This window comes from Polyodon spathula, chromosome 6 (genome assembly GCF_017654505.1).
Source record: "Polyodon spathula isolate WHYD16114869_AA chromosome 6, ASM1765450v1, whole genome shotgun sequence".
NCBI lineage: Eukaryota > Metazoa > Chordata > Actinopteri > Acipenseriformes > Polyodontidae > Polyodon > Polyodon spathula.
In genome coordinates, this window is record NC_054539.1 from 47,614,551 (window position 1) to 47,686,639 (window position 72,089).

Consider the following 72,089-nt stretch of genomic DNA (forward strand, 5'->3'; position numbering starts at 1 on the left):
CACCACAGATCTATGCCTTAGCCATATAGAGCTCTCGCACCAAGTTTGGCTGGAATAACGTTTTTTTTAACTCAGACCAGAGTGGGGTTAGCCATGGTGGTAATCACAGTGGCAGCTCACTCTGGTCTCCTTGGCAACGCGTCCTCTCTCTCTCTCTCCCAATCCTCTGGGCTGGCCTCCAGGGGTACTGCACTGTTCAAGAGAATAATACAGGGCAGCAGTATTTCTCCAACTGTCAAATGGTTATTTACTAACTTCCTGGCAGTTCCTTGTTTGTCAGCATATACAACTGAAGCTACTTCACTTTAGTTAGTGTCCATTAATATCAATTCACCGCATGTTATCATTTCCAAACAAAAGAAACAGTGTACTCCTCTGGTTTCTTTCCAGTGTTCTTCGTTGCCTGTTCTGGATACTGGTGCTTCACCTGGCATTATCCATTTCCTTGTGCTGCGTTCTCTGTGCAGTGAACTCTCCTGCACGATTTACTGCTCGCAATGCCCTGGTTCCTGTTCTCCATTCTCTGTGCTCCGTGCTCCGTGCTCCTCTCTGCATTCTCTCCTCTGCCTTCGCTGTCTCCTCTCTGTTTCTATCTGGTTTATATAAGCCGGTCTAATGCAATTGATCTCCTACAGGTGTGCTGGAATGCTGGACCTGGAGGTGATTGATGGTGGCTGGTTCCTTGGAAACCAAATCTGTGTTCCAACTGTCCCTCATTTAACCCTGTGTCAAAATATAAAACAACAATTAGTAACACAAATGAAATAATCAAAAGAAAATAAATGAATAGTGCATAACAAATCTACCCGTGGATATCAGGACTGCTCAGTCCCTGACCACCTTTTGGCGCCTCCTCAAGACACACCTCTTCAGACAGCATCTGTAAACCTCACAACTCTCAACCATATTGGACTATATAGCACCAACTGTGTCAGTACTTGTATCATCTGGTACTTGCACTTAACTGCTCCACACTTTACTGTATTCTACTATTAATATTTTCTGTATCTTGTACTTGGTAACCATATTCACGTTTTTTGTAATTGCTCTTATTCAAAATCATTCTTATCTATGTATTGTACTTACTGTACTTCTTAATGGAATTTACTCTTATAACCAAATATTTTTTTAAGTTTAACTGCTCTTAAATGTAATTGCTCTCAAATGTAATTATTTACCGGTACTGTATTTTTTATTTTCTCTCATTTGAACTTCCTCTTACTTACTACTGATTTTATTGTATTCTATAACTGCTGTTATTTGTAATGTGTTACTTTGTAACAACTGTAAGTCACCCTGGATAAGGGTGTCTGCTAATAAATAAATAATAATAATAATAATAATAATAATAATAATAATAATAATAATAATAATAATAATAATACACAAACAATTCAAACAATACACATACCATAAATCAAAACCAGTGATTGTGCCAATCTGCTAATTTATGAATTAAATGAATCCCTAATCATTTGGAAACAGTTGATGACATGAACAGGGCTGATTATACCAAAAATTACAAAAGCAACGTCAATGAGAAGTCATAAACTCAAAATGTTCAAGGGAGGACATGCTACTGCTGCAGATCTACACAACATACTACAAAAAATAGCTCAGTGCAGACACAAAAGAATGGACATTTTGCTAAGATATGTCGTAGCGCCCAGCGTAAACAACAAGTTACCAAAGTTACTGTGCCTGATTTGACTGTTTTGAATGTGCGTAGAAGCAGCCCTACATGCGTTGCTGATAAACTAACGTGTACTGTTACAGTTTCTGCTGAATCGGGAATACAACACCAAGCAATTAAATTGATCTTGGACACAGGCTCGGCAGTTTCCAAATTACCAGAAGCTATGCACACACAATGCTTTAGAAGTCTGCCACTTACTGAACCGAGATTACTTGTGAGTTACCTGATGAACCGCATACATGTGCTTGGCTGCTTGGGAGTAAATGTAACTTTCGATACCTACTGCATACCAGCTGAATTTTATGTTGTGCATGGTGTTGTGTCGATGGTGTTATGATGTGATTTTAGGCTGAGACCTCTTTGCTGCACTAAACATGCAAGTGGTAAAGGGGTGCATTGCTTCTACTCCAGCAAGCACTGACCCAAATTTCAACTGTCATGAAAGACTGCACAGAAGCAGCACTTGGCTGTGCGAAGGGATTTAATACTGTCACCCATTTGACAGTAACTGTATCAACTAGCATTCTCAGTAAGAGACACTACCACACAAGCTTAAAAAGCTATCTCAGAACAGCATCATAGAAAAAATAAAATCTTCTGAATGGCTTTTTCCAATAGTAGTGGTAAAAAAGATAGAAGGCATTCGTCTTTGAATGGACTTGAGGGAACCAAAAAAACCATGGTGATCAACAGCTGTCCACTTCCTCACAAGAAAGAAGTGTTAGCGAAACTTCAGGGAGAAAAAATGTTTTCTGCACTTGATCTATGAAGTGCATATCACCAAGTAATATTACACATGGACAGCGGAGATCTTACAGCATTTATTACACATGATGGACTGTTTCGGTTCAGACGTTTACCATATAGACTGTCATCAGTCTCAATGTTTTTCAAAGAATGATGTCATCGATCCTGAACAATCAGTGTGGAGTCCAGCGCTATCTGGGCGATGTTATAGTTTATGGAGAGACTCCAGAAGACTTGCAAATCCTACGCTCTTCCATAGGGCTTATGTCTTGGTATGCAAAGTTCATCCTGAATTACGCCTCAGTGGTAGAATCATTAAGAGCATTGCTTCATGAAACCGCAAGCTTTTCCTGGACAGCAGCTGCACACGCTAGTTACCTTTATCAGATGTCCAGATGGATGATGACGTAAACGTTGTTGTGATTATTTCAAGTACACTTAATGCAGATTCACAGGAACAATTCAGAGCTGTTTGCTTAGCATGCTCAATTCAACAAAAATTACAAGAATTCCTAACAACCAGATGGCCACATAATGCTAAATGTCTTGAACCTGCTTTACTGCCATATCTCCGCATACAGGACAAACTTTTTCTACAGGACGGATGTGTAAATAGAGGTACAATCAAAAATCATACACCTGGCTCACGAGACACATCAATAGCTTGTCCATAGCAAAAACAGCAACTAAGGGATTTGAACTGGAGGCCCAGACTGGGTGCTTAAGTTGAAGCTGCTATAAACTCTTGCATTACCTGTCAACTCAACGACAAAATGACAGTGACACATGCACTGCCATTACAGCTTGTCCCTATCCCTGACTCTGCATGAGAAAAGCTAGCAATTGACATTGTTGGACCATTTGACAGTGTCCCACTTGACTGTTGCTATGCTCAAATACTGATTAACTACTTCAGTAAATGGCCGGAAATAGCATTTACTTCCCAAGTCACTTCTGCTACTGTAATCACCTTTCTGTCTACCATCTTCAGTAGAGAGGGGAACCCGAAAGAACTGGTTTCTGACAATGGATCTCAATTCACCTCCTGGGGAATTCAAAGCTTTTCTATCAGACAGAACATTCTACACAGAAAGTCATCCACGTATTATCCGCAAGCAAACTGAGAAATCGAAAGTTTCAATATACAAGTTTCAACAGTCTTAAAGGGAGCTTCCATAAAGCTAATCTAGAAGGAAAGGCTTGGTTGGAAAACCTTCAAAACTGACTTCTTAGAAACATACAGAGCTACTCGCCTTGCCACAATGCAAATGTCACCTGCTGAATTACTACAAGGAAGAGAAAGGCATACAAAGTTAAATGTGGCTGGTTTATGAATGCCTAAGCCTGACATACCTGCACAACTGGATGTACAACAGACCATCCAACAGAAACAGCAAAATTACAAGACATAAACAGACAAGAGTCAGGGTGCCAAGACCATGAAATTTGAATGTGGTTCACTTGTAAGAGTACAAAAGCCTGGAAACTTGTTGAAAGGACAATCCAAGTTCACATCACCTGTCAGGATTGTTGAGAAAAAAGGACTTTACGCCTACAAGCTGTCAGATGGGTTGATATGGAATGCTACTCACCTTGCTCTTGCTTACCTAGAACAAAATGAAGATGACATCACCTTACCTCCACCTCTAAAGGACACCCAACCTGAAATTGTGCCAGATGACTGTCAGACACAACCAGCGGCATGGACTAAGGACTATGTATGTAAACACTGCATTAAAAACAATTAGAATACAGTTTCATCTTTAGTCATAACTGTTGATTCCCTAAGTATTCATTAATAAGTTACTAGTTAATGCTTAGTTTGTTAGTTTGTGCATATTTTATAATTCTTGAAAAAGTTATTTAATTACTGCTGTTTTTCCAAAATAGGTAATGTACTTTCTTTCCAGAACAAAGGGAATATGTGGTGTTGTAGTACTGAGGCTTGACAGTAGATGGCACTGTTAATGTGATGACGTCCTGAAACTGTGTAGATTGATGTAGACTAGGACAGGGTTTCTAAATCCTGGTCCTGGGGAACCCCTGTGTCTGCTGGTTTTCATTCTGAGTTCTCAGTTACTTAATCAGACCATTAATTGAACTAATCATGTACTTAATTAAACCTTTTTAATTGTTCTCAGCGCCTAAAAAATTGCAGATTTCAAGTTACTTATCAAATTATATAGTTAGCTTGAAATCTGTAACATTTTAAAATCTGAAAACAATTAAAAAGGACTAATTAAGCTAATGAATAGTTCAATTAGTCCAATTAAGGGTTCAATTAAGTAATTGAGAACTCAGTTGGAGTGAAAACCAGCAGGCACAGGGGGTCCCCCAGGACCAGGATTGGGAAGCCCTGGACTAGGAGACAGCGTGGTCTACTTATGGAGTTTGTACTTATGGATGGTCGAAATAAACTGATTTAGACTCATACCGGCTTATTGATTTACTGCCCTACACAACACATCCATACATACATAGGAGGAAACATGTGAAAACACCATTGCATTAGCAAAAGTGTCAACAGTTTTTTAACATTTTACAAGCCCTTAAAGAGCAACAATTTATTATGGGTAATAAATATCATATACAGTACACCCTTACTATAACAAACCTGTTGGGGTTCAAGCCTTTTGTTTTCTGATAGCTTCCCCATAGCAATAGCGTTTTCACAATGAAGATATAAACTGTTTATTTAGTTATTTATATATATATATATATATATATATATATATATATATATATATATATATATATATATATATATATATATATATATACACACACACACACACACACACACACATATATATATATATATATATATATATATATATATAATATATATATATATAATATAATTATAAATATAATATAATATATACCCCCAAGTAATTTTTAAATTTTTCCCGGTTCAGGGGCCAGGTTCATTCTAGCCGAAGGTTCATTATAATGAAGGCCATTATAGCGAGGGTATACTGTATGTTTTAAAAAGACACTTGAAACATCACAGTTCTTGTATGTATTTCTTGTTGTTTACAATCAGTTTGTATAATTCCTATTGTAAACATCCCATTGTGGTTTAAAAAGTTTAACAAGAATACATTGATTTAAAAGGATAACTATGATATTTTAAAGCGGTACCTCTTAAATTGAAAAACACATATACAGCACCACTGGGAAGCTGAGTTGAATTTCTCCATTGAATTCCCCTTTTGTATATTTGTATATGTATGTATGTATCTCAGGTGATACACAATGTGAATATATATATATATATATATATATATATATATATATATATATATATATATATATATATGTGTGTGTGTGTGTGTGTGTGTGTGTGTGTGTGTGTGTGTGTGTTTTTTGTTTTTTTTTAAATACAAACATACATGGCCGCTGCTTTATAATAAACACAACCAGTCATTTAATTTTTTTCAGATAGTTGAAAATGTCACTTTACATCATCGTTAAGTTTACTCTGCTAGTATCCAATAAGAAGCTAATCTACCATAGCTGAAATTTAAATGTAACCCATGGCTTCCTTTTATGGTTAAATAACATAATTTGATGATTAGATAGCATTATGAAACGTAAAGGTAACTCTGCTAATCTGGCCTTCACAACATGACAACCATTTTTATTCCTAGTTATACCCCAGAATGGATTGAGGTCACCAGGGCGGATGACATGATACATTTGCACTTCAGTTTTCCCGAAACAATTGCTGCTATATCTACAGGGATGCATTATTAGGATAGTTAAAGAAAACATGACTGAAGTATGAAAATCATTTTGAGCATTGATATTAATACATGACTTGTATTATGTGCCTGGGGTAAACAAAAACTAGTCAAGATTCAATTTATATTTACCACTGCTTAATAAAAAATGTCACAAATTAAATATTTATATGTGACACTGTTTTGATCCCTCTGGATCTTTTGCTTTGCACCTGCTCCAAACATAACAGATTTTTCATGTCAGCATGAAGGTGCAGCATCACTGTGCTATTTGTGTATAAAAAGACTACAGCTTATACAAATTCTCACTTTATATACATTAGTTTTTAGATCTCATTACAAGCAAGCATTCTACCCACGCCACACTTTTGCTGACAAACAGCACTTGTAGCAGCAGCTTATATCAAACTACAAGATTTGGTAGCCTACTGTTAAATTATTGTCTTACAAATAAAATTAGCATGCACCGTTAGATAAGTTTTCCTGATTTTGCAGACTGAAAAAACTAAGAAAGAAAAAAAAGGCAGTTGTGCAGCAAAAATGCAAAGGCTGAACGATGACAATTCAGGCACCATGTTCAGTTTAAACAGATAAAACATAATCTACGTACACAAAAAGGACATTTATATGGCAGCCCTTATCCTTTTAAATAAAAGCCTGACCTACAAGGTGCATAGGCAGTGCAAGTAAGCAAAGGTTGTTTACTTCTTAAAAATGGCGCCTCAAAAAGGATTCTATTGTATAATTGAAAATCATTATTTTCTCTATTTGTTTGAAAGAAAATGCGAGTGTAACAGGGTGAGCAGCCCTGTACAGTTATTTTTGGAACAGGGTTTCCACCTCTATCCCTGTGCAGTTTATTTTGCATTTGTCTTATGATTTATTTATGTAAGTATTTGTATATATGACGGTGTGGCCGTGCGCTTTGTTTTGTTATTGTTTTTGTATTTGTTTTGCAGCGTGGATGGAAAGCCCCATCCACATTAAAAACCCGTGCAGAAGGTGGCCATCTCCCGAATTAATTAAGTGATTAATTAGTTGCCTAATGGTCACCTGTATAAAAACCCTGCAGTTTTCCTTGCTTGTGGCTGGGTGTTCAGAGGCAGAACAAGAGCGAAATAGAAATAGAAATATAAAATACAGGATCATTGATAGCAATCTGCCCAGCCTGACCTGTGTGAGTAGTTTATTTTGTGTTTGTGATTTGTTTTATTTAAAACCTTTATTTTCGCTCTGTGAGCAGTGTTTATTTTTGTTCAAATATCTTATTTATTTTTGTGTTAAAAATAAAACGGCGCACCACGTGTCTCTTTCTTTGAACTGCAGTTACCTGTTTGTTATTCTTCCAGCCTCTGGCCTGATGTCACCTCAGAGACACTTCCTGTCACAGGTTTTATTATGACAGATAAACAACAGTGATATGTTTTGTCATACTTTGGCTTTCATGGTTAGAAAACCAAAAAAACATGTCATATCTAAAATAGCAAATTTATTACGAAAATCAAAGAATTTAACCAGATTGCTTTGCAAGGGGGTCAGGAGCCCTTTTGAGAGTGTTTGTGGCAAGTTTAGGTTGTTTACCCCTGTTCTACAACAAAGACTGGAGATAGGATGTGAAATTTAAAGACTACTTCAGCCTGACTTCTGTCTCAAACATGACAGGCGACATTCCCTTCAGCACAGCAGAGTCTGCTTCCCTTTGTATAAAGCAGTGCACACTTAGATCCTTTTCTGAGCTGCTCGTTCGACTGTCGAAGCAGGTACGGGCCTGCCAGGTGCCAGTCGGGAGGGAAGCCTGCAGCTATCCTGGCCCAGACATCCCCATAGGACTCACTGTGCAACAGGGATTGTCTCGAATAATGGGATTAGTCCTTAGGAAGGGTGGTTTCTTTAATAGCAAATCTAATAGAGGATATGTTTAGCTTTGCCAAGGGGGGGAAGTACAGTGTGCACTTCAAATAAAGCATAAAAGATTAATTTTTCGTGATTTAGTCCTAACAAGTCAGGACAACAGAAAATGAATAATCACATACTAATGATTGGTTGTATTATGAGGCATTAAAGATGTAACAAGCTTTATAAAATTAAGAGTGAATGTTAAGTTACAGAATCGAGTAAAATAAACGAAAACCCATTCATGAAATCTCTAGTTATTATTAAAAATGACAGGTCTCCTAACTCAGGACCTCAGCGTTACCAATAAAGAGGCCATTCTGATGGAATATTCATTGTTCTTTATTCACAAGCTTCTTAAAGAGCCTTGTGAAAAGATCATGTTTTTATGTGCAAGCTCTTGGTTTGGAAAGCCAATGGAGTTTATTTTAATTAACGAAACAATAGCAGATATTAATACCGCTGCTCTCTTTCCACCATGTTATTGTATTTAGTGATGGTAATAATGTTTGAATACAGTACATATATCAAAACAATCATGATTATATTGAAATGTGTTCATAGGTCATGTCACAAAGTAAAGTACCTTAATGCATTTGTTTAAACACTGCATGGTGTTCAACAGAACAAGCTTTGGCTAAATTGAACAATGCTAAGTGATAGACTGATCAAAGTGCAATTTGCACCATTTATTGTGAGAGTAAAAACATAACATCAGGGGCTCCTGTGTGGCACATTCAGCAAAGGTGCTCCACATGGAGTGCAGGATGCACCCCATAGCCTGGAGGTCACTGGTTCAAGTCCAGGCTATTCCATTACCAGTCATGGATGGGAGCTCACAGGGGACAGTGCACAATTGGCTGAACACCACCTGGAGTGGGGAGGGCTCAGGTTGGCCAGGGTGTCCACAGGCTCACCATGCAACAGTGACCCATCTAGACTGGCCAGGCACCTGCAAGCAGCCCAGAGCTACATGGTCCTCTGATGCTGTAACTCTGAAGTAGTTGCATGGCAGGGATGCAGAGTGAAAAGAAGCTGACAGAAATACATTTCAGAGGACACATGTGTTTGTCTTTTTTTCATTTAATGGCATTTTACAGTAAACCTCATGATAATTCTTTGCCTTTGTGTTTATGGTTTGTATTCTACCTAATGAGAAGTCCTAATATAATGGCATTTTGGGTCAAATAGAAGCCAGAAGTCATACACCCTGTCCACAGAGCTATTGGGAGACTTTCGTGACATCAAGTCTGTTTTCTAAACTTTTGTTTCTTTCACCTGTCGACAGTGATGTGCTTTGAAGAATAACTAGCCTAGTTAATTGTAAACTAAGAAAAACTAATTTCGATCCCAGTGTTTGGACAGGTACTGAAATATTCACCTGCCCTGGTCAGACATTTACCCACCAGGGACTGTTGGATGGATTAAGCTTGGACCCCAGAAATGGGATTATCATTTTTGTGACAGCTGTCAAGGAATGTGAGAGCACTGAGACATGGCATTCTGTCCATAGCCTGTAGCTAAACATCGGTCCCCTTTGGTATTATAAAACAGAAAAAGAAAAATTACGATAAGAAAAAAATAAACAAAAGAAAAACACTCTTAAGCTTTCTAGGGTATAACGTTGCTTTTTTCCCACCCATGGCAATTTCAAATAGCTGGGACTGAATTAATTCACTTTTGACAGATACGTTTATGTATATTACATCTATTGCAAACCCCCTTTTAAAAGTGTACCATTCATTTTAAATAATTTTGCAGTGTTAATTTAACTTAAATGACTATTAACTGAGCAATCTACATTCACTGTTTGTCCTTCATCACTATAAAATTGATGGTATCTAATTTTGAGTTTATTGACAAAAGCTAAAAAAAAGGCTTACAGTATATTGTGTATTGGGGACAAACCTAGAATTGGCTTGCAAACTTTATTTTCCAACTGATGCTAGATCCCCTTTTGCCCAGCCATATATTGGATTTTAGTCCAAAGCACAATTAAAAGAACATGGGCTATTAATGTTCTAATTTCCAAATCAACTTGACTGCATTGTTCTAAAGATATCAGAAAAAGGAGCTGAAAGATAAATGTTTCTATAAGTCATTATGAACGTTAATAGAGTTAATTATGGACAGATGTACCATGTACACTCAAAACAACAGTTGCTTATTGTTAAAGTTAACTGAATATGAGGCTCAGACAGACAAAATGATTCTTGGTGATAAATCTCCCTCCCGACCTGTGATGGCACCTTGTAAAGGGAACAGAGTGCCCTGGACTGGATGGCCAGAAAATTAGGTGGAAGTCGGCCATCTAGAAAGGGGGCAGAGCTATGGTACACCAAGTCATCAACCTGGAAGGGAAGTGATGTGCCAGCCGCGGATTGGAGGAACAGTTGCAATCGTTAACCAAGGGGGTGTGATTGATGGTATATAAGGGGACATAGCGAGGTGATAAAATCTAAAAAATATTGTTGTTTTCTGTTATTAGATGGCTAACATGATCCAGAGCTGTCACTACAGGCCAGCACAAAACCTAGACAACACTGCACTTGTTCACGATAACTGTTATTTCCACCCTGAACACTACAGCATTCACTTTGAACTGGTGACCGTGTTTGTGTTAACTGTGTGTTTAAATACTGTGTTTATTGTTTTGGGACTGAACCCATGGATTTAACTGAGCAATGCACAACGTTGTGTATTGCCAGTTCTCATTATTCTCTACTGTTGTCATCAGACTGGATTATAAATAGACCATAATTTCACCAGTACTTTGTTGTTTGTCATTGTCTTAAGCACTGCATCACCTCTACACTGCAAACCACTTTGCCACAGAGGCACATCATTGTTTTAGTTCACAGTGTATGAAATTCCCATCCTGTAACCTCAGGACCAGATAAGACCCTTTATCTTTGTAGCACTAACCTCTGTAACTTTTTGTAATAAAGAAGGGACTTTTTAAATTGAAAGCACTGGGTTTTCTGCAGCGGGAATATGGTATTCTTATTTGGAGGTTTTAAAGCCTGTGTAGTTTGTCTTGTTAGTAACATCTGCTGTTTGTTGGCCTCGGTCACTCCAGGCTGGCCAGAGGCAGCAATAATATTTGCTGAATGGTTAGAGGTCCCTATTCTGTAGAATTAGTGGCTGCTTCTCTGAGCTTGCCCTGCACTCTTAGCTGTGAAAGCCTGTGTAAAGAAGTGTGATGAGTGAAAAGACTCAAACTTATAACCTTTTATCTATTATTCTGCTATAATTGGCACAAATAATACACCCATAAGTTGCTACTTCGTGTGACACTTGTGTGTATATTTTTGTATCTGCTTTTACCAAGGATTTAGGAACATTATTAAAAATTCACAGACTTTATGGAGTCTTCTTGGCATGCAAAGTGAGGGATTTATTCAAGGTCTTAATGGTATGATGTTAATTGCCTTATGAAAAACTGAGACATAAAATAGGTTAACCCTAAAGGAGAACAGGACTTAGAGAATAAGCAAATGCTTGCCACTCTGAGATGCTAACAATGGCCTCTAGTGTGAGGATTATATGTAAATGGGAGTAAATTTCAGGACAAATGTCTGTTATAGATGAATTTCTTGCAGTTTTATCAGGTTCAGTTTGGGCTTTGGCAGGGCTAAAGGATTAAAGGATCTCGAACTCTGGCCACATTTTTCTTCTCACTTACCTACCTCTAGTCTTTACCATATCACTCTGGGCTTTACAGTGCTTTTCTATGCTTTACCATGATTTCACTGTGATTTATTATACTTCACCATGCTTTTACTATGGGAAACTTTTATAAGGGTAACTGCAACAAGAGTCATCTTTCTCAGGATGTAGAACTGAGGTTGAAAAATGTGTTCTTTTTTCAGTTCTTAGAACTTTTATTCTCCGTACGTCAGCTGGGATGATGTAATCAAGGATTAAATATGTCTGGCACCCTCGTAGCATAATATAACTGGATGATGTGTCTTTTACAACATCAGTGGCGCATTAATAATCTGAATTTTCTGCACTGAATGAACAAGTAGTGTCACTTTAAAAGAGCGCCTGAGCCACTCCTTTAGAATCAATCTATGGCATCACTTTACTGTAGTTAGGGGTGTTCACTTTTATACAGAACCCTATACTATTTTGTTTGAATTTGTAAACAGCTGTTTCCTAGATACAAATGCCCTTGAATTTGAATATAGGCCTGTCACGAATAGACTTGTGGGTGACGTCAGACCAGGAAGGAGACACACAGGACTGGGGTATGGAAGTGCTGATTCGCATGCTTATTAACTAAATAAAAAGAGTAAACAAAACAAAACACTTAAAAACGGCACGGTGGCCAAAACAGGCATGGAACAAAACAAACAAGTATCGTGCTGGTGTGTAGCCAGCACACGTAGCAATTGTTATTTCTTTATTTCAGTTCTCTTTACTCACGTTCTGCCTCTGAACAACCAACCTGGTTCAGCCAAAGCTGCAGGTTTTTATACACGTGACCATCTCCAGATTAGCAATACATTTCAATCTGGAGACGATCACATTCTACATGAGTGTCGTATGGATGGAAAATTTTAACCGCACCCAAGCTGCAAAACAACAATAACAAAACATTGTGTTTTTACACACTAAACAAATATATTTTAAACAATAATACAAAATACACACAGGGGCGGGATTTACCCCGTCACAAGGCCTTTTTATTTATTGTATTATAATTATTTATTTCTTAGCAGACACCCTTACCCATGCGACTTATAATTGTATACAAAAAATACATATCAAGAATTACAGTACAATTAATAGCAAGATACAAAATACATTGACTTCAGTACTAATCAGAGCAAATGCAAAACATAGTACGATTTGCTATCGGCGCAGTTCAAGAGCAGGTAACAGTGTTGATAGTTACATCAGTGTCAGTATTTTAAAGGTGGGGTGCAATGACATAAGAAAAAGTCATTGTTGAGCAGCTAAACTTTCTGTGCATGTTCTGAAAGTCTCATTCACGTTCGTTACTCATAAAGTGGAAAACAAGGCAAATTTGTGGTTAGAACGTTTTCAAAAACCTTTGAGACCTCAACCCAAGAGAAAACGCGAGCGTGATATCACACCAGGACATTCACTGGTGTAAACAAATGCAATAGATGGAGGACAAAAGTGAAAGCGATGTTACCGGTTCGGATGTTTTAGCATCTTAAATCAAGTAGATCAGAAATGTTGGTCTTGTGCTTCATTTATATTGGTTTCACAATGTAAAAAAAAAAAAAAAAAAAAAAAAAAAAAAAAAAAAGCTTGTTTCATTTGCACTTACTTCTCTCTCTCTCTTCCGTGGTTTGCTGCAGTAGCACATGGCAGTTTTTTTTGTGCGTCAGTTTCAGTTGATATAATTCTGAACTCCAGGTCAAATAAAAAACAAGCACTTGGTTGGAAAAGCCCTTGAAAACATTTACAGCATTTAGCAACATATTTCATGCTTCTGTACGCCCTAAATATTCTTTATTTAATGTAAAATATAATTACTTCTTAACAAAGACAACTTGACTACCTACAGTAATTGAATTTTGACAAGCTGTCAACCACACCTGACGAAACTCCTTTACATTCCTTTAATGGCAATAATGCTTGAGGCTTTGGGAGCAAAACCTGCTTCTAATCAGCAGTGAATCGCAAAGGGACAAAAAAGAAGAAACATAAATACATAAGAGATCAGGAGGATATAGTTGTAAAATTACAGTCCCTGTTGCAATACTTTTTCAGTATGTATCAATATGCTTCTTTTTTTAAAAAAATGGAATCCCTCAATATGAATATGCTGCTTTTATACAGTACTTTACAGAATACATTGGCCACTGATGGTTTTTGTAGCTAATTAATGAGTCATGAGCTGGACAGTCCATTTACAAAACGTATGTGCTGCATTTCAGTTATTTCTTGTTTCTTTTTGTATATTTCTGGTGAGCAAATGCTCAGCTAAATAATACATGCTTTTTTTTTGCAGGAAACCTATTAATCAGCATCCCTTAGAACATCATTTATTTCATTTCTGATTTGTCACTTTTTATTTTGGACAGTGTAGCAAATTTCGCACCCTGCAACATTAGGACCAGATAAGACCCCCACCCCTTAATCACCAGACTCTTAGCACTAACCCTGTGACTTGTAATAAAAAACTGATCTTTTACATTGAAAGCACAGATTTTTCAAAAGCAGCTGTACATCAGCAGTTTCTGCAGCGGTTATATATATATATATATATATATATATATATATATATATATATATATATATATATATATGGTCATTTAGCTTTATTTGGAGTTTTTGAAGCATATGTAGTCTGCTGTTTGTTGGCCTCAGTCACTCCAGGCTGGCCAGAGGCAGCAATAATATTTTGCCTGAGGGTGCTGAATGGTTAGAGGTCCCTTTTCTGTAGAACTAGTGACTGCTCCTCTGAGCTTGCCTGCCCTCTTAGCTGTGAAAGCCTGTGTAAAGAAGTGTGAGGAATGAAAAAAACTCAAACTTACAGCCTTTTATCTATTATTCTGCTATAAATGGCACACATAATACAAACATGATATTATATTTCCTTTGACAGTGAGTGCAGTCTACTGTAATCTCCCTATCTGGTTTGCAATATGCAAACATTTTGTATAAATTAATTGGAATATAGATCTCCTGCTAGTATCAGTGAGGGCTGTGCAAACTAGAAAAAAATGTCGAAAGAAACTGGAAGCTTTGAAGAAGAGGATGTTTAAAGATGTTTTGGGCTGTATGAAGAGGAGAAAAATTAATAAAGCTGGCAATATGGTTTATCAGGATTTTTGGTGTACAAAATAGAAACTTTCAATATGTAGCAGACAATTTTGCATTAATTAACTATCCCTCAGATTACTGAATACTGTACTTTACAAATGGCATTGCCCAGTCTGCAGGTGCTTTTGTATCCAAGACTGCCTGGTGGAACTGTCACAGAAATCATAATTTAGAGGTATTAACCATGGATCTACTGGTCACACATCCTTCCAAACGCCTTGCAGGCATGGTAAGTTGAATGAATGCTCTCACCCCCAAAGCACTGTGCTAGGGCAGGTGGTTTTAATTTTTGGTTCAACTCCTTTATAAGATCAGATAGATAAAGTAAACCTGCTAGCAGACATGGAAATCCTATCAGGGCTATATATAGATGATCTTTGTCTTGCACTGGCAGCTTTCAAAAAACCCTAAATGAGAAAAACCACAAGGAATAATGTGTTTTATAAAACTGTTACCTTTTAACTTTAAGTATATCTGTCTGTTAGCCTGTTTGGAGGTCTCACAATCGAAGATTTCTTGGTTAACCAGCTTTAAGAGGATATCTTGTATGTTATTCCCTTTTCTTTGTTTCAAGAGAATCAAGTTTCCCTTCACAATAAGATGTGTTTTTCCTGAGCTGGACTTGTGCTCCTTGAAGAATACCTTGCATGTCAGAGGTAGTTCATCCGGCGATTATTTGTCTGCACCTTTTCACCATACATACTAATTTAAATTGGTGGCATTTTCACTTCATGTTCTTCATAAAGGAGTCCTTGTTATGCTTCTTAAATCGATTCACCTTGTGTAGTCAGGCTGTGATTGAACAGGTGATGCTTCAATGTTTTAATAAAGTACTCTCCAAAATTGTCATATAGTTTAAATATATAAACCTTTTTAGATGGCATCTCCCTTGTCAAATGATCTTCACTGATCAGTAGCATTGCAGTAGCTGGAGTGAGGGTGTTTTTGTTCATGCTTGAATATTCTTTCAAAATTCAAACACATATTTCAATGTTCAATCATCTGAGAAATGTAAAATTAGGACCATATTATAGTAAAGAAATCTCTAAGGAGTGACAAAAAAAAAAAAAAAAAAAAAACATGTCTGTATTGACTTTCCATTGCATGATAACTTTTGATACAGTCATTTATAAATTCTGTTTCATGAATGAATATGAACATGGTCATTTGTGCCTCCAAATACATTTCAAGCAGTATTTGTTTGAGTGTTCAAATATTTGACGATGTGGTGAGAACTAATAAACATGGGTAATTGTGATGGAGAGCAAATGAATCCGAATCAACAATCTCCCTCTCGACCGGTGAGGGCACTGTACAACAGGAGCTGCGGGCTTCCTACTGAATGGTTGGGCAGTTTAACCCGGGGACGGTCGGGAGCCCGCCATTCAGGAAGAGGGCGGCGTTACGGTACCTGGAGTCATCGCCCTAGTACGGTGAGCGAAGTTTCAGTCATGAATTGGGGGAGACGTGATTAAACTAGCTATCGGAGGGGGCGGGGCTTAGGGTACTTTAGGGGGAGGTGACGCCGTAATCAGCTCCTTTGTTGTGGTTAATGGGGGGGGAGGCAAGGACGGAATCTTGATTGAAGTGTATGTTCATTGAGAAGTGTTGTGTTTATTTTGACAGACGGCTGATAGGAAGATGGAGCTGCAGCGAGAAGCCCGGACCTGAACGCGCACGAGCACCAGCATTCAGAGCACCGCACCTGCACCAGAGCACCCAGTCTGGAGACGTGTTTTGTGTTTATTATTTCGGGACTGCAACCCCTTTGTTTTGTAGCTGGTAATACCCATTGATGGGTAGAGCCAGCTTTATTATTTGAGTCCAGTTTTCACTGGCAATACCCATTGCTGGGTTGAGCCAGCTTTATTATTTGAAACCCGGTTTAAAAGGGCATTAAAGAAACCTGACCAGTAAACTTTGTGTTTGTCCTTTGATGGAGCACCTCAAATCACCTATACACCGGAGCACTACAAACCATTGCAGAACCATGGTACTATATCAGTACCATTGGCTGTAGTGTTTGTTCCAAATCCATTGTGTTGCCATTGCTTTATTCAGGGTAAAATACACTGTCCTTAAAAACCAGGATATGATCCTTATCCTAGGATAAGTCTTTAAAAAGGCTTATGCCTGCTGTTTGCTTTACCTATACCTGAAAAAATAGTGGCCACTGAGCTCTACTTGTAAAATCACCCCTGTAAAAGTTTCAGCAGGATTATGAATTAAAAAGTGCCTCGGGGATATTTGTGCCTTTACACGTGAGTTGGATTCACATTATGTTAACATGACAGAAAGGGATTATTAGATTAAATAAAATACAGTTATTGTAGCTTAGAGATATATTAAGATATGCATTTAATGAAAATAATGTATATTTTATTAAAAAAAAAAAAAAAAAAAAAAAAAAAAAAAAAAAACAACATTCCATATGTTCAAAAATAGGTTCCCAACATTGATTATAATAAAGTGTTTTTAATGCATTTAATGATAGGCCCAATTGTTTTATATATTTATAAAAAAAGGGAAAACAAGGTTGACAGGATAACAAAGGTTTAAACATAAAATTCCAGATTTTCAAACCAGAGGCTGGTATATATTGTACTAGGATTCTTACAATATTGTGGAAGAATCCAATCCCAACTATTTTATTGAAATATTACTATAGTTATCCAGGATTGTTTTGGCTGGGAGTGAGGCCTGATCTCTCCTGTCAAGACTTCTCTGTGGTGTTGGCCAGACAAGGCATACCCTTCTCAACCACCAAATTGCTGAGACCCAGGTAAACTGTACAATGCAGAGTGTATAGTAACACACACCCTACAGGAGGGCGGGACCAGTAACATAATGGAACCCAAAGTTCTTTACCATGATTCAAAACAGAAACCATGTACACAGGTGGCCAGAAAGGAAACCTGTTCCACAGTACTTTCAGTTCCTTACCCTCCCCATAAGTGTTAATTATAGTTATTAGCCATCTTTCATTTTGGCATGTGTTCACTTGAGGTTTACTTACATTTTGTAGGAATGACTATTCAGATACCAGGAAATAAAGTAGGCACTCGTGAGGCAATGTTATGCAAAAGAGAGGAACCATACGACGTGCTGAGCGGTCAACTCTGCTGTCAGGCATAAAGCTGTCAGTTTGTTGTAAAATAGGTAGAGAATGTATTGTTGTTTGAAAGGGGGTTAACAGTGGGTGTTAAAACATTTTATCAAAATAATTTATTGCAAGCTATTTTGGGGAATTGCACTGAAATAAATAAAGGTGTCAATATTTGTGGGCACCACTGTATTTAATGTACCCATGCTGGAGGGAGAGAGAACGACCCCCTCCTCAAGAAAAGAAAAATGATCAGCGATGGAAATTGACCCTGTTTTTTGTTTTTTTTTGATGCCATGAAAAATAATATCAGCAATTTCTAAGAAGCTGATTGCATTAGAGAAAAGAAAATTGCCCTCCCGGTTCAATGTTTTGATGGGCATAGCGGTCTGCCTTTCTTAAAATTTAATGCTGCACATCCACCCCCCTCCGCTGCTCTTATCTCTCTGGACATGTGAAGATAATGATTGTTTATCATGTAGTGTGAAACTGCTGATCTGTTCAGTTCTAACAGTGAGTGTTATTTTGTCCACACAGATACAGATATTGGCACTTATCAGTACTATGATAAAGAAAATACAGGTGAAAAAAAACCCATCCTTTTTCTTTATTTTCTGTTTTCTGTTGCAACAAAGTACTGGTAATATTCCATAAGATCAAATCAAGTGGAGGTTTTCTAAATGTTTGCAGTTGTCAGTACTGAATTAATCTTAAGTTATCACAAAGACATTGGCGATACAATGGCTGGTAGCACAAGGGATTGCAATTTCAAATTTTGCAATACCAAGGCTATCAATCATTTCAAACTGGCAATGCAAGACAGTTCCTTGGCACAATATAAGTGTACAGTACTAATTATCAGGGACAATGTTCAATAGTTCCAATTCTATAGTTTTCTGTAACGTTGTGGTCTTTCAATGGTTTCTTCAAGGCTAAAATACAGCTGGTATTTTTTTGCTTTCTTAGGAAAAAGTGATTTTGCAATGCTGCACTAGTATTTATTAACATATTTTAACAGGCAGTATTTCTGTGGAAATGTTTGCATTTTCAGTGAAATTAAAGCCGAAATATTAACAAGTGTTTGCCTAACAGCTATTAATATTAATATATACATACAGTGGTTTTCAGAAGTATTTACCCCCTACCAATGTCACATTTTGTTGAATTACAAATAATTTATGCACAGTTTTTCAAACAAACTTTTTTTATTCAAAGCTGTAGTGGTTAAACTAAACACAGTTATATGAGGAGGAGGATGATGTTAAATGTCAGCAAAACTTGCAAAGAAAATGTACAAAATGAAATTTACTGGTTGCATAAATATTCATTCCCTTAAGTCAGTACTTGGTAGAAGCACCTTTTGCAGCAATTACTGCTGGGTGTCTTTTTGGATAGGTCTCTGCTAGCTTTGCATAGTAGGATGGTGACATTTTTGTCCATTCTTCATGGGAAAATTGCTCCAGTTCTGATAAGTTTGTTGGGGATTGTCAATGGGCTGCAATCTTCAAGTCTCGCCATAAATTTTTGATTGGATTCAAGTCAGGAATTTGACTGGGCCACTCAAGAACATTAATTCTCTTCTTATTCAACCACTCCAGTGTGGCTTTGGCTTTGTGCTTTGGGTCATTGTCCTGCTGAAATGTGAATTTCCTCCCCAGTTTCAGAGTCTTGGCTGACTCAAACAGGTTTTCCTCAAGGATTCGCCTGTACTTTGCATCATTCATTCTCCCCTCTATCCTGACAAGCTTCCCAGTCCCTGCTGAAGAGAAGCATCCCCATAACATGATGCTGCCACCACCATGCTTGACAGTTGGGATGGTGTTGACGGGGTGATGCGCAGTGTTAGGCTTGTTCCAGACGTAATGCTTGGAATTTAGACCGAAAAGTTCAATTTTTGTCTCGTCTGACCAAAAACCTTTTTCCACATGTCTGCAGTATCATCTACATGCTTTTGCAAACTCCATATGTGCTTTAAGATGAAGCTTTTTGAGTAATGGCTTCTTTCTTGCCACCCGTCCATACAGGCCAGCTTTGTGTAGAGACCGGCTTATTGTTGATGTGTGAACACTGACTCCCATCTCGGATACAGCACTTTTCAGATCTTTCAAGGTCATTGTTGGCTTCAGAATGATATCTCGAACCAGTTTCCTGCTTGCCCAGCTGCTCAGTTTGGGAGGGCGGCCTGATCTGGGTAGTATGATGCATCTTCCACTTCTTAATGATGGACTTCATCTACATGTTAACCTATTTGAGTACACACAGGCTGAAACCATTTCACTAATTCTGTGACCTTTCAAACAAATCATTTGCGCCTGTGCTGATTTAGTGCTGCAATAGCAAAGGGGTTGAATACTTATGCAACTGAGATTAATCAGTTTTTCTCTGTGAATCTTACTTATTTAAATTATATATGCATTTTTTAACTTTATCAATGTGGAGTAGTTTGTGTAGATTCTACAAGTCAAGTCTAATTTGAAAGCTTTGTGGAGTATGCTCAGGTGCCAACAAAATGTGAAAACTTTGCAAGGGGGTGAATACTTCTGCAAACCATTGTATTCTATAGTTGCCTTATAGCCTGGAATTAAAATGCATTAAAATAGTTTTTTGTGTGTTTTATTTTCATTTGTCTACACATCCTACCCCACAACTTCTAAGTGAAAAAAAGTATTCTAGAAAATTAGCTCAGGTGTAACCAACTGCCTTCAAAATCACACACCAAGTTAAGTGGCCTCCACCTGTGTTGATTTCGGGATACATTCAGCAGTTCCTGTAGGTTCCCTCTGCTGGATAATGCATGTCAAAGAAAACACTCAACCATGAGCACCAAGGCGCTTTCAACAGAACTCCGGGACAAAGTTGTTGAAAGGCACAGATCAGGGGATGGGTATAAAAAAATATCAAAGGCCTTGAATATCACCTGGAGCACGGTCAAGATGATTTTTCAGAAGTGGAAGGTGTATGACACCACCAAGACCCTGCCTAGATCAGGCCGTCCCTCCAAACTGGGTGACCGAGCAAGAACAGACTGATCAGAGAAGCTACCAAGAGGTCAATGGCAACTTTACAACAGCTACAGGCTTTTATGGCCCAGACTGGTCAAAGTGTGCATGTGACAACAATGTCCCAAGCACTCCACAAATCTGGCCTGTATGGTAGGGTGGCAAGAAGGAAGCCATTACTCAAGAAAGCGCACCTTGACTCCCATTTGAAGTATGCAAAAAAAATTCTAGGAAATTCTATAGCTATGTGGCAAAAAGTTTTGTGGTCTGACGAAACAAAAAATTAAGTTTTTGGCCTAAATGCAAAGCGTTATGTTTGACACAAACCCAACACAGCGCATCACCCAAAGAACACCATCCCTACCGTGAAGCACGGTGGTGGCATCATCACGTTATGGGGATGTTTCTCATCGGCAGGGACTGGGGCACTTGTCAGGATAGAAAGGAAAATGATTGGAGCAAAGTACAGAGAAGTCCTTGAGGAAAACCCACTGTCCTCTGCAAGAAAGATGAAACTGAGACAGAAGTTCACCTTTCACCATGACAACAACCAAAGCACACAGCCAAAGCTACACTGGAGTAGCTAAGGAACAAAAAGGTAAATGTCCTTGAGTGGCCCAGTCAGAGCTCTGACCAAAATCCAATCGAAAATTTGTGGCATGACTTGAAAATTGCTGTGCATCAACGCCTCCCAAGGAACTTGACAGAGCTTGAACAGTTTTGTAAAGAAAAATGGTCAAATATTGCCAAATCTAAGTGTGCAAAGTTGGTTGAGACCTATCCCAACAAACTCACAGCTGTAATTAACTCAGGGTGGTGGAGACTTATCCAATTATGATCTTTCAGTTTTGTGTTTTTAATATATAATTTTTTTCTCAATATAAATTTTTTTCCCCTTAATAGTGTGTAGATAAGTGGAAAAAATCCTCAGTGAAATGTATGAAACTCTGAGGCACTGACACAAGTTTATATATATATGTATATATATGTATATATATATACAGACACACACACTAGAAAGTGAGACAGAAAGAGAAGTTTAAATTGTACATTATACATTAATTGTACATTAAATTGTACATAGACTGATTTATTATCACAGTTGTGGGCGTCCAACTTTATGTACAAAGCAGTTAAGCCAGCTTCTTCCTTATGTACATATAGCAGTACTGTTGAACTTTTGTTTTTATTCTCCTAACAAAATGCTGTATGCAGACATTGTTTTATTTTATAAAATATTGTGGTAGCTACAGTACATTCTTTGTTACAAAGTAATGACTACACTTCAGATTGATGGTTATTGGCCTTTCCCTTTAAAAATATTTAAAAGTGAGTATCAATTTCTTCTCATTGATAAGCTCTTCAGTTTTCATGGTGTCTAATGTCCCTGGATTGATGAATGGGGTAATCATAAGTTTTGTACTGTTTAACTTTTGTTTATAGATTAATTTTCACTTTAAAAAGTTGAGAACATTATAGAGCAGCTCTCCTTTGGTCCACAACCCTGTTCCTGTGGCCCAGTTGAACATTTCCTCTGAAAGAGGCTCCAGCACATACTCTACTGGGGACTTTGAGAGATGGTTCAAAGTTAATAAATCATATTAGAAATTGTTGTAAGGGGGCAGTGAAAATTACTCTGAACAAATTAATGGTAGGGAATTGATTTTAAATCTTAATACAACATCTTCATTTGAAATAACATGACAGCCCCCTTATCCAGTACACCAGTCGCTCAGTAGTGAATTATAAAAGAAAACTTGAGGTGTGCCTTTAGGGTTTCATTGAATGTCAGTGAATGTGAATCCAGGAAATATTTGCCATTATAATGTTTGACTGGCTTAATTTAAAGCTTTTTAGTAGAGCTGTTACTTTATTGAAATCCTTTTCATTATGAGGATTATAGAAATGATTCTTGATAACTGAGAAAGAGAGAGAGAGAGAAAGAGAGAGAGAAGGGGGACGCTAGCTCATTTTATATAATTGAAACAGTGAAAATTGATTCTGTAATTTTATAGTCAAATATAGTAGTCATTATTTTATCATCATTTTGCCCTGAAATTAATGGCCGGTTATTTCGTAGGCTTTCCAGTAGAGGGTATCCCATACTCACAGTAAGTAAACCTCGGCTACATATGAGGTTCCCTTCGCATCCCACCTGCTTTATAAAATAGCCAGTTCCTCAGTGAATAGTCAAGTTTCTTTATCAGATTAATTCTGTTAATCCTGGAAGTTTTTTTTGAATGGCCCTTCCAGCTAAAGTTGCTTCCTGTTTGTGAGGGGGGGGTTAAGATGGAGGCCTGTGTGGGCACCCTTTGTCTGGGGTGTGGTTCTAATATTTGGTGTCCAACACGCCGCTGACAGACAGGCTGACTCTGCTTCTGTTCTGGATTCAGTTTCAGGCCATTTCGCTATCAGATGATATAAGGAGCTCTGTGAGACGAGCCCACCTGTTGGTTCTGCAGAAGTGTTTCATTCAATGCCAAGTTCTGGTACTGCCCTAGTGAATGTGAAAATTAAAGTGAGCTTGAAGGGAGTTCATGAGAGGTAGCAACTGCAAGTGCTGTTGCCCCCAATGCAAGTTGTTAATTAATTTAATATTGTTATTCTTTTTTTCAGTGTCACCAACAGAGTACCATTACTTTGAAGAGAAGCAGGCATTTTTAGAATGTAAGCATATTTATTTCCAAAGCCTTTATCACCTGTTTGCTAGTAGGTTAATTATTTGCAGTACTTGCTGTTCACAAACAAATAACTGTTTATTAATTCACAGATTAAAGAAATTAAGCAGCGTGTTGGAATACCTGTGATATGTAGCACACACTTGTGTAAATGTGCTGCCCTTCACATAACTGATTTATTCTTTTATGCTAATTGACATAAATAAAACAGCACCTGCATGTATGCTACAAGCCAGTTGCAGTCACAGTGAGCAAAACAGTAAGCTGACTTCACAGCATAAATCCGCCTGAACTTCCCTAAAGGAATAAGAGACGGTAATCATCGAGCAATAGTCATTTATCTCCAGAAAAATATAGCCACCTTTGAGACTTGTAGCGTGGTATGTGCCCTAAACACCCAATTGTGAGTTATGGCACCTGTTTCCTTAATATTTGGGTGGATTTGTATTTAATGACCCCTACCCTTCCTGCCCAACACACCCCTTTGGAATCAGTGGGAAAGATAAACGCCCTTATCTCGCTCCTCTGTCCACTTTCATGCTATTTACGTTTTAAAATAAACATAGATAAAATATTTAATTAAATCTAAACTAAAACTATATATATATGTGTTGTATTCATCTAAATAGTGGCTGTTTATAACTAAATGCAATAACACATACAACAAAAAGAGTCTGGAGTGGGATTACAAATTTAAGGATGACGGCGTTTAGATTTTTCACTTTCATTAGAATCCACCTCGACCTGCATTGAATCAAAATGTGAATTAGCTATAATAATATAATGAACTGAACCATTTCTCCAGGCTTATTGAGTTTGTTGCATACATAATTTCTCAAAACGAACTATATCCCTGAAAACTATGATCTATTGGCGACACAGATTTTGCCTATATCTTGATTACTGCACATCCAATTGCAATTCCATTTGGAATGGACATTTCTTAACACAGGCTTTTGGGGGTCATGGAATTTAGCTGGCTGTGACTTATTTATGCATGAGTACCGGCCTGTGATTGGTTATATCTTTAAAACTGCTTGCCTGAATTTGGATGAAGTCTTATAAACTTGTATTTTGACAAATTGTGATCTATTTTAATAACCTTGGCAGATCTAGATGAACAATATTAATCCAGCATTGGGTTTCACTCAGGAAGATTTATTACGACGATCATTAAAATAGGCCCCATTGTCTGTTGTAATTACCTAGTAACAGAAAGTATCATTTTGGTTTGCCAATAACAATGTTATCCTTACATGAAAAATTCCGATCTTTCTTAACATAAGCTCATATGTTTATATCACAGTTTGAGAGTATCCATGGTCCCCAAGAATAGACACCCCAAAAAGCTTCAAGACACCCTAAAGATCTTGAGGCACCTTTTGAATGTTATATAAGATTAACAACAAACAATTGTTCTTTTCTTTTCTGTTCCACCTTTCAACAGTTTTAATATTTGAAAGTCTCAGCCCGCGGTGGTGGTATCTGTGCTGTGCCGTGGCATGTATTAAAACAGTTGTATCTTTGTTTGTGTGGCACGCTAATCTCCTGCGATTTGAAATCAGAAACACATTAACCAGCAGTAAGGGTATGCTGCTCGGACATGGCTAATTGTGTTTTGCTGTCCTTTAGGAGCTGCTCCAAAGTAACTGGTGTGTGCGGAGCAAATAGAACAACAAGCACTTCTGCCAGGTGAACATTGCTGTACTTATTGGTTACTAACCAGCAGAGCTGAACGGCTTTTCAGCACCACATGCCACAGGTATACGATGGTGACCGTGATATTGCTCCTGTATAGATTTATACAGTATACGCATTAAATACAGCCATTTGATTGTGTTGTATTGTGCGGTTGTTTTTCGCCGACTGCTTCACTGCTCAACCTGATTGAAATCAGCCGTTCACTATATCTGCGCAACCTGTTACAGTTCTTTGCTTCAATTTACAATTTAAGATCAGATTCATTTGTCAGATTGATCGAGTGTCCTGTGTTTTTGGATGTAATTCATTGCTGTTTGCGGCTGCTCATGACTGGAATGAATTTCAAGTCAAAAGTGCAGCGTTTAGTTTCAGAGGATGTTTTAATCGGAATTTGGATTCACTATTGTATGAAGCATGTGTTTGTGCTTGTTAAAGGGTACATAAGGATCTTTTTATTTTATTGTGTTACATATTCCCATGTGTTGCTACAACTGTTTACGTAAGGTGTGTGTATTGTTTAATTGTTTGTTTTTTTTTTTTTTTAACATTTTGACCACTTTTTAAAACTTTTAAATTGCATTCCCTGCCTCAAGATGGAGTCACATGTACCTGCACTGAACTCTCAAAACTACATTTCCCATCATCCTCCTGCTCACTGGTAAATCCATCTCAGTTGCATATGTGAACAGGTAACACAATAGCATAAAAAGGTCCTTGTGTACCCTTTAATGTGTCATTTATTTATTTATTTATTTCTATGTTGTATTTGTTTGCTTTGTGCTGCTGTGATGTTTGCCTCTTGACCAGATCGTCATTGTAAATGAGAATTTGTTCTCAATAGTATCTGGCAAAATAAAGGTTAAATGAAAAAATAATGTCTATGACTGGTGCATTTCAAGCCACAAACGTTTTTAATTATAACAATGATTCTGCCAGACTGCATGGTTTCTTTCTTCATTGAGTCACATACTGCCCTCACTTCCAAAGCAATTAAACAGCATGATGTTGATGTTAGAATACCGGGATTTGGCAACTGAACTTAGCAACAGTGGTCACAAATTAATATGTTGAAACAAAGCTGTATGCTATAAAAAATGGTGACTATGTGTTCACAGTGTGTGTTCTATACCTTTATTTAGGTGTTCCTGGTTTTTGGCTTTTCACTGTTCTTTTGCAATTTTGATACTCCAAATAAAGTAAAAAAAAAAAATGCTGCCTATTCCCCCTTCAGTAATATCATTCCAGTTATTTTAATAAAAATGTAATTAGTTTTGCTTTTGTGTCAGTAGCTCTGTAGACCTAAATTATACAATTTGCTTGTCTTAGTTTTCATTTTTCATTGCAAGAGTTTGTCTAGTCCTTACAAGGGGTGACCAAGATTTTACCTCTATCAGCATCAGCAACATTGGGTCTTATTTTCCACTGTGCTTCAATGATAAGGCATGACCCTGGTTTAATTTTTGCTGCTACACCTGTTTCATATTTTCTTTTTCCTTTATTCATTTTCATATTACATGTCCCTTAAACTGTCATATACCAGGCCATTGGTAGCGATTCCCTTTCCATTGTGTAGAAAATCTATTTCACTTTTTGTTAAGTAATTAAAACAACTGTTCCTGTTGCTTAATCATTTTCTGTGCTGTTTTTGTTTATTATTGCTGAGTAAGAGAAAATCTATCATGGAAAATGTACATTTTTTTTGGTTTCTTCATTTTCAGCTAATTCTTGGTTCAGGTGTGTTGGTGTGTCTGAGCCTTTCAGGGCCACAGCTGCAGAAAGTGACGAATGACAAGACCCTGGTGGGAAGGCTCATCAGCGACATGGTAATTACACACATGTGCAAATAAAATTTCTACATTACCTCTAAGGCACTAAATACACAGTGCCAACAGGTGGACTAATTACAGACACCAGGGATTCACAGATTGCATGTAATGCCTTAGATTCAACCCTTGAGACTCTAATTAGAGTTTTATGAGGGTTTTTTTTACTGTCTTTTTAGAAAGACTCACGCAATGGGAGACAAGGGGCATCCGTTTTTTAATGAGGTGTGCGTAAGGTAAGATCAGATCAATAGGACATGGCCAGGTATAACAATGTAGACTGGAAAAAATGTTGTGTTACTACAGTTTTAAAGGATTTGATGTCAGTAAAGGTAATTAAGAATTGAATATCTGAAATCAATTCGGCTCAGCTACTATATTAATGTTTGTTTCATGCAAAAGTAACTTTAATTTAACTTTAATCTAATTAGTGACTGATCAATAAATAATTTCACAGTATGAACGAAAGCCTACCAGCAGTGCAGTGCTGCAGCACTCAAAGGGTCCCTTCATCTTAACCTGTTGCTAAAGGAAGTTGGAAAGGGAGCCAAAAATTAAAGGATGGGTGCCTGTTTTGAAGCACTACGGGGTTTTTTTGTTTCTGGAAAACTGTACAAATTGTCAGTATGTCTTTGTTTTCTGTATGTTTGGAATCTATTACTCTAGTTTGGATACACAAATGTTCTCAAACAAGCAAGAATGCAGTTATTTTCATGCTGCAGCAGAAACAAAGCCATACCTTTTTCCTAAAGACATGATTGGCGTGGCATAAGAAAGAGGTTTCCACAGCATTGTGACTGTGAATTAGAAAGAATACTCTTAAACAGCTGACAGACCATTGATAATATTGAGAGGACACAGCCCAGAACCAACAGATCCAACCTTGGTGGGGGGTCGGGGACACAACACCAATAAACGGAGACTTCATGAAAAAATAAATGTAACGTAACAACGTAACAAGGTTAAACAAGAGGATCAAGATAAAGGGTAAAGGAATTAAAAGCACAAAAAAAACATCTGACCTCAAATGGTTCAACAGGTCCACTCACCATAACACTGTTGGAGGTTGTATGACCACATGGACTGCCACTGAAAGTCTACGAAGTGTTTAAATGGTTCAGGAAGGATTTTCAACCATTTCTCAGAGCTTTTTGGAGTTCAACTCAAGGGAGGTTTTTTTTTTTTTTTTGTGTAAGAAAGGAAAGCTTTACAATAAGGGGAGCTGCTAAAATGATCAAGAAGCATATAACGGGTATGAAAGTGAAGTTTACAATACTGATGAAAGTTTCAAGCAGATTGATATGTCAGCCTTTTCCTTGGGATCCCTGTAATTAAGAACTCCGCCACCACTGCTAATATCACAAAAAAGGTAATATATGCAAGCTTACATTTCTCAATGCTTAGATACTACTCTGGGAAAACCCTTGACCTGCGGCTTATAATGGTGGACATCGGACCATCTGTTATGGCAGTAATTGTAGAGACCTGTTGCCGCCTCATTTGAGGTTGCCCACGTGTTTCTTATGTTAAGAGACAGAACACTTTGAGTTATTGACCTTATATTTGGTACTCAGTTGTATTCTAGGAGTTTCTCGATTAAATTGCATTGCCAGTGATTTGTCCATTAAAAAATGTGCTGTTTCACTGACCACCAACAATATCAATAATATATCGCTAGACACAAATATTTAAATTACTGCTGTCCATGTTGGGGTAAATGCAGCCCTCCTTATGTTACTATCAAGTGGCATTCTTTCCTTTGAAAAACACTTCACACTACTGTGCATCATGTAAAGGGACACAAAGCACAAGATACTATTCTATAAACACAACAAGTCCTCAGTCAGTCCGGAGGAACGCAGGCTATACAAAAGGAATCAGAATGCATTTGATTAGAAAATGGCTTGGATGAACAGGGCACTCTCATTGGCTGAACAAGATGCCAAGCAGTGCTGTTGTTAGATTTTGATTGGCCTCAAAATACACTACACTACTCATTGCATTGTTCTCGAATGTGTCATTTAATGGGACATTACCAGCATGTTGCAACTGTGCTCAGCTTTTTTTTTTTTTTTTTCACAGTTGCAATTGTTTTTATATTTTTAGCCCCGTTTTTATCCAGCCTATTTTAATTATATAAAAAAAAAAAGGTTTTGACATATTCTGCCAGCGCTTGCAGGGCCTGAACCACACAGGCTGTGATAAGACAGTACATCCCCACTGAGCTTGGCCTTCTTCCTCCTTTTCCTCCTTCCTCCACCTCCCCACTAATCTGACACCTGAACCCCTCCAGGACTGCAGGCTCTGAGCAGCTCTTAAAGAAAGCCTGCAATTGTCAATTCACTACAAAAGAGGAACTAAAGGCAATTATTGGAGAAGAATGGAGGCAGGTGCCCTCGGGACTCATCAGCGCATCTGTCCAACAATGCTGAATACACCTGAGGCTGGCTGTTAAGCAAGATATAGAGAGCACTGCATTGGAGTGACTGGAAAAGATTCACCGTTGTGACACCCCACTCTAATTAATACATTCATGTCTGCTATGTCTCTCTCTCTCTCTCTCTCTATATATATATATATATATATATATATATAGACAAGGTTCCAGCCTCCAAAATCCCAATTTGATTAAGTAAAACTAATCATTGACTATAAGTATTTCAGTTTTTGCTATTCAGAAGGTAACCATTCGGATGCCAAGGTTTCCAGTTTAATTAGTAATTATTTTATTTTATTATTATTATTATTATTATTATTATTATTATTTATTATTATTTGCTGTATTCAAATAAAAATAGAAAATAGAAAAAATATACCGTTAACCCAATTTCACCCAGAAATCTACTGGACTAGTACATGCATTGTTATGTCCTGGAACAAACTGCTCAGTTTTAATCTTTTTTTATATTTTTCCAGTATCAAGGAGATACTGAATGCAGTTTTACCTACTACTGTGGGAACTGTATTTAATATGTAACCCATAAGTAAATGACAACCTAATTTTATAAAGTCACTTGAAATAAACAAATGCTTTTATATTGCAAGTTAATCAGTTTAAGACGTATTCTCTCATCCTTTTAAAAAAATAAAAGTAATCTTGCTTTTTGAATTTGAAGATCTTTGGCTTGGGTTTATCTGTATGATTAAAGCCAGGGATGTTTACAGACCCTTGAGCACAATTATGTGTTAACAGCATTTTCTAAAATAAATCATTCTCAGAGTGAATCTGTGATCTGCCAGTTCAGATGTATTCATCTATCTTGGGTTATGAACTGCTGATATTAGCCATCCTGTCACTATTGACTGCTGTGCAAGGCTGGGATCTGCTTAAGTTAAATTTACTGTGACTGTTGGCTGCGGATGCAAGACTTTTGCCCACAAAAGCAATTCAGTCGGAGGACGAAAATACAGAATAATAAAGTAGACCTGGGAGCTTAACCACAAATATTTGGGAGACAAAAAAAGTCATAATGTATTTACAAAAGTACAAAAATGACATATCACTCATGTGCTGTTGTTTTTAGAATGATGACTTTAAATAAGTCTTTCAATTCACAACTACACAGATGCTGCTCTCCTGATACCTACCTTGTCTGTGTTTTTGCTGCCTTCACCCTTTGGACAGAAAACTAATTTCACCATTGAAGACACTGAGAAAGACAAAACTTTGTCAAATATGTCGTTTTACTATATATGTTTTTACCCTAACATCTTTGAACTTGGTTGCTGCATATTGTGTGGCCCACTTTTACACTGCGAGGTATGATTAAAAGATTACGATTACGAGTTATGCGTCCCGAGCCGAAGGCGAGGTCAACTAACACACAGTAGAGCCTTTATCGAGAGGGTACTATCACTATTTGAAAATTATTTTTCTCATTTTCTTTAAAAAAACACTTTGAAACCTGCATTTACCTTGAACTTGTAATTTTCATTAAGGATCACACACATAGTTAGAGAAAAAAAAATTACTTTCTTAAATAACCGTTTTTTTTGTCAGAGCTGCTTATGGTTTATTTGAACAGTGACAGATATTTGAATGGAGCAATATTACTAAACTGTCTGTGTCTCGGTTTGTTGTTGAAAGATGCTGACAGGCTGTGATTGGCAGTTGCAGGTACGTAATTGGTTGCTTTCTTCGATGCAAAGTATTGATTGACAGGATTTATTGGATAATAAAATAAATTTGGACCAATTGTGTTTGTTTAGTATTTACTATCCAATAGATGAGAATTATGCTTAAAAATACAGCAAGTCAAAATGAAAAAGCCAGTACTTGCATGGATTGATTTTTAATGTGATTCACAGGTGATGTGGTGACGTTCCAGTGGGCATCTACTGTGTATTAATGCCCGCTATAGCTGGAAGCTGATTGGCTGATGATACTGAATCGTTTTCTAATACAGGTTTTAACCACGGAAGGGATATGTCACTTTTGCATTCGTTCCTTCACTTTTTTTATCCTAATAAATGTAATGCTTCAAACAAAAGATTTACAAAATGAGTAGCCTTTTCATTAAGTAGTTTTGGGAGACAGTCTAATGACTTATTGCTGGACACAGGTGATAAAAGACCTTAATTACTTCCTTGTGCTGGCAGCTATAATAGTTACAGGAGAGGCAGCTTAAGTTAAGTAGCTCTAGTTTGGAAGAGCGGGTGGCATTGGGCCCCTAGAACATATTTAGATAAAGAGCTATGAGGCAAGGCAATGTATTCTTTAACAATGTGGTAATATTTTCATATGTTGCATAATTAAAACCATATGGAATGGCTTGGGGAGAAAGTCAATAGAACTGAGTCATTTCACTGTTAATGAATGATCTTTTTTATTAATTGCTTCATTTATTTAAATAAATTATTATTTTATTATTATTAATAAATATTATTATTCTTTGTGTCATCACACTGGGAAAGGATTGAAATTTTAAGCACAATAACACTTGAAGGTTTTTTGGTGACTTCGAAAAATATTTCCAGTCAAAATGTTTGTCATTTAACGTATTTGTTTATTTCAGTATTTCTAAATACTCAGACAACCCACTTGAATGCAACCTCACACACCACAAGTATTGAGAGGAATGAGTATTCATTTTGCACCTTTTTACTTTCATCTTTCGCTTCATATTTCAAATTCAGATGTTTTATGTTATAGTTCATATTAGCATTATTGAAAACTACAAGTGTTTAGAAGAATGTTCTGATATAATACATAGATAAACACATTTCCTAATTGTTAATATAAACATGAATTGGAGCATTTTGCAGTGGAAAGATGGGATGGAGTCAATACTACTGGGCCGTTAATACCATTCAGGTTGCCTTGTGTTAAATTAAAAAAACAACCACTACAAAATCTACAACCTGTTTAAAAAACGCATTTCAAATGTTTAAATGCTATGATAAGTTATATTAAATGTTAGCCTTGGTGAGTGGTTCAAGAGGCGTGACCTAGGGCTCTACTTACCTTTCTTACCCGCGTCAATCACTATCCATTTACTATTTAAAACCCCATTTTACCTCCCCCCCTCCTCCCCCCTCTCTCTCTCGCTCATGTTTTCCTCCTTCCCCTTTTATTTTTGTTCGAGCCTCTGCATCGGTCTCCTTTACTGATCACATTTTCCCGACCTTGGGTCAGGCTCCAGCCACCCTCACCACACGAAGGGAGGTTCTCACTGCATGAGTCAGAGGGGACCCCCAGCTACACTCTATTCTTTCTCAGGTCATGCGCGTTATCTCACCTCAATCAAGAGGTTCTGTCTTCTTTCAGCCTATATTCAGGATGTGGCCCGCTCTATGCTTTCAGAGCGTGAGTCTTAAACTAACTCATCTCTTTCCTACTATAGCTCCAGACCAGTCAGAGAACTCTTTCCTGTCATTTCCGTTCAGGTTTCTAATCATACCAAGAATCAGCTTCCTAACCCGACAGCGCCTATCTCATGTTTTCGTGTCCCCGAGGTTGCCGAGCAACCGGCCTGAGGCCGAGCCCTCATTATCATCAATCAAAGCCCGCCGTCGGGTCCCTCCTTTCCTATCCCTATCTCTCAAGCCCAAACCTCAAAGCAGCTTGATCACGAGCTGCTCTTTTCAATCTCAAGTTTCACAAGCACCTCAAGCCTGATCCAGGCTTCTCAATACCTTTCATTGCCCTGGTTCACTCTCCGGGAAACAGATTCATATTTTGATGTGATGCTTGTTTCTTTCCTTCAGCTGTGCTCTCTAACAGTTTCAATATCTTGGAGAAAAACAGGGTTTGCTACATCCACAAGGAAACAAAGCTCACCAAAAGGGTGGAAAGGCTTTCCATTTCAGATCTCAAGGTACCATTACATTCTTATGTTGGCAATTATATGCTGTCTGTTAAATAACAAATGTTTTCATTTTTAAATTAGTTTTTTAAACAAGCCTTTAAATGTATCATATTAAGGGCTATTTTGTTAGACACCTTAAGAGTACATTGTATGGAATTCACATAGAATTGCATAAAAGTACAGATATAGATGTTATTGTAAGATGGAAGACTTTTTGTGGAATAAAAAGATAATTGTGGAAAGCACAGTTCTCCACCGTAATGGTGAGATCCCAATTATATATGAAGTTCATAAACGAATATTAGGTGTTTAAATTGATGCAATACCATAGTGTACATACTTTTAAAATTGGGTCAGTATTATATTGTACTCTTTTTCTGTTGTAAATATAAAGATTGACAAATTATTGTGCCCTATAGACCATCTACCGTAAATGTGTCTGGTACCACTGCATTTAAAAAAAAATCATTGTGATTTTTCTTCTGGGTTTAGAATGCTGTTGTAAACGTGTTTTTTGTGTGTGTGTGTTTTTTTTTTCATTGCTATAATGTAAGTAATACTTTGTGTTTTACTTACATTTCATTTGTAAGATGACTAGTCTAAACCGCAGGAAGAATAAATGGCAAATACAGTATGCATCTTGCAAGTAAAAGCTCATTCAATGAAAACCTTTTTTTTTCCCATGAAAGTGTGTAAGAAAAAATACTCTTTGGATGTGCCAGGGATGACATAATTGCTTGGCCTTCATTTACCTTTGATGTTCGTTTGGAATGCGTGGAGGTCAGCAATACTGTTTCTGTGCAAATAGAGAAAAAAAAAAAGGCTTTTTATTTGGCCACATAAATTCGGCTAAAGATTTTTACAGCATTAACCCCATTTTAATGGCCTTGACTGAGTGGTGAGATCACACTTTGGAGGAGCCTGATTATTTAGTAAATACAATACATAAATGCATCGGGTCCTTAACACCCATTGCACTCTGGCATTATCGCATTACCGGCATCCTTTGTTGCCACGCAGACGGGAATATGAAAGCAATCTGTCCTGGAGTGAGACTGGCTCCAGAAGCATTTCCCTGATAAGAGGACCCCCTGCCCTTTGCTAGTGTTTGGTCCAGTAGGCTAAGCTGTGCGCCTAATCCCCAGAAAGTGGTTCGATTACTGCTGACCAGCAAAAGGCAAGATGGCATTTTTATTTAATTTTTTTTTTGCTATCAACCCACCATTAATTCCTTGACAAGGAATGCAGTGCAATCCTTACATATGGGTTGTTTCTCTCTCTCTCTCTGTGTCTCCAGCTGTACGTGTTATCCAAATGCACCACTGCTCATGTTTTCAAACCACTGAAACTCAAACCTATATTGCTTAAATAATCTGGACAACTCCCTAATAGAGCTGTTGACTCCTTTAAGGAAAGAAGGGATGAATACTATTTGTTAGGGAGAGATAATATTTGTAGGAGGAGATTGTGATTAAGTGTTATGATTAGGATATATATATACAAGATACTAAGATATATATATATAGATATATATAGAAATAATATATATATATATATATATATATATATATAGTATAGTAGCACACTCAACTTGATGCGCTAGCTATATGAAGGTGTAATGTTTTTCCTCTCGACGAAGATAGAGAATTAGCCGTTTTCTATATGGGAATGATTACTAAAGCTTTCATTAAAATCTTATCCTTGTGTTATAAATTGTTTTTCATTTTGGACGATGGAACAGAGCTATATCTGTCTATCTATCTATATATTTAATAAGCCACATAGGCTTGCACAGGTTCTGTTGGGTAAAGACCCAACACACAGGATTGAAAGGAACAGCGCTCACACGCACTTTAATAAACAAAAATGAAATAAAACAAACACCTAGCTCTTATTTGGAGCACTAATTTAACATATGCAGGTCCCTGACTAACGCACAAGACAGCTAAGCTATTTAGCTGACATATAACACCAAAACAAAACACTAACACAGATTTTTATAAAACCAAACGTATGTTTTACACAGACCTTTATGACTTCCAGTCAGGCTCTACACTCCACATCAGCGGCAGCGAGCAGGCTGACTGCTTTCCTTTTATATCCTGCACCTGGCTCTAATTTTTAATAATTGCCAGGTGCAGGTGATAATTAAACAATTAAACAAAACAATTACCTTGGCAGGGAGGCTTTAACTGCCATAAACAAATCATTTTTCAAATTGCAGGCCCCCTGTCCTGCTACATCCTGTTACTATATATATATATATATATATATATATATATATATATATATATATATATATATATATATATATATATATATATATATATTTGATATTTGTTATCAAAGAAATGACAAAATAATATCTCAAAAGTCTACCGGAAGCCATGTTTGTAGTATAGTATTTCATATTAGATTTTGAAATGTCACATTTTTCAATTTTTATATGTTTTTCATTAAGTATATGGAAAACTACAAAGTAGTATATAATTCAATATGTTAACATAACATTATTCAACAGGTTTCATTTGACCTTATAAAGCAAAATGTGTTAATTCTATAGGATGATGCTAAACTTTTGGTCATAGTTGTATATTGTACTAATGTTCACTTAGTATTATGTGTATGTACTGTATCATATTTATTTACTTTCTTTAGTTATTTTTTTTTTGTTGCATTTTACTTTCTGTTAGTATATGCATGAAGGCCATTCATGGCTCAAATACATCCAGTGATTCGCAGTGCGTCTCACACTGATTCTTAAGTTACTGGACTGGAACGTGAAATCGTATAACACTGCTTGAGAGTGTATTGGTCAGGTTAAAGTGTGCTGTATGTTTGATCTCCTATGTGGATTTACCTGGACCTGCAGGATGGAAGATGGACTGTCGACTGGCAGTAAATTGCTTGCAAGACATAGCAATTTGCTTGTGGCCAACAATTAATGAGGATGTCTGGCCTTGGTCTCCCATATCCAGTGAGAGAGACTGAGCTAACTTGGTGTTGTTAGGATATACAAACAGTACCCTTCAGGTACACTATTGGATTGTATTGTATTAAATATATGTACATGACAGTTTTAGGGATGTATCATGTAAAACTGAAGGTTTATATAATAAATAGGGCATAACATGTTAAATAATAGATGGTTTTGGAAGAGTTTATTCTCCTAACAGGACTAGAAGCTGGTGAGGTATCTGTGTACATTTAGGATAGAAATTCTTTAATTGTTAATTGTAGATTCTCTTTTTAAGAGATTTAGTTTAAATAGTAGGATATATGTTACTGTAGCTTTAGACTCCATTTCCAAGACCCATTGTTTAAACTGTAGGTGAGACCTAACGATACGATTAACAGACTTGAAACCAACTACTACTACTAATAATAATAATAATAATAATAATAATAATAATAATAATAATAATAATAATAATAATAATATGCTATATACACTATACTGTATTATGTTAGTCTTTTTGGTAGATAAATGCAATATATGACGAATTGCATCATATATAATGAATTGCAGGTATCAATAGATGTATAACCAATCTATGATTGTAATACACATTTATAATGGAAAATAAACTTTTAGGTATATTAAAGTAGGGCTGCACTACCAATAGATGTTCCATTGTAAATATTAACCTTAACCTTATGAAGTGTAAAAACCAGCAAAACCAAAATCAGAGACCCTGAATGCTCTCCTGTCTCCCAGTCCTCAATAAGAACTGGTAGACTCTACTGCCCCTTTAGATGTTTGCATTAATAAATGATTTGATGTAGAATACAGTACAAACTATCACAATTACTGCCACAGCCTACAAAGAAAGTATAGTAGCTCATCAATAAATGCAAACTATCTTCCTAATTGGAAATAGCTTGAGCAATTTTCTATGGGAGATATGAAAATAAATACAAAATGATGCAGTATATTTAGACTGTTTGGAGTATGTAGGTGATTTATCTTAGTCCTTCACCTATTTTTTACATTTAAAGAACGTTAAAGTCCTTCCTTGCATCATTTCTAATTAAAGTGTTTGTTGTCATTTTCAGATCCGCAGTGTGAAATTAAGCTAGCAGTTTATGTAAGAACCATGGCGTAAATCAAACATTTTTCTCATCAGAAAGACAGGGACTTCAATCACTTCAAGCTTATATATATGTTTCTTTTGTTATGTTTTCTATCTGCATGCTAAGCCAATTTTCTACTTAGACTAGCATTTAAAACTGTTATTTAGTTCCCTATGTGGTCTTTATCCCTACCCCATACTGATAAGCAGTGCCACTGCAAATAATAAAATAAAATAAGTCCTTAATTATTTAGGCATTTAACAGTTTTAATGATTTGTGGTTTCCCAGATTTAATAATCTAAATAAACCATTATCTAATGTTATCACATATTACATAACTCTAATTTTGGCTTGTGTCTATTTAAACACATTTGAAAATGCTAACCCTTGTTTTCAAATGGGGCCCACTATGTAGTCTGGGATTGAGATCAGTCGGTTTAGTTAGGTATCAGATAAAAACACATTGTTTGAAGTTCTGGATCTGCTGTACAGTATTAATTATGGCTAACATTAAAAATGCTTCCGTTGTTTTATGATAAGCAAGGTATCAAAGTGTAAGCATAAAGTTGGTCATAACATGATAATGCCTGAAATCAACATCTGATTTTAGAGTTATACCTGATACAACATGGCTTCTACCAGCACAAATTTTACAATTTGGGTTTAACTGAATTTCCCCCCCTGCAAATGCTGTAAAATATTTTAGCTATTACCCTGCCCGATCCCTGCGGTAGTGTGTAGCTGTCCTAAATGAAGCATATTTTCTTAATTAATAGGATTCATTTTGCTAGAAATGTGTGATTTAATGTGTGTAATAAATTAAGGTATAGTTGAACCCCTATTATCTGAACTGCCCTCTCTTATCCAAACTGGAAGAGCATTTTCCAACATGAACTCCAATGGACTAGCTTCCTGGTGTCATTTCATTTCATGTCCTTACCTTTTTTTGGTGTTTACAACCACTGCAAGTGGTTTGTATTGCTATTACACAAATAGTTTTTTTTTTTTTTTAATTATGTGGAAATTGTGTTAAGGGGCTTTTAGCTGAGATCTGTGGCTGCTCTCTTCAGTTCTAGTTGCCTATACACATAAAGGTAGGGTAAAGAAATGTTATGGAACCCTGGGTACCAATCCCAGCTCAGTCATTGACTCACTCTGTGACCCCGACCAAGTGACTTGGCCTGCCTGTGCCTCAATCTTCTCAAGTGGAAAATTCAGTCAAAGCAGGGTCCTGCTGTGAACAAGAGCTTGGATCTCAGTTGGACAATCTGAGGTTAATAATTAAAAAAAAAAAAAAGATAATTAGCTGACCAGTCATTGAAACCAGTAAACAGGACAGTACTTCACTAGATTGTGAGGATATATTTGAATTTGTGGTGTATCAGATGTCTCTAGCGTAATATCTCATGCTGTAAATAAAAGTTGCAATGTTTAATAATTCCACATAATCTAAAATATTTTTGTTAAAAATAACAACCTGAAGTTGAAGAGTCGTTAAGCAGCAAGGCCTCTTTATTTTCAGTTTTTACAGATTTTTACAAAAGTTATGAATAGTTTTAGAGCTTTTCACCCCTAATTTTACCCACTAAAGCATGTTAAAAATAAAAACAGCAACTAATTTGTGCAAGAAATTCCATTTCTTTACATTTGTTAGATATACAGTGCCTATAGAAAGCCTACACCCCCTTTCAAAATTTTCACCTTTTTTTGCCTGGAATTAAAATGCATTAAAATAGTTTTTTTTTTTTCATTTGTCTACACATCCTACTCCACAAATTCCAAGTGAAAAAAATATTCTCGAAATTTGTAGAAAATTAATTAAAAACAAAAACTGAAATAGCTTGGTTGGATAAGTGTCCACCCCCCTTGTAATAGCAATCCTAAATTAGCTCAGGTGTAACCAATAGCTTTCAAAATCACACACCAAGTTAAGTGACCTCAACCTGTTTTAAATAGTAGTGATTCACATGATTTCAGGATAAATTCAGCAGTTCCTATAGCTTCCCTTTACTGGGGAGTGCATTTCAAAGCAAAGACTCAACCAAGAGCACCAAGGCACTTTCAAAAGAACTCCGGGACAAAGTTGTTGAAAAGCACAGATCAGGGGATGGATAAAAAAAAATATCAAAGGCCTTGAATATCCCTTGGAGCTCGGTCAAGATGATTATTAAGAAGTGGAAAGTGTATGGAACCACCAAGACCCTGCCTAGATCAGGCCGTCCCTCTAAACTGGATGACCGAGCAAGAAGAAGACCGATCAGAGAGGCTACCAAGAGGCCAATGGCAACTGCAAGAGCTACAGACTTTTTTGGCCAACAATATCCCAAACACTCCACAAATCTGGCCTGTATGGTAGGGTGGCAGGAAGGAAGCCATTACTCAAGAAAGCCCACTTTGAATCCCATTTGAAGTATGCAAAAAAAACTACTCAGGATATTCTGTAGCCATGTGGCAAAAAGTTTTGTGGTCTGATGAAGCTAAAATTGAACTTTTTGGCCTAAATGCAAAGTGTTATGCGTGGCGCAAACCCAACACAGTGCATCACCAAAAGAACACCATCCCTACTGTGAAGCAAGGTGGTGGCAGCATCATGTTATGGGGATGTTTCTCATCAGCAGGGATTGGGGCACTTGTCAGGCTAGAAGGGAAAATGAATGGAGCAAAGTACAGAGAAATCTTTGAGAAAAACCTGATGACCTCTGCAAGAAAGCTGAAACTGGGACTGAAGTTCACCTTTCAGCATGACAACGACCAAAAGCACACAGCCAAAGCTACACTGAAGTGGCTAAGAAACAAAAAGGTAAATGTCCTTGATTGGCCCAATCAGAGCTCCGACCTAAATCCAATCAAAATCTGTGGCATGACTTGAAGATTGCTGTCCATCAATGCTCCCCAAGGAACTTATCAGAGCTTGAACAGTTTTGTAAAGAAGAATTTTCGAATATTGCCACATCTAGGTGTGCAAAGTTGGCAGAGACCTATCCCAGCAGACTCACAGCTATAATTGCTGCTAAAGGTGCTTCCACCAAGTATTAACTCAGGGGGGTGGAGACTTATCCAATTATGATCTTTTAGTTTTGTATTTTTAATGTATAATTTTTTCTCAATAAAACCTTTTTCCCCTTAACAGTGTGGAGTATGGTGTGTAGATAAGTGGAAAAAAATCCTCATTTAAATATATGAAACTCTGAGGCACTGACAACAAAATGTGAAAAATGTTTAAGGGGGTGTAAACTTTCTATAGGCACTGTATGTATGTAAATGTACATTTCAGTGCTGAAGCTGTTTAACATACTTTATTACTGATTTATCAGCTTTACAAGGTCACTCCAACATTTGTTAGACTTCAGTGAATAGATGTTGAGCATCTTTTCTGTCCACCACCCTGTACCACACCTCATTTTTATTTTTATTAGCTCCCATACTGGAGGTTCTCATGGATATTCAGATCACTGTCACTACTGGGGAGTGCTGTAGGGGAAGATTAATTTCTACACAAAAAAAGGAAAGAAGGGAATTTTGAATGCAAACGTACCACTGTTATCTTTATGGAAATCAAACGTAAGAGGGACTTTAATATGATACAATGGTACGTTGAAAATGCACCGTAGCCATCTCATAACTGAAGTACAAGAAACGATACAGATATTCTCTAATGTCATACTGTACTTTGCTTTATGAAAGTTTGCATGGACATTTCGCTGACTGAAGCAAAATCATCACAACTACTTGGATGGTCGATTCATGTTTTTATATTAAAACTCATATATTAAAAGTTCATATCACACTATTATAGTTTATCTTAATTACAATGTTTTTACACTCAAACAGTGATACGTTATTGGTATGTTATTTTAATACTGTAGATATGGGTCTGGAGGCCTTCTTAAATGGTAGTGAATCCAATTCATATTCTTAACATATTTTGCCGTAGTATTTAAAGTTCTGGATTATTATTTATACCTTTGGCAGGAGATATGTATGCTACAAACATACCTTTCATTTTTTAAACTGCATTCGCACAGAATGGGATCCGCTTAACACCACGTTTAACATTAATCAGCCTTATCAGGTCAACACAGTTGAGCATCCCAGTTGCATATGCAAGTGCACCCGCAACAGAATTCAATAAGTGGCCATCACCAGCATCCCACTGAGGTCCAGGGCTATCACCTGCAGCCAGGACACAGTCAAAAGAAAGCTGGTCCTGGGCTGCCAAGTCTCTTCTCTGGTTCTCTACGACCCCCATCGGCGGGTAACCCTGCTAGCCTAGCCGGAGGTGCTGCCCTCTCTGATCGAGTGGCATCCTAATGGGGGCATGTTGGTGATTATCAGCAGCCAAGGTGAGCTCCATTTTTTTAATACTGCCCCCTCACCCATGAAGCTGTAGTTCCTGGCAGAAGATCTCACACCCAACATGTCCCTTCAGTTTGCCAAACACTTTGATGTCTCCAGCAGCCTGGTTCAGGCACAGTGGTCGGCCGCCCAGGCCTTCCCTCACAGCAGCAACAGCCTGGATGTTCACAACCTGCTGTTTCTCAGGTCTGACAAGAGACCAATCACAGTGCTTCGATTCAAACTGGGTAAGGTAGTGGTTTCTTAACAATTTCAAGTGAACTGGATAATTAGAGTTAACTGCATAATTTTGAATTGAATGTATTTTAATTATTTTTACTTCTTAACACCAAAGAACTTGACCCAAATGAATCCTGTTTTTGCATTCATAATGTTTTTTTATTTTTTTTTAAATCAATATTGATTGATTTAAAGCTAATTTTTTATAGCGAAACCAGCTTTTAGCATCAACTCACGTGACCATCTACAAAATGTTACTTGAGACAGGTTGTCTGCTATACAGGAACTCTTTAATACTAATATTATTATTATTATTATTATTATTATTATTATTATTTATTATTATTATTATTATTATTATTTTACAAATTCATAAAAATGATAATTAAAAGTAAATGTTTATTAATTAAAATGTGCATGTAATATACTTCTATCCCTTTATCCTAACCACTGAAAAAGGTAAACTAATGTTGTTTATGTCACAGTTAACAATAACATTATTAACAGATATCCTTTGTTTTTATTTTCACAGAATATAAATCCGTTTTGCTTCAGTGTGGAACAGGAGATGGCAGGGAGCCAGTCTGTGTACTGTTTTTGCCACATGCAGTTATCTCATCTGGACATACACTTCACCATGCCTAAAGTGGTAGTTTGTTGAGGGTGGATTTAGAATCACAGGTCTCATTAGCCTTTTAATTGGCAAAAAATAATTACTTGAAGAGATACACTACTTATTTACTGTTGCACAGACATAAACAAGTCCTTGAGAAACAATTTTTTAAAACTGTTATGGCAATGGGAAAGAAGGCTATCTTTTTATTTATTTATGTATTACTTTTTTGGAATATTTATTTATTTAAGTTCTTACCAACCTTTTGTTTTGAATCGATGCCATCTTAGCTAACCATAGTGGACCTTCACTTGCTTCAGATTTTTTGTTCATCCCCTGTTGTGTAAAAGTTGTGTGTTTGTTGGATTTAACTAAACAGGGTCTTTGGGGAACGATCTACAGCTCAGTTCATTTGGTTCTGACACTAGCTAAGGCTGTTTGGGGATTTTGGGGCCTGGCTGCTAATTGCCAGCTTGTAATTTTAACTGGACTGTCTCTTTTTTAAATTAATTGGACTGCCTCCTTTCTTAAATCAATTAGGTAATAAGTCGCCCATCACCTCATTCTCCAAAGTGGGCCACTTGGAAGCTTACCATCCACAAGAGGTCATTTGTCCGGATGGAAATCTATTGATGCTTGCAATCAATAGTCTTAACTCCAAAAGTGTTGGTATTACTCATTGCAAGTATGCAACCTGTTGAGACCTGCCTAATGAAATAAAAAACACATGCTACAATTATAAAGTACAATGTAGCACCAAATGTCTTGGCAAATCTGTGAATACTTCTTAAAAAGGTCTCATATGGTGCAGGACAATGCGAGAAAAAAACAGAAAAACAAGAAAAAATCTACACTAGATTTTTTATGTTTAATTAAAAAAGGCACTGAAATAGGAGTAACATGACCAATATTTTTTAAAAAGTCCCTATTGTTTTCCTGTTAATCTTTTCTACTTTTTTTTTTCACTTCCAGCATGTGTGTTACAGGTAATAGCGCCCCACCTGCTTCCAGCTTATTTTTCATGATGTTGGGTCAGGTGGGATCTTGTTTCCTGTAACACGAGACACTTTAGAACAGGTGGTATAGGTCTTATAGAACTGTGACAGTAAGTGGACTTCACAAGAGACAGTCTGTAAACAAAAAGTTTAATAGCAAAGCAATAAGCGACATATGATAATGTTGCTGTGCTAAAGGCAGTTGGTTAAAGCCTCGGTCCTATAACAGTGGTACTATATTTAAAATATTAAAGAATATTACATTACAAATAATATTAAGCTGGAGAGGTCTTATTACTAGGTAGTCAGTGGTGTAGTGCCCCCACCATGCTCCCTGCCGTCCCCTTTTCACCACACACTGAACAGAACTCTACAGCAGTTGTTACATTGTGTAAGGCCACAGGTACCCTTTATTTGTTTGTTGCGATTGACTTTTGTCTTTTAAATAAATGTTTAGCATATTTTATCTGCTTGATTTCTTATATTTGGGTTGAAATATAAGAACTGTTCCGAACTTCCAATTATAACATAGAATTCTAAAACGCTGACACCTCAGCACAGCGTTGATATAGGTTCCCATCACCTCTCTTACTCATTATTCTAGCTCAAGCATGCTATATTCAAACCTTTTCATTCTCTCTCAAGGGTTTCTTACAGCTATTGTATTCTGCGTATGTACTGTATATGGGTTATACACACATGCATATCTATCTTCATATATTAATAGGAGCAAAGCAGTTAAATATTCTACACGTAAAGTATAGAAGCAGTGCTCTCCTTGCCCAAGAAGTGAGGGGTTGGCGCACCTTGCATCTTAAAATATATGGCACATACAATAGGGGAAATGTGGCAACTAATAGCATTTTCAGTTTGGGAAAGCTCTCATTGCCGCTGCTATAGTATTTTTTGTTTAAAAGGTATCATTTTAATTAATGCTTATACTATTGAAGTGGGTTTATGTTGACTATGCCTGGAGCAAAGTAAAGAAAAAATAAAGTAATATTTTGAGGACTGCCTTAAATATTCCTTCATGAGTCAGGAAAAGTAATTTAATTTAATTAATCTGAGCGATTTTTCTGTGACAGGTGCCATAACAACGGGGCAGCTGGGGCCCACTGAGCTCGTCCAGTATATTCGTTATGACCAGATTGATGAAGCTATTAACATCTTAAGTGGCATCAATCGGAATACAATGGGCCCAGATTGCTACACGTGCCTGTGCCACCGTTGATCATCTTCACAGGCAAAAGTTAACGGCAGAGAGGTAAGGTGTGAATACTTCATTTAAGGTTTTAAATCCTTAAATCCTTTTTAACATGACCTTCTGTTAACTAAAAAAAAAATGTCGACAGATCCATCTGCTCTTTTTCAAGCGTCATTTAACTGCGCTGTACTTTATTCTGCTGGGGATTTTTTCCTTTTTTTAATAAATTAATTTGATTGTTTTATGCCTTTACTGCTCAATCATTCTGTGGCTTATTATGAGAAACTTAGTCTCATTACTATACCAAAACTTGTTGCATGAGCTCCTAAATAACAGTTCTAGGTCTTTTCTGTTTTTACATCCTGAGTAGTAACAGATACAGCAACAACCACAACAACTTATATAGCGCCTCACTAATTCAAGATGTCTCAAGCCAAAAGAAATACAAACTTGTAGTCAAACAGCCTGCAGAGCTATATTACTAATTGTATCGCTCCTGGTTCCAGTCTGTGTGTTAGCCACTGCTCATATCGACAAATTAGTATCCTAATCCCATTTTGTTGTCAATGCTCTTATTTTGTAACCCGTACTTAGTTTCTACTCTGTCTGCACTGAATCAATGTATTATTTTGCAGTGTCTCTAGCAGTACATATGGTCTTACTGAGTGCTATAAATACTAAGTAGCGACAACAGCCATAAGTGGTTGAACAAATGTTATACCACATTGCTGACATTGTGTGAGTAGGTGGCATTGTGGTATAAATATATACAGTAATCCGTCGTATAGCCGACTGTGGTGGGACCAGAGTAAGGGCGAATATGTAAAAAGTTGGATGAATGATGTTTTAAATACCATTATACACAGCTGTAACAATTACTATATTCACAGAATTATTGTTTTGAGATTCAGCTTTTATCAGGGAGCTTTCCTAAATCTCTTGTTTAGAAAGATACAGGGTTATGCTTGTGACAGGGATGCCATCTGCCATGTGGGAGCGTGTATTCACTGCTGAGTGACAGGCAGGAGATCGAGACAGAGGCTGAAGTTGATACGCCCCACAGAGCACAGGATGTATTTACATATCAACACACTGAACAGCTCACTACCAGCAATGGTAGCGCACAGACATACAACACAGTGCACGAAAACTTTGGATAGATCTACAATCTCTGAATTAATCTTCTCTGTTCAATAATAAAGTAATGTTGCTGAAGAGCTTGATCATGGCAAATAATTGTATAGGAGATCTGTTTGATTGTTGTGACTGGGTATAGCAACGTTTCTGAGAAATTAGCTTTCTTAACATAGGGTTTGTTTAAGCAGTCAAAATTATACAACTGTGTTAAATCCAGACTCTAAATAGAAAATTAATCATTATTTTTGAGTGTAATTAATTAAATATGTTGTGTTATGAAGAGTACTGCATTTGTCCCTGGTTTAAATTTGTATCCAGGTGGTAATGGTTAATATGTATCTAAAGCATTATACCGGGGTTTAGCAGTCCTGCGAAAAGAAAAAAAAAAAGAAGAAAAATTAGTGGCACAGCCCAAAGGTATGGTGGAAAATGACATAATTAAAGATTCTGTTATCAGGGTACCTAGCATGCAAAAATACTAAGAGGAACCCATGCATCCATCCTTTAAATTAACAGCATATAATATAGGATAATACATTTAGTTCCGCGGTGAGAATACAGGTTTATTCATTCGTGGGGTCAGGGTGATGTAATAAGAACGGGACGTGATTTATACAGTCAGGAAGACTCAACCAACTTCTGTTTGGTAGAGAACTATCTTATGTTCTTTTAGTACTTCACTTGTGTGTTTTTCATTCCTTACAGTGACCATAAGCCATATGGATGTTACACATAACATTTTGAAGTTATCTTCAGAACTAAAAAAAATATAAAAAATAAATAAACACACACACACACACACACAAAAAAAAAAAAAAAATCTATTGAAATTTAAATGAATTTGCCTCATTCTTGTAAAGTGTTACTGATTGAAAATGTACTGAACATTCATACATTTGAACTGTTACCATTACCTTCAAGAGTCAGGAAGAAATCAAGATGTCTGGAAAGTAGTTATGATTACCGCAATGCTTGGAAACCAAGCATGTGTGAAATTGAGAAAAAGAAAACCCTGAACTACCAAAAAAAAGAAGAAAACTCCTTCAACGAATGTAAACATAATTCATAAGTAAGAATGCTTTTAAAAACCATTCCAATATTATGCCTCTTGTTATTTAAATTGTACAAAATCTGTTCATTATGTACCTGAAAACAAAATCAGTATAATTTCTTAACAGTATACAAATTACAGTAATGATCAAGATGCATTTTGTAAAGTGTAGCACATTATTATACCTACAGCAATGTACTATTACACTATGCTGTATCTTATAAAGCAAAGCAATCCGTTAGTACATACAGTACACTTAATGAGGATTCTGTGGTAAATCTGTGAATTATAATAGTGATTATATTGTAATTCACAAAACAATAAGCTTGTTACTACTATTAAAACCTGTAAACATGCACTGAGCTTAAAAGCAGTTCTGCTTGATAGTGATACGTAAATGTAGGTCTGGGTATTGGATTTATATCACTAGAATTATTTCATTAGTGTTCCTCTTGATTTTATAAATGTATTACGGTAAAAATAAATAAATAAATAAATAAAATAAACTGGTTTCAATTGGAAAATAATCCTTCTCTAACACAAGAAAAGTATTTGAAGACTAATTGTGTTCTAACCTAATATTTAGCCTACTTATTCAATCCAGTGCATGAGATTTGGTTTTGAAATAAGTACTGTACATTGAATAATCAAAAAAATGCCCATTGAGCTGTTATTTATTTATTTCAAGCAGTGTACCAGATGCAGTTACTTCACATTTTGTTGCTTCTGTCTCGCAAAGAGACCAAACAAAATGCTTCTCTTATCACAGACCTGCATTCGTCACAGCGTAAACATGAAATGGAATTGTTTTTGTTTCATGTCAGTTTTCAAACATGACATTTTTGGTGTTTTATTTTCAAGCATGATTCAAATCACCCCTCTCACAGTTAATCTGCATTGTCAGAAGTCTTGGCACACACTTTACAATTAGGAAACGAATGTTGAGTTTGAGGTGGGCTTTGCTTGTGTTGTTTTTGTTGCTGGTGTTTGTTTAGACCTTGTCCTGTGGGTATCCTGTGGGGTCCTGTATGTGCTCAACAAATTAGTCACAATAAGCATTGCTCATGTAATGAAATGCAGTAACACAGTCATCCACACATCTGTCTGTGTTGGGGAATCATTATCTCAAAGGTGTCAAAAAGAGAAGGTGCTAAGGAAAGCCCCCCCCCCCCCCCCCCCCCCCCCCCCCCCCCCCCCCCCCCCCAAATAAGATCAAGGTTGCACCAGCAAAGGACCTATCATTTGCTATAAAAATGAGGCAATTTAAGTAAAATTTCTATTGTAGAGTTGTTTCAGGCAATTCAAATGTATTCATAAACCAGTACAAATAAATAAAATAAAGTAATCAATACATCAATAAAGTTATACTATATGTCAAGAGTGTCAGGTGTCAGTACTGAACAGGTAGCTTTTCTTACTCTACCAGTTAAATACTGTGTATGTGTATTAAGAGCACAGTGGGTCCACTTTATCTTATATTCCAGTTTGTTTTAAGTGCTGGTTGTGCTATCAGATCTGATAATTCACAAAGGTGTCAATACAACTTTACTTAATACCCTTCATAGTTTAACACGGCTAAAATCTGGAGGTACCAGGTTTGGTAGCTGGAAGAAATATAAATCAGAAAAAAATGTCCTGTGTTAATAAGGTAAGGATGAAAATAAGACAAATATTAACCCAGCTCTGTGAATAAGGATTCTATTGATTTTAAATAAATATGATCATTTTTTAATTCTTGAGCCTGTTGGTCATTTGAGTTTAATTAACACAGCAAATAACATTTCTAACAGTACAACATGCAAGTAGTTGACTGCCTGTTAATTGAACTCTACCAGATACAACAGGGCTTAGGTATGAAGGGCCGTATTTCTCTTTCTCCCTGGACCCCCCAGTTTTGCAACACATGGCTATAGTGATGTTTTGTACTGTGTATTAGCTCAAACAACATGTTCACGTAGTTAAAGACAGCATTTCAACATACTAATCTTTTCTAAAATGAACATGTTCTTCTGTTTCGGCCAGCAGTTTGACAAAGCTTTTCTGCTTGCAGATGACATCAGAGCTCATGACTTGTTTTTTGGTGTCCTTTCGTCCCTGTATTATGTTGAATTATTTCACATCAAGGGTCATAGAAACTTGGACATTATTTTTTTTTTTACATTAGAATGTAAATGTGTAAACCAGGAGAGGGCTTGTACAGATTTCAATACTGAAAGTGTCAAATTAGTGCTGAGCCACCACTTCTTATTCCAGGGTACAAAGCCAGGATGGGTGGAAACTAGTCACAAAGTGCTAAAACTGTTTAGATTTTTAAAAGCATGGCTGTCCTCATATATGTATTCAAATGGCAAGCAGTTGGTAGTGTTGGACCCTATAGTTGCTTACATGCATTGATTTGTGTATGTATATTATCTTGCTTGTGAAAATGACACCTAAAAATTATTATTTTGGACACAGATTATTCTGTTATGTGTGTTCTGTTTGATTTTCCATGGTTGTTTTAGCTTTGATAATAATGTGCCTTACTGTAACTATTTCTGTAAAAATGGATTATGAAATGAATTGTGGGGAAGACCGTTGAGGAAGGATATTAGTGTTGCGCTGTGCACTGAATCCCACAGGTAGAGCACTGGGATTTGAAGCCTCTGCAATTCTAATATGCATCCCAATTCTCTTCTCTACACTTAGACTTCATCAGTCTTTTCAGGAGCCTTTTTTTGCTGGAATTGTTAATAACTGTAGCAAAAGATGATCTAAGTAGCCACAAGAATAGGGGATCATACAGAGCATAATTGGCTATTTAACAGAATATAAAAAAATTAAACCATTATATGGAACCAAAAACACCACTGGGGCTATTTGTACTTATTTGTAATTATTTGTACTTGATCCATTTTATCACTTTGCTTCTGAAAACTGCCTTAAAAGCTCCTAGAAAGCTGTTCATTTTCCTGGACTTTCCATAGACTGCACAAAAAGAAGATAGGGGCAGAATGTGTGTAGATTTGTGCACGTCTTACACGATTTTAAAAATGTATTACCTTGAACCAGCCTGGTGGAAACAAAGTATAACACAGTGGTTTGGATCTTTTATGACTCATGTGGCGTTTTTTTTTTTTTTGTTCCTGCAGTAATTGTTGTATCTTTTGAAGCTTCCTGCCTCGCGAGCATCAGGGACACTTTTCACTTAAATAGATAGGAATGGTTCCAATCCATTCCCCACTAAGTAGAGCTGCTGAGACCAGAATTGAAAGGTGGAGTTTGTTCTGTGGACCTTGAAAGGACTCAGTGTGTCACTTAGCGACATGAGAAAGTGACAAATTATGAACGCTTGCCCAGCTACTTTTAAAACAACAAAGCAGTGGTGAGGAGCCCGAGACTTTGACATTTCACCCCACATTCTGCCCTCCCATTTAATTAGCTACAGAAGTAAAATTAACCTGCCTTTAAAAGTGCTCTGTAAAGCCCCTGCATGTGGCCCTTGTTTTCTAAGATCTTGCCTCACAATGTTACATGAGGTAGGCTGGACAAAACCAATTGTGCTTTCCCCAAAGTCTCTCAGCATGCCACCTCTCCACAACTGTTTCAATTGTTTTCAAAGAAACAATAGGGGGAATGCCTTTGTTAAGGAAATTCTTTGGTCGGAAGCCTCGTTTGCTGGAGTGTTTTGCATAATGATAACATTCTTTAGCTCTAATTAAACTTTGATAGTGTCAGATACATTTATCCAATTAGGGCACTCTACTTGTATGATGTGTAATTAAATAAGAATATTGATTACAGTCAGATACATGCTTTGTTCTTTTATTTGGTTAAAAAAAAAGTTGAAGAACTGTGTTGAAAAGGCAGATAAGGCAGTGTTATTAAAATTCATGACAGAACAAGCTGTACGGTACTGTAGAATATTTGATTTATTTGTTGTTTTATAGCGATGAACAATTAATGCTATTAAAAGGTTAAGTCACTGTAGTTTTATCTGATAAAATGTGTTGTAAAACTCTGTTGTGTTCTGAATTACTGTAATGGCTTTATGTTTTTGGTGCTACTTTTTATGTTCTCCGGCATACATACTTCAGAAGAATTAAAATATGTTCTGATTATTATAACTGCTTATTCGAAGGTTAGATTCTTGGTTGCTATGGCAGGGATGTTTTTTTTTTTTGTCACAAAAAAAAAGCGACTGTAAACAAATAAGCTTAATGGTATGTTTCTGCTCAGTTTTTCTAAATATATACATATGCACTAAACTACTCAAATATGATTACTGTATGGTCATATAAAATGTCTACTTTTTATGTTTTTTATATTCCTTTCAGGACCCTCAATCTCTTGTAGAGAGCCTAGTCACATCCCATTGACTAATACTAAGAGAGGATAGCCTAGGATAAGCTGCAGTCTACCCTTTACCAGTGCCTTAATGCTCAAATACCTTCCCCTTAATCGGCAAGCATTGATGAGGTTGCCAGAAACAGTATCTGTGGTCATTCCAATTTTCTCATCCCTTGCAAAAGGGGATGTGAAAATGGGATCCATCAAAACCAAGCGAGACAAAAGATGGAATTTAAAGTTAACAACCTAATTCAGACAGTCAAAACTGCCAGTCCACTGCATCTGCTTTAACATCGCTCTCATCTCTCTCTTTATGTTTTTAAGTAATTAGCCATATGTGACAGAATGTGAGTGGTGTGGGTGACAAAGTGAATGTCCAAACAGTAATTGTTCTCCCAAAATGTCTGTATTTATTTAAACAATAAATAATAATCCGCCCCCGCTAAAAGCAATGGTTTTGGGAGCTAATATGCCAGGTTATAGTCCCAAAGAGAAAATAAACAGTTAAACAGTTGTAATCCCCACGGTGCACAAAACTTTGCTGTCCAAACAGTGGATGGTGGTGCTTTTCTGTGGTTTTCTGAGGGTAGTGCTCAGGGGTTTGTGCTGGCTCCGCGGCTGCAGCTCCCGTCTCCTAGTCCTCTGCAATACACAACAAAAACAACAAAAGACGCTATGGCATGTTAGTAACTCCAGCGTAAGGAGCCATACACTGCTACTTCTTCTTTCTACAACCAAACTCTTCCATGTGATCAGCCTGGCACCATGGTCTGTCCAATCACTGCCTGCCCCATAAGTGATCACAATGAACTTTTTTTTAGTAAGCCCGCAGCTACGTGCTTTCTCCAACATGGCCAACTTCCGGTTCGCCACATTGGTGTCAGAAGTGGACGCAGGTACTCTGGTATGCATTTGGAAGCCTGTAGCCTGATGAACAAGTCCGAGGACGGACCTGAGGCTGGCAGGGGAGAGCATAGCATGCTACAGGGGTAGGGGTCAGTGTTGGTAAGTGACACAATCAAATATGAAGACATAAGCCCATACTAGTTCTTGCAAGGGAGCCGGCTCTTTTGTACAGCGGTATCAGCGCTACGGTTCAGAGAGGGAGGTCACGTGTTGGCATTCCACCTCAGCCTGTGAGAAACCCCTAACCTGCAGGAACTGCGGTTTTCCACAGTATATATTGTCACAGGGGAGGGAGCCATGCACAGGGAATGGCTGTTTGGTTGGCAGGGAAAAGGTTAAAATCCTCCCTGCAAAATACACGTGTAAAGATGTCTTAATTGTTTTGTTTATAGTATTTATAAATTGTTAAGGGTTTTGGCAGTTGGAAATAATTGTAAATGGGTGTTAGCTGCCTATACCTGTTTCTCTGGGGCATATAAACCCCAGAGTTAGTTCATTCAAGGTAACTGCTGTGTGCCCGGCTGCCTCGTAAAAGTAAGCAAACAGGAACTGTGTATACTGTTTCTAATTCATGTTTAAAACTGTGTGTTATTGGGTAAATGGCTTAGCTGTCCTGCGAGTTAGTCAGGGAACCTGCAATTGTTTAGTTGGCACTCCGGAGGAGCTAGGTGTTTATTTTTGTTATTGCTAATTTTGAATTATTAAACGTGCACGTAAGCGCTAAAAAACAAGTTTTGTGTCAGGTTTTTGGTTTTTAAAGGGGCAAACAAACTTCGTTGAGTGTGACAGTGTTACAATATATAATGTCTGTGATGAAGGAGCTCATAAAGACTTTGTAAAGACTGTTTGTTTGGATCTTAAGGAGGGGGGAATGTGATAAATGTGCTCATCACACATAAAATACCCATACGAAAACCCTCATAAAGACCTCTCGATTAGCAAACAGTAGATATGGCAGCCATATCCCAGTTCTTCCCCGCATCTGCAACAATCTTCATTTGCTTCAAAGTGTGATTAAATCTTTCCACGAGGCCATCAGTCTAAGGGTGGTAGGGGTGGTCTTTATCCCTCAATGTCAAATTAGCTACTGACCCAATGACCTAGACAACAAATGAGTTCCCTGGTCTGTTAATATTTCTTTAGGTATTCTTACCCTGGAGAAAAACTGAACTAAGGCTGTGGTTAATTGCCTTGCTTTTATCATCTAAAAGATTATATTTACTATTTTAGATTTTTCCAGGGGGAGTAAATATCTCCTGGGAGTTCATTTGAGAGTGATACTCTTAGTAGCACTGAGCTAAAAGAGGGGTGTTCAGCTATTACACCACTAGTCAGTAGAATAATACTGGTATATCCTGATCATGTTTGTCTTTTCTTTCTGTATGTAGTTTTGTTTAGTTTTCTCCATTTTGGTGCCTCTAATAAATTGCTGTTCTTCACTGCAATGTACAATCTGTTGTTCTCCTTGCCTCAGCTGGCCTTTCCACCTCTGGTCATATTGCTCCCCTTTACACAGTCACAGACAAAAGTACTGTCACCTGTGACAGAGATCGAATGATTCTTGGTGTTAGATCTCCCTCCTGAGCTGTGAGGGCACTATGTGAAAGGAACTAAGTGCTCTTAACTAAATGGCACGACAATTTATTATTTAGGGTAGGTGGAAGTCGGTCATGTAGGAAGGGAACTGAGCTACGGCACCCAAGTTCACTGACTCGGATGGGAGACGGCGTGGCATCCGAGGACTGGAGGAGCGGATGCGCTCGTTAACTTAGGGGTCATGAGCGAGGGTATAAATAGGGGGTGTAGTGTAAGTGATCTTTTCCTTTTGTGAATGGTTGGAAACAAACCTAAAAAGGAGACCCCTGTGTTACTGTGAAAACGTGAGCATTGTGTTTTGTTAGTCTGCCTAGTTCACTGTTTTTTTGTCTGTTTTCTAAGACTTCGAACACCTATCCGGACCTGTCGCCGCATGCCAGCATTAAATCCGAACACCAGCACTTCCCTTTCATGGAGAAATACTGCCTTTGCATCATGAGCACTAATTCACTCACTGCCGGAACGGTATATGTGTTTTGTGTTACGTGTCGGTGTACTTTTGGTTACGGGTCAAACCTGGGGATTACAAACAAAGTGATACACGCCACTGTATCAGTTTATAACATTTATTATTTACAGTTGTTTGCTGTAAGGCTCTGGACATTGAAACCTTCAGTAAACATCCTTGCACCTGTAAATCATTGTCTGTGTGTTTAATCCACCTGTACTAACTCGTCACTTTGCCACAGCACCCTACACTTACTACAAGATAATAAAAGAAAAAGTGTTAAATACAAGCATTTAGTGAGCATTAGCCAGTAATGAATATGACAAAGACCAAAATACACAGTTTCTGGTAGTTTAACAAATAATCTTTATAAAAAAACACAAAAGCACTTAAGAGATTTCAGATGACTAAAGTATTGGAACTTTTACATTAAATGCCATGTTAAAATTGAGTAGAGCTCATTTAAAAAATATATTCATTGATTGAAAACCATTACACACTAATTAAGCTGCACTATAAAGAGCCAGAAAAAGGTAATTATTTCCAACATCTGTGAAGGAGAACATTTTTTAATACCGCAGATGCTGTGCACCTACTGTTTAAATCGACGTGTGATGAGATGTCGAAGTCAAGGATTAATATAGAAATGGTGACTTCAGCTAATACTAGCATTACGGGAAAAGAAAAAAAGAACAAAAAAATAATAGTTTTTTTAATTTGTTCTAAACCAGTGTTTCCAGCAGGGATCACCAGGTGTACCAGTAACAATGTGCAATCTAAAGCATGATTGTGACTAAAAATCATCACATAAACAGGTGGTTTCAAAATTTTTACTGATATCAGTGAAATTTAGTCCTGTGTGAACCATCCATTTCTTTTTATCCCAGATAATTCTCAGAGGTGCTCTGATTATTTTACAGGACATCGGGGCCTTCTATAAAATTTTTATTTTAAAGTCAGACGTCCATTGTCTTTTTACTCCCATGTGAAACGACCATGTCAGTGTTATATAACAATTGATACAGCATTGCTGGGGTATTCTCATCAAAGCAATACCAACCTTCGCAATAAACTGTAATATAATATTAAAATTGGTACGATCTGTCCTGAGATTCTACGGTTCAGTAAAACACAATGGTTGGGCATAAAAAAATTGGGGACGGGCAAAAATACAAAACATAATTGTCGATTCTTAAAAAAATGAATGCTTTTAATGGTGCATTTGAAGATATGTATGGAAATACATTTCACTCAAAGTACAAAATGGTTGTTGTAGCCTTTGGAAAAGAAGGTACAATGAAATTAATTCTTTAAACCTGGTTCATTGTTTACAAATCATTCTCAAAAACACCTTCTCTGGCCACAACATCACATTTTATTTTGAATTTACTGACTTTTGTTCATAAAAAAATAATCCACGTCTGGGAAGTTAATAGACATCCTCTGCTTTTGATCAACTATGAGAACCCGTGCGAATGGCTATTGTAAAACCGAGACCTGTAAGTACTCGACAAGTTGGCAATGAAAAAACAGGAGGATGAACTTGGGGATCTAAATGGTTATTTAATTTGTATGTTTGATAACTGCAGTAGTGGTTCTAAATGTGGTTGTAAGGTGAAACATCATGGTTCTTAATAGGACGATTTTTAGTTCATTGCAAGTTTGGGTGGTGTACTTTGCTACACCACTGTAGCAAACTACAACAAAGGAAATAATACAGAATGGTATCAAAGATAATCAAGAAGTACCACAGAACAAACTCAACTGAAAAACTTGAAAGAAGTGGACATGCAAAGAAAATTACAGGTACAGCAGATAGGAGAATTCTCCAAGCAGCCAAAAAAATGCAAAATTAAAAACCAAGGACTTAAAGAAAGATTTAGATGCATCAGACATAATAAGGCATGGAAGAACTATACAAAGGATACAAAACACAGAAGAGTTGTTGTGGCAAAGTAGTTTGTAGTGCTCCGGTGTATAGGTGAGTTGAGGTGCTCCAACAAAGGACAAACACAAAGTCTACTGGTCAGGTTTCTTTTAATGCCCTTTTTAAACCGGGTTTCAAATAATAAAGCTGGCTCTACCCAGCAATGGGTATTGCCAGTGAAAACTGGACCCAAAATAATAAAGCTGGTTCTACCCAGCAATGGGTATTACCAGCTACAAAACAAAGGGGTTGCAGTCCCGAAATAATAAACACAAAAACACATCTCCAAACTGGGTGCTCTGGTGCAGGTGCGGTGCTCTGAATGCTGGTGCTCGTGCGCGTTCAGGTCCGGGCTTCTTGCAACAGCTCCAGCTTCGTATCAGCCATCTGGCAAAACAAACACAACACTTCTCAATGAACCCACACTTCATTCAAGATTCCGTCCTTGTCTCCTCCCATTAACCACAACAAAGGAGCCGATTACGGCGTCACGTCCCCCTAAAGTACCCTAAGCCCCGCCCCCTCCGATAGCTAGTTCAATCACGTCTCCTCCAATTCATGACTGAAACTTCGCTCACCGTACTAGGGCGATGACTCCAGGTACCGTAACGCCGCCCTCTTCCTGAATGGCCGGCTCCCGACTGTCCCCAGGATGAACTGCCCAACCATTCAGTAGGAAGCCCGCAGCTCCTGTTGTACAGTGTCCTCACTGGTCGAGAGGGAGATTTTTGATTCTGATTCATTCGCTCTCTGTCACAGTTGTATACACATAGACCTCACTGCAAACCACTTAAATAAGTCAAGATATATGAACAGAAATCTGAAGCATTCTTCAACAAAATGATCTGGTCCGTTGAGTCTAAAATATAACTTTTATCCCAAAATGGACCACAGTATGTTTGGGAAAGGCTTCAAATGAAGAAAAACTTGTACCTTTAAACATGGAGATGGTTCAATCATGATATGGGGGTGTTTTAGCAGTTCAGAATCTGGAGACCATATATGTGATTGAAGATGGAATACATTCACAAATGTATCAGAACATTCTAGAAAGTGCAATGACAAGTTAATTGACAGAGTTTATCTTCCAGCACGACAATGGCGTATGGCTAAGTCAACCATAGCCAGCCCAGGCTTTTATTTTTATTTTTATGAGCCCACTTTGATAACTAGATGTATAAAATATTGAGGTGCCGTCTAACCTACTGTGAATAAAAAAAGAAACTGTAGCAAGGTAGAATTGGTGGACTGTCAATCAAAACTCAAATTTGCAAATCATAGCTGACAGATTGTTTATATGGAGGCGGGACGCAGCCAGCGCTCTGGCAATAGGTCAGTGTTAAAGTCATGTGATTGTGCTGCTGGGAAATGTAATTTCATGACACCAAACAGAACTGAACAACCTGATTTGGCGAAACCGTTCCACCTCCCTGCTGTGGAACATGTTGTTTGGTCGAACAGCGCGGTCTGCACACGGTGAAACACGGTGAAGCCCCGCAGGTACAGCTATGCACAGAAGTTTAGCATCACCTACATTTTCTTTTTGATGGATTGAGAAATTTAAAAATAAAATAAATAAATAAAATAGATTAACATTTAAATGTTTTACTTAACATGTAATCAAAGAAACTACAGAACGATATCACAAAAGAATACAGGAAGGCAGTATAATACTAGTCCAGTCTTTCATGTTGGATTTCAAAATGTCACATTTTTTAATTGTTGTCTGTTTTTCGTTAAGGATGGAAAACTACAAAGTGGTATGATTGTAATTCAATAAGTTAACGTAACATTATTCAGCAGGCTTCATTTGACTATGACTATGAAACATAGGCAGATGTAAGCTTATTTTTTTGTTATTTTCTCCCAATTTGAAATGCCTAATTATTATTTAGGCTCTGCTCACCGCTGCCACCCCTGCGCTGACTTGGGAGCTGTGAAGATGAACACCTGCTGTCCTCTGAAGCATGTGTTGTCAGCTGACCTCTTCTTTACACACTGTGGATTCACCATGCAGCCACCCAGGAGCTACAGCATGGGAGTATAACTCAGCTCCTGGGCAGCAAGCAGGCCAGACTACAGGGGTTGCTGGTGTGTGGTGAGCTGAGGACACCCTGGCTGACCTAAATCCCCCCCCCCCTCCCCAGGGACATTGAGCCAATTGAGCGCTGCCTCCTTGGAACTCCCATCCACGGTTGGCTGTTGACTAGCCCAGACTCGAACTGGCGATGTCCAGGCTATAGGGCACATCCTGCACTCATGCAGAGCACCTTTACTGGATGTGCCACTCAGGAGCCCCTGGCCTTGCTTTTTAACAGGCAAAATGGTCTGTTTGAATTAAAAATGAAATCTAAACAAAGTACTCATCCAGGTAGTGACAGCTACATTGTTTGTAAAGCCACAGCATTACTGACCGAACACACAACAAACCACAAACCATCAGAAAGAAAATATTGCACAACGATCTGAACACCTGCAATCCATGATAAAAAATACCTTTGTGCTTTGAGATTAAAATAGAGGTATCCTTCCACATTTTACATTTCTGTGATAAAATCGCAATGACTAAATTAAAGTTTGAACTGTTTTCATCTGGGCTTTCTGATCTCAACATCAAACCCATTTTTTTTCTTTCTTTTTTTTAAAACATGCCATTGTTACAGGTCCCAGATTAATTTTAGATTAATGTGTTATTTTGCTTTATTTTCAAAGGACATCCATTACTTAGCGTTAGATAAGGGGGAATTGGTGCTGGCTGAAGTGGCGAAGAAAAAAGCTAATGAAATTGATGCAGAATCAATAACTACTGCAGTAAGAATGCTGTTAAGAAAAAGGGCTCTTTTCAAATTGGCCTTTTTTTTTTTTTAAAAACATTGCACATGAAGTAGTTATTTTCAGGTGGACTTTAAATTAGTTTCTGGCAGATTTGGTTGGCTGCTGTGTACAAATAATTGTAAGGGAGTTTAACCCAAGAGTTTTCAAATTCTGTGCAATAAAAAAAAAAACATGTTTAAACAGGCTTTAGTCTATACATAAACACAGAGTATAGGAAAATGGGTATAAACAATAAAATATAAGAAACTTTACTTCTTAGACTTGCACTTATTTTAATTTTTTTAAAGGAAGCCTTACAAATCAAAAGTATATATGCCTGATTTATAACAGCTATGAAGGATGAATGGTTAATAAATACATTTTATTGGGTTAAACCCTAAAATCACAACCCCTAAATATACACCATGCTAAATGTTCATGGTCATTTTGCAGTTTGCCATGCTAATATTGTGCTTTATTATTTTTGACAGTGTTTTTTTTTTTTTTCCTTAGGAATCCCATGGTTGTCTACGCTTTACAATGCTTTGATTGTATTACACTTTAAGAAAATCATGTTGAACTTTTACCTTTGTATAGCAGTTAATTATCCACACAAGCTCACAGCACACATGCTATTTTCATACATTTTCCTGTTTGGATGTTTGTTTCTATGGAAGCTTTTTTTTGTGTTGTTTGTTTTTTCTAAGTGTTTATTCGTGATAAACTAATTGGAGATTGTGAGCCTTACCTGGAATGATATCTTCTTAGCAGGTATCCTACAAACAAAGCAATTATATTTAGGTGATAAAACATTTTCATATTTTAATGAAACACGAATGTGTTCTTGATCGATGGAAAACATAAGGGGATTCCTGACCACCAATTAAGTGTTTTCCTTACTAAAGTGAATTGCAGTATGAACGAGATATTTCAACATCATCTTAAATATAATGCCTAGAGCAGTTAAAATTACCCAACTAAAGCCTGATACCATAACATTGCAAAAAGGAAACCATACTTTTATCCGATATAAGTCCACTTTGATCAATTTACTTGCCAGGACTGGAGATTTACTGATTTGAGGTTTGATTTTCCCTTTAAATAAACTGTTTAAATAAATGATCTTATAAAATAATAGCTCAATTCAAGCTATTTGCTGTAGAGTAAAAATTACATTTGAATTGAAAAACAATAGGGATCCCAACAAAGCTGCTCTGAAACAATTTTTTTTTTTAATATAAATCACTCCTGTGGGTAAATATCTGTGGGATTAATACTTAGAGTGGGAGTTTATGTAGTCACAAAAGTTTTTTGCACATATATTATATTTTCTCTGAATTAATGTACAACTATGGCCAAAGGTTTTACATCACCTTATAATATAATTAACTCATTTTGCATTATAAAGTCAATGACACCTGCTGAATAATGATACGTTAACATATTGAACTACATGCCACCTTGTAGTTTTCCATATACTTAATGAAAAACAAAAAATCTGACATTTCGAAATTTAACATGAAGTACTGTCCTACTATTATGGCTTCCGGTAGACTTTTGCAATATCATTTGGTAGTTTCTTTGATTACACAATGTTAAATAAAATATCCAAATTATGTGTAGTTTTTTTTTTTTAAATAAAATTCTAGGTGATGCAAAACTTTTTGTCTTAGCTGTAAGTGTATACTTGATGTATACCCTACCTGTATTGACCATTTACTTCACTCACAGTCACATTTTTGCATATATTAGTGGTGTCAATATAGGGGTATAACTGATACAGGTTTCAGTTAATGTTTTGTTAACTGATATTTTGTGAACCACTAACTGGAGGGTAGATTTGTACAATTATTTAGCATGTGGATGTTTGATCTGTTTGATAATCTGCTGTGGTGGTTTTGCTTTTAATGTTTTTATCTAAAGTAATAGCTAAAATCTCATCAGAAAATGTGCCCTTGCCCCTGCTCTTGCCCTCGCTGCCTAATAAGGCCTGTCCTACAAGTTATTGTCTTTATTCAGTTACATTTTTAGTCAGTTGAACAAGGAATGCTCACGTTTTATGTTTAAAGAGAGATAACAACGTGTTGCTAGTTTAATAACTTAATCACTGATTTACATATAATCCCTTTAGCACAGTTACACTGATGTGTTTGTGTTCTTCACAAAAACGTGAGACAGATAAAATGAAAAAATAAAATAAAATAAATCTTTAATTACATACACTAATAGGATTATTAAAAGATATTGGGTCTATGTTAAGGATTTCAACACCCTGGCTTATTGAGATCTATGTTAATAATGTAAAGAGTGGCAGATCTTAATACTTTAATTCTACTAACCCCCCCCCCCTCACGTTGTGGAATAAGTTACTGAAAAATCAGGTTGTGACAGGGATGACCATGTCGCTGGTTCTTGTGCAGATGTGTGCAGCCGGGATGCTTAACAGGAGACGTGCTGCTAGGCAACCATTTGAGCAGGTAGGCTCGCCAATGGCCATTGTTACACAGGTGAGCATGGAGCAAAAGCTTCCTCTGTTTGCATCGAGGAGGAGTGCATCCGTTCCGCAGGATAACTACTATGAAACCCTTCAACTGTGTCTGTGAAGGCTCTGCCCAGGCAGGACTATCGTAAAAACCCAGAGCAACAGCAGTAGGTTAGTTTAGGGGAATTTGATCTCAACCGGTATAGAGAGGGTAACGTAGTGTAGTAGGTCCCTGGAGCAGGACATCTTTTAATGAGGCTAGCGCTTGCCTTGTGTGGCAAACTTTTAGCTTTGTTTTGTTTTGTTTTCTTTATTAAATCTGACACTAGGGCTACCATTGCTGGTACCCTAGTGGCAGCACCTGTGTGCTGTTAATTAAATCTACACACTTGTGCGCTGTGTCAACACCCAGTTCTCTGTGACTGACTTATTATTATTCAGTGACGACCCACACACGTAACACATCGCTCTGTTACAAGGTATATACATTTAGATCTGCCACTGTTTAGACAGCAGGACTACATTTGACTGGGGTACATGACACCCATATGGTCTAACTAATTTTAAACAAATCAAATAAAAGTAATTATGGGTGTCATACTCATGTACAATGGAAACAATGTTGCAATGTATTTTGATTCATATGAACATGAATGATTATTTATCTTTTATATTTTTGGAATTCTATATTTCTTAAATATATTATTCAGTTAAAAAAAAAACAACAACAACACAGGTTCTAGGTGGTGCAGTGGGTCAATGTCTGAGGCCTGGATTATTTTGAATTAAGGTTAGGTGACAAGTGAGATGTGCTTCATGGCCTCAATGCACGCATCAGTGGAAGATTGTCACAACACAAAATCGACACACATTTTGGTGCAATTGGCACTAGACAGGTGCTTGTTTCCAAACAAGAGTTAATTGATTATATAGAAAGAACACTGAAATGCACCTCACCCCCTACTAGTGAAATCCCTCAAGGGCAGGTCTGAGGGAAGCTCTCATTGCCTCTGCTTGTACTAGAGCATGCCTGTGTCTGAAGGAAGCTCTCATTGCCTAAAAGATGGCCTCTAGTGCTGCTAATGAACCTCCTTTCATAAGAATAGAAAAACAATATGAATCAATAGAATATAAGAATTTAATTTGATGGAAAGAAAAGTATATTTTACCCATTATTAAAGGGTAAAGTGTATCTGGGGAAAAACACCACACAAGCTTTAGTTTTGAAATGATGTACTTCATGAAATTCATATTGTGTTCTTAGTAATTTACCTTGGACTTTGTAAAAAAAAATGTACCAGCACTGGCGTTGCCTATTTTGGTACATTTTACCGCTGTTAATAGTTAGAAAATAGCAATTATATTGTCTTGCCTGGTGATTAGTGGCAGAAACTGTAAGAATGATACCCCAGGCTAGTTTCCAGTGTTACACAAAGGCTTTCATGCATAAATGTATGTCACTGTTTAAATCAATAGCCCTTTCCTGAAAGAATATGTGTTTTGACACATAGAAGAAGGATGGCAAATTCTGCAGAATCAAAAATCAAACGTACTTGAGATTATTTTAATAATATTCAATCACGGTAAGGCAATGAATGACTTTTATGTCAAGATGTCAAACCACTGCCTATCAAAATTAATATGTTACACTGGGATAAGCATTAGATATTATGACAGCTGGTTTATTAATTTAGGTATTATTGACAAACAATGTGCAAATTAACGTATTACCTACCTGATTTTGTAATATATGACTGAAGACATAAGCTTGGAAAACATTATTATGGTTGGCTTTTTTTTTTGCAATTCACCAGTAATTAGCATGTTTTGATCAGGGAGCCAGTAAAATCAGCACTTTCCTATCCCGGATACTTTTCCAAACGTATTACTTATTTAATAAAACCTGTTAATCTGTTTTGAATATAGGACATGGCTAGAACAAGATTGTGCACCGGAAATGCCCGGACACAGACTTGTCTTAACCTGGAATAGGTCATGTCAGTCTTTGTTTTAATGATACAGACCACTCACGTCGAGTTATTGATGTCACATTTGGTACCCAGCTGTATTCTAGGAGTCTTTCAATTAGGTTCCATTATCGATTATATATTTTATTATTATTTTTTTTTTTACTTCATGTGTTAATCTGATTAAATTAGGAATTTAATTCTCCTCTTAGTATCTAAGGAATCAGTATATATATATATATATATATATATATATATATATATATATATATATATATATATATATAAAAGCCAGAACAATGTGCCGAGGCATGGCATGGCACGACCATAACAGTCATCGGGTGTGGCCAGCCAATATAAAAAGGGTCAACACAGATCAGGAAATGAAGAGGGAGAGGGGTAGAAGGTGTTGAGCCATTGTGGAGTGTGCTATTTACTATTTGTTGATTTTGAACGGATTTGCTGTGTATGACCTGGACCGACTGACAACTCCATTGGCTGTGAACTCAAGAACTCCATTTGTGAGCTGACCCTTGCTGTCCCTGACCCTGCGTGTCGTGTGTCCAACATGACACAAGGTAATAAACATACAAGCATCATCCTGTTATATATATATATATATATGTGTGTGTGTGTGTGTGTGTGTGTTTGTGTCTTTAATGATGATGAACTATGGAGTATAAAATAGTTTGGTCATTTTTATTTGTTATAAATTAATTTGTTTTACTTGAAGGTGACTGGGGGAGGGGGCTAGTTAAGTGGTCTTACCTGTAGTTGCAATTACTAGAAAATATAATTGGCTTCGATTAGGTAAATACTGTAGTTGTAATATCAAAGTGAGTTTGCAGTGATGAGTAAAAAGGCAGGTCATTAGTCATTTGGACAATACATCCCTTTTATGATACTTTAAGGAGAGCTTGAATAAAGCCTAGGTGGTCTCAGGTGTTCTTTGGCTCTCACCCCTTAGAGAATTTGGGTTCGGTTTTTGACGTCTGGGCATGGCTGAGATTTGACAGGGCATGCTGCGATGACAAGCCTGAGAATTTAGACACCTACAGGATTTAGGTACTGTGGCCTGCATCGCTTTAAACATAAAGAGATGGGCAAATAGTTCTGATTTCAATGAGCTGTCACCTCAAACCACCACCACACCCCAAACTCTACAAAACAAACTTTCTGTTACAAGATAAGGACAACAGAGCAATGCATAGCAGACGTCCTTCAACAGGATGTACAATAAACAAGCAATAACAGAAGACATGTAAGGAAATTGATCTTTAGAAGAACCTGTGCATACACATTAATATCTAATAATCCTTCTTTTGTGGTACTAGGATGTTTTACAGTAGGGACAGGTCATCTTTTAAAATGTTTTAATGAGGACTAGGTGGTGCACAGGGTTAATTCACTAGCTCTCCTTTCACCTGGCCAATGTTTGGATTTCAATCCAGCTCCCAAGTGAAATGTGTTTGGTGGTGTACCTATGCATTAGTCCTCATCAGCAAACTACCACACTGTTAAGCATAATTGAGGACAATTGGCAATCTCTGCTTGAGACAGTCCTAAGACTGAATGGGTAGAGGTGTTCCGGTCAGGATTGAGGTACAGTATACTGTGCTAGCACAATAGCTGATTTTACTTTGGTTTGGTTTGTGAGTTTCATTAAAATGTATACTTTCTTCAGAATGTGAAATGATAACCCTTAACTTTATGCACTGTTAAACCCTTAACCCTTATCTTTTTTTTTTAAACATTTAAAACATGGAGGCTGCAGTGCTTCACAGTGCACAGTCCTCAAGGAAGTTACTTTTAAATGTATTTTTGACAACTGTGTTTGATTTAAAAAGATACACTATTGTCATGAGTAATAGAGTACAGAATGTAAGCAGGGTTCTGTGATCACATTTAGCCACAAGGAATATCCAAGAGATGCTTATTGTGTTACCAGTGTAATGGTAGGTGTACCTCTAGGCTGTTTGCTTTGTAGTAAAGTGGAAAAGCTGTATCTCTTTGCTATATGAGAATTATGAATTGGCTTTTCTGTGTTATTTTTTTGCATGAAAAGCGTGCAGAGCAGAGCTCCCATCCTGGGATTCAGAATGTGCTTCCCAGAGTTATATACTTTTGGCACAGGTAACTCGTGCATCTATTCTCAAAAAGAAGCTAAAGATTGAGTGGGGATTGGATGGGTATGGCTACACCATCCCCCAAAGAGGTGTTTTCTCCAGGGCAGGTATGCTCGTGGAGAAGTTTTGAGAAGATCATATTGCCACTGCTTGTGCAACTCCTGCTCTGGGAATACAATCCTTTCTGTTTCTTTGCAATTGCCTTTCATGAGCACCCAAACAAATCCTTTAAAACAAACTAACAGAAAATATAAGTAAATAAACAAATAGATACATAAATAAACAGAAAGCACAGGATTAGTTTTTTTCTTTGAATGTAAACATATTTTTAATGAATGTAAATGCTGAAAAAAAATGGTGTGCATTTAGGATTCAGTGTACTAAAATAAAAATATTAAACAACACAGTTTATTTTTGGGACAGAAACGGAGGACTGTCTGGATGGGGGAGGGACACTGAATGGAGGTGTCCATGACCATGACATCCTTGCCTCCACCTGGCTCAAGTAGCAGAAACGGCCGCCTATCTAGCTTCAGGTGGGTACTGCCAACCAGAACTCAGTCCTTCAGCATTGTAAAGACAAGCATATACAGTAGCAGATTATGTTTTATATTGTGTTGTGTAATAGAGTACTTCAGAGCAACCAATGTATTCCTTGTTCGGATCTGTTGTTCCACCCCTTTGGGCCCACTGGAAATAGTGTGCTCTAACTTTTTTAATTGCATATCCTTTTCTGTTATTATCATATGCTGTCTTTGTCACTTGCTCCTTTAACTGCTGCATTGTAGGGAAAACTGGTTATAGTGGGAGCTTCAAAACTGAACGAGAACTGAAACCAAGTAGTGCAAGCAGGTGTTCAAATAATTGTTTCCCTGAACCCCTTCTGTGAAGGACTTTTGGTTAGCCCTTATAGTACAAAAAAACAACACATTAAATAAGTCACCTTTTGTACCAGGAACCAAAGGCCATGACATATTAAAGTGGTCCTTGGCTGAGTCCCCATTATCTAGTTAGAGCTCATTCAGAGAAAACCAGGCTTCAGTCCCTAGCACCTGTGTCTAAGTAATTTGAATCTCTAAATATAATATTTTTTTACATAGCTATAATAGGACAATTTTCTAGTTAAATGCATAGTAATCTTGGCTTTATGAATAGTATTATACCCAATGCAAAATACAATTATTGAAAATAACAGCAATGCAATTTCTTTATTTCTTACACATGTATCCATAGGACAAAGTTTCACAAGATAGGAGTTGTTCCTGACCCTGTGCTTACATATTGCACTTGCACATCAGGAAAATGAAATCAAATGAGGATGCTTCTCTAATTCTTGTTAAGGGCGCCATATTAGATGTGCACCATCTATGCCTTATTTCATGGAGTGAAACTGCATTTTCTCAAACAATAGTTTCTGTGGATTGCTTCTCAGATTTATGCTTTATTTTTCGGTAGAAAACCAGTGTCTTAACAAACTGAATAAAGTGGGTTACCTTTAAAAAAGAAAAGCATATAAAAGAGGCCTAATCCGGTTATGGCGCTGTGCTGTCAATACATTTTGTATGCAGATAAAGAAACATAAAAATGCAGGGTTTGGGCCAGGAAGACTAAAATCAACAGGCCTGTGCTGAAAATTATGCATTGGTTTCTTAGGTACAGAATTACAACACAAACGAATGTTTGGCAAGGTTTAGAATGATGAGTACGTGGGAGTAATGCTCCATGCTTACTCTCCTGCATGATATTAACAAGAGGCCTTTATGAAAATGTTTTTTTTTAAACAACAACACTGTGACTAAATGAGTAAGCCATATGTGCAGAAGCCTGATCAGTCTCATATAAAAAATAAATAAACAAAAAGTAAGTGTGTAGTTTTCCATCTAATACATTGAGCATTTAGGTGGATTTATATGTATTAGATAAAAAAAGGTCTGTTTTTTTTGTTCTTATAGGATTTTCATGGTTGTTGACTATACAGCTAGAGGCTCAGTGGCAACTATATCTTCTTCTAAGCCTTCAGATATATCTACAATCCTCCGAGTATCGGCCAATTTTAAAAGCCACATCCAAAGAGGGTGGACAGACTTAAGCTCTTTTAGAACACAAAATAAGAGGGTTATGGCAATTTGGCAGTCAAAAAAGCAGTTTACAGCAGGTCTTTACAGAATTAGTGACAGTGTGTAAAAACGATGATCAAGATGCTATAGGAAAGATAATGGAGACTGAAAGAAAAACAATCCCTCAATTTTTTTACCAACATAATCTGGTCTCAGATGAAGTTTCATTGTTTCTTATGTTGAGCCAATAAGGCTTAGTGTGATGGAGTAGGAGCATTATTCCAGCTTTATTTTGGCTCAAGGAAAGCTGACGAGGAGCACAACTGCTTTGTGGATTCACAGCAGCATGCATAAAGCTGTACTGTACGGGGAGTAGAAGAGACATAAATCTGGGAAAAATCCCAACATTTTCACTAATACTTTGTATTCCCACTGCACCGCTATGGGAATAATTTCACATTTTTATTTAATAAACAACCACAGCTACCTTGTATAAGTTTTGCAAACAGTACTGTACTGTACATGTCAAGTTAATGTTGGCAAAGTGTTTTGGCTTTCCAATTGAATTGCCGCACAATGCACACAATGATGATTTTGTAAATATGAAAAAATATTGTGAAGCATTCAATGAAATTAACCAAGTACATGATGCCATAATTAATCCATATTTACTTTCCTTCAGATATAATGTTGTTTATTCTTTGGGTGTATTCTGTTTTATACACGATAAGATTAGGGTTATCCACAACCATTAACACTACTGTGTTGTGAATTATACAAGAGATTTGCCTTCTGCAAGGGGTGTAAATGAAGGCTGTTGAGTCATGCATGTTATGTACAGGGTGCAAGTTACTTACGCTATGCGTTACAGTCTTTAAAGTACTCATGACGACACTTGTCAAAAACATTGGCCTACTTGATTTATGGATGAGGTAAAACTATAAGTAAACAAATGTTTCACTAATGTCTTCACTCGAATTAAAACAGCTTACAAGCAGGATTTAAATGGCTTTGCTGCTACATACCTGAGTTTAACATTTTGTACCTTCTGTTATATATACTGTAGTGATCTTGGTTCCCGCAGGCAGGCACACTACACAGGGCAAGGCAATCCACACACAGGAGGAGAGAGGGCGCAAACCCGGGACCTCTCACTCTGAAGCATAGCGCTGATACCGCTGTACAAAAGAGCCAGCTCCTTTGCAAGGAGCGTATATCGAGCTTATGTCTTGGTATGTGATTACGTCACCTACCAGCCCTGCTGCTGCCTTTCCTTGTGCGAGCTACAATACATTGAAAAATGATATCAAGCGAACTCCTTGTTCAATTGTCATGAAACTGTTTAGGACCTTTAACACAAATTGAGTGTCTTTAGTTAGAGACTGTCTGTCCGAATGTACATATATCATGGTTACATTTTTACATGTAGTATATCTAAAGAACCGCCTGTCCAATTGTGATAAAGAACCTTATTTAGCTCAAGTAGTCCCATCCTCATTCTGCAGACCTGAGAAGCTGGGGCTGTTGGTGAGTCGGTAGAACAGAAAACATAAAAGCAACAATTTAAATGTTGGAAGACCACAGCAGCTAAAACTTCAAACTACCCTGAATGAAAATAAACCCCTAAACTGCATGAAAGACTAGAACTTTACGCCAAGGCTTTGAATGACTGGGCCGCCACAGAGACTCTGCAAGGGCAAAAGACTTTGCATACCTGTGTGTGTGTATTCTGCAAACAAAAGCAGAAAACAGCTGCCGTCTGTTTAAAAAGACTTCACACAGTCACGCTTTTAAAAAGCTTGTGAATTAGCCAGACAGCCATGCATTTGAAATGATGTAAACAAACAAAATGGCTTGCATGCCTGTGACATCCCTGATTCTATAGACCTCATAGCCGCAGACTGACATCCGAGGTGGGGCATGAACTTGGAATCAATGCCTATGAAGCAGCTCTGATGGATGACCCCCAGGCCTGGTCTCGAGCAGGTAAGAGTGACAGGCTGAAATCAAAATGTACTGCTGGAACAATTCTAAACTGCAGGCAGCCCATAGCCCAGAGGCCTGAACGGGTGAGCTCAAATAAAATGAAACTTGAGACTCCACAGGTGGCCTGTTATTAATAGCCATTGATCTTGGGCTTACTATATCAAGGAGCATATAATTCCCTTTAAATGTGCTGTCTTGTAAATAAATGAATATTAATGTTTGATATGTGTTTCGAAGCACAGGGGCCATGCTTGACAAAATGGGCCTACTGTAGTTCTGTCAAATGCTATTAATTAATTGTAATGTTGGGGTATGTAGTGGAAGGTTGGTGAAGAAAGAAAGTGGCTAGCTGCGTTCTGAATGTCTGATCCCTTACACCAACACTAAAAATGCGATTGTTTTTTTTGTCTGTAAGCAACATTGTAAAATATTTTAAAACATTATATATTTCCATTCTTCTGTTTACATCTGTATGGCATTGATATGTTGTTTACTGTAATGTAAACAAAACATGTTAAGCACTGTGATATCTACTAGGTTACACTGTAGTAAATATGTTCATATGTACAATAAAGTTGACCCTATCTGTTATGGTACAGCATTGTGAGCACTTTGAAGATGCTCTTAAAGAGACAGGTACAATTAACCTTTTAGAACCCATTGTAAATTTTTCCTTAGTTTTATTTATTTATGTATTTATTTATTTGTATTAATGTATGAGCAAGCAATTTAAGAGAAACCTACAATTAAAATAGATCTTATATAAGTTAGACATTAATAATGACACAAAGTACTTTACATATTTTGTCAGCAATTTCAAGACAAATAGACGGCTGCCACTTTTTGTTGTGGGTGGATATTTTGCACTGTTCTAGTATATCCACAAACTTTCCTCTTTTATTTTCGAAGAACACAGTTATTTTAATAATAGTCACTGAAAGCTGCGTTCCTAAGTTTCTTGTGAAACGGTATTCCCTGTCTTATCATGAATCTGTAATAAAGGTGTTCTATTGCTGTGAGCTGCAGCAAGCTGCAGCAAGCTGAGCCAGCGATGTACAGCGTGTACGTGATCTATAGATATGTTTGTAATACAACTGACTGGTCTTTCAGTTAGTATTGTGAGAAGATCAAATGCTGCAAATTCATGTTATAACACCTCCTTATTTATAAAAATATATTTTGGCACAGCTGCTTTATCATGGTCAATTTTTACTTAAGTCTTCACAAAGGTCATTTATATAGGAAGTTGCTTGCTGCAACATCAGTCACACTGAATTCACACTGATACCCACAAAGCATCTGTATTGGAAGTGCAGTCTAGATGCTGGTTCATTAATCTTGTAAAACTTCCACCCACACCAGTTTGTTTAAAAGAACCCTGTAGGCACCCAGCTAAGTACAGCCTGAAGTCATCTGTCTCACCTGATTAGGCTTAGGCTGCAGTCTAACAATGGTGTTTTCCTTTGCCATATGTTCTTTTGTCTCTTTGAAGAACAGCTAGTTAAACGGTAATACTTTCCTAAGCAAGAGAGGCATTGAAGTACGTAGAAGTAATTTGTGTTTTAGACATCTTATAACAGAAATGTTGAAGAATAATAATGCTTTGTGCATACTGTTTTTGTTTTGTTTTTTCCACTGCTTTTGTTTCAGCATTTAATATATTAGAACTCAGATTAAACTAATTTCCTGATAGAAATAATTTTCTACATGGTCCCAGACAAATCTAACAGTTGCTTCTCATAATACTAATTAACTTAACACAAATGTCCTGTTTGTGTGAAATATTCTGGAGTTCCCCTACCTCCAGGGAAGAGAAATTGGAATAAAATGAGTTGCCCCAGTTTGAACAGCTGAGTGTAAAGAATATTGGGAAATGCATTAAGATTAGTGCCTCTGTGCTGTATTTTAGTGCTGTTTTGGGACTACTGGTCCTGTGATGCATTTTGAGTTGCCATAGTGCTCACACATGAATAACATTTCCATGAAGCACAGAAATGACAAAGGAGTGACCAGGGCAAGAACGTGCATTATCCAGATAAAAGTGGAGTGTTGAAAGTGATGGATAATGAACCACCGTACAAGAAAAATAAAGATGTTGCTGCAGATTTCAACATTGTTGCCTATAAACACTTTCTCAACCATTCTGAAAAACTGGTATACAATAATACAGACCTAAGGACATCAAACTGTAGATGCAAGTTGTCAGTGTTTCTGATTTGCTCAATACCCTGAAAATGAGGACGTCTTGCTTTTGTGGTTTAAAAATGCCCATGATCAGAATGGGACATGCAGATTTCAAGT

The 72,089-nt window shown here is 37.1% G+C and overlaps 1 pseudogene; it reads left to right on the forward strand.

Moving 5' to 3' along the window:
* Window positions 1-3,882: 3,882 nt before the first annotated feature.
* Window positions 3,883-44,989, forward strand: LOC121317685 (annotated as a pseudogene).
* Window positions 44,990-72,089: the final 27,100 nt, after the last annotated feature.